Source organism: Haliotis rufescens, unplaced genomic scaffold (assembly GCF_023055435.1).
Source record: "Haliotis rufescens isolate VD_foot unplaced genomic scaffold, xgHalRufe1.0.p SCAF_10, whole genome shotgun sequence".
NCBI classification, from domain to species: Eukaryota; Metazoa; Mollusca; class Gastropoda; order Lepetellida; family Haliotidae; genus Haliotis; species Haliotis rufescens.
Genome location: NW_025963780.1, coordinates 18,558,714 through 18,622,802, shown reverse-complemented (window position 1 = coordinate 18,622,802; position 64,089 = coordinate 18,558,714). Strand labels below are relative to the sequence as shown.

The following is a 64,089-nucleotide window of genomic DNA, read 5'->3' as shown; positions in this document are numbered from 1 at the left end:
ATTATTATATTTATGCTAATACATGTACCAGAATGTAACACAAAAAGTATGATTTTGTTTTTTAATCAATAAAGAATCAAAATGAGACTTTGACTGTATCATCCATCAGGCCTTCTCCTGTGTTCTTCCCCAACTTGACCAACCCAGTCCAGTTCCTGATTCCCAGTCTGCCCTTGTTGAATCTCCAACCATATCTTCAACAAGGAACCCCAAACCCAATTCCAAGACCCCTATCCAGCTGAAGCAAAAGCCTGAGCTCAAGCCCTGCAAACGCAAGCCCCGCACTTTCAGGCCAAAACCTCAGCCAAAGCCTCGCATTCCCAAGGAGAAAGTGAGCAAGCATCAGCCTGAGAGCAAGCCCTTCTTTGTGCCTCAGCCTCTTGGAGCTCGGCACATGAAACCCCAGAGCAAACCCCTGGTGAACCGTATCACTAAGCCCTCTGGTAGTCATGGTATCATTAAGACCTCATCTAAGCTTAGTTTTGGTGAACAGTTGTTGTCTGCTGATGGTGCTTACATAAAGTCAAAGTCTGTCTTGCCCAGTACAGGATGCAAGACCTTCCCTATCCCTGTTAAGAATGTAAAGGATAAGGTTGTTTCAACATCGGAGAGTGCTAAGTCAGGTGGTTTCACTGCTGCAACAGTAAGTGTAAATCCTGACAAGGCAGTGGACAGAGCTGAGCCTAACTCCGATGATGAATATGATGTGGAATATCTGTATCTTACTAAACTGATTTTAAGGAAAAAGAAGAAACCCACTGCTGAGCCCAGTAAGGAGTCCCTGCCCTCACGCAAGAGGAAGTGCCCAGATGACAACAGCGAGGTGTCCCAAGCTGAAAAGCAGGCAAGACTGGAGGAGCCCCAGGACACTCTGGAGGACCTGGAAGCTCTCCTGGCTGAGTACAGCTCCAGTCTCTCGTCTGGCACCAGGGACTTCTTCTAAACACTGTAAGGTGCAGGGGACAGGTAGGTATAGATAAGTGTGTAGTATATAGGTTAATAATCGTACATGGTGATCTTTCTCTAATCCTTTCATTGTGCAGTTCAACTTCAACACAGTGAACTCGTGTTTTGACCATCAGCTACCGTTTCTGTTTTATCTACAATCTACCGAATCTAGTGCTATTATCTGTGTCTGGCCATTTTCACGTCTATGGTGCTCTACCCCTTGTATCTATATTCCTACTTTGCCTTTATGTCCTACAGTACCCTACTCTGTTGTTAACTAATCTAAATGTTGTATGTCCTCTTCTACTCTGCTCTGCTGTGTACTCTCACACTGTACCATACCCTGCATTGCCCAACTATATTCTCTTCTGTACTGTCCTTCGTAACTTTCTTCTATGCTGTACCTTCACCAATCCTGCTTACGGAACTTTGTACTCTCCTAATAAGCCTCATCTGTACTGCCCTACCCCCTGTAATGTCCTACCCTCCTCTGCACTGTCCTACTCTACCCTAGCCTGTACTGTTGTACTCTACCATACTCTGTACTGTTCTATTCTACCCTCCCCTTTATTGTCCTACTCTACCCTCCCCTGTAATGTCCTACTCTACCCTACTCTGTACTGTCCTACTCTACCCTCCCCTGTACTCTCCTACCCTACCCTACTATCCTCCTATGTACTATGCTACCCTGTACTCTACTATTCTGTAGTGTCCTACTCTTTACTTTCCTACCCTGTACAGCCCTACTGTACTGTCCTACCCTGTACTGTCCTGCTCTACCCCACCCTGTGCTGTCCTACTTTACCCTACTTTGTAGTATTGTACTGTCCTACTCTATTGTTCTACTCTGTACTGTCCTACCCTACCCTACAATATACTGTCCTACCTTACCCTATTGTGTTCTGTCCTACTTTACCCTACTTTGTACTGTCCTACTCTAGCCTACTCTGTATTGTCCTACCCTGTCATGTCCACAAAGGGTTGCATACAGGTAAATGACTTGGACCTAAGAATGTAATAAGTCAATGGCAAAAGTCAATAAGTCAAATAAACAAAGATGGCGGATGCAGTATAATTTCGAAGTTTAATCTGTACTTCATAGCTTAGCTTCTGCGCACCTGGCTACCCACTGGGTCTGGGAGCAAATAATGCCATAAACATCATCCCTCATCCCCTAGACACAAGGACAACTGTCACAAGCGTGCAATGTCTCTGACCCTTTCCCCATGTTGAAGCATATTAAAAAAAATTACATTGTACTTACTTACCGTTTGTTGAAATAAACAAAACAACATAAGACATTAATACAACGTATATCCCTGTGTTATGGGTTTTCGAACGCTGTAGAAACATTCATAGTTTTCTCGCTAATGCATGAATAACTGTAAAACATCTCATTCACTTATAAAGGACATGTTTATCTTAAAAACAAGCAATCATCTGAGTATTTACAATATCTGTGGGACACCACACCCCTCGTTATAATGCAAGTATTCGTGATAGAAAATGTATAAAGGCCGAAAAGCTGCGTTACACCTATTCAGACATTCATTCAATCCTACTTTATCCTACTCTGCACTGTCCTACCCTACCCTACTCTGTACTGTCCTACTCTAACTAACTCTGAACTGTCCTACCCTACCCTACCCTACTCTGCATTGTCCTTAGCCTACCCAACTCTGTACTGTCCTACCCTACCCTACTCTGTACTGTCCTACACTAACTAACTCTGAACTGCCCTACCCTACCCTACTCTCCATTGTCCTTAGCCTACCCTACTCTGTACTGTCCTACTCTATCCTACTCTGTACTGTCCTACTCTACCCTACTCTGTACTGTCCTATTCCACCCTACTCTGTACTGTCCTACCCTACCCTACTCTGCATTGTCCTTAGCCTACCCTACTCTGTACTGTCCTACCCTACCCTAATCTGTACTGTCCTACACTAACTCTGAACTGCCCTACCCTACCCTACTCTGCATTGTCCTTAGCCTACCCTACTCTGTACTGTCCTACTCTACCCTACTCTGTACTGTCCTACTCTACCCTACTCTGTACTGTCCTATTCCACCCTACTCTGTACTGTCCTACCCTACCCTACTCTGCATTGTCCTTATTAGCCTACCCTCCTCTGAACTGTCCTACTCTACCCTACTCTGTACTGTCCTACTCTACCCTACACTTTACTATCCTACTCTACCTTACTCTACCTTATGAAGTGTCCTACCATCTACCCTTCTCTCAACTATTATACTGTCTACTATAAATCTGTTCATCTCATTGGCAACCTGACACTCCTGCATTGTCCTATCTGCTACTGTCCTGTTCCTTTCTCAACAGTCGGACTGGATATCTTTCCTTTTTCTGTCTTCTACTATCAACCATATTTCTGTTCATCTCACTACTCTCCTCCTCGCTTGAGATAACAGTTTAGATGGAAAGTCAAGTGGTAGTTATTTTCGAGAATTTATCATTGTGATTATGTTGAATCGTTCACTCTTTATTCGAGTAATGTAAGATATGCTAAGGAAATGTGTCACTGTACGTTTTTGTAAGTTCATGTGAAGAGTGGAAAGGGACGGCTGTGAGGGGAGGTTGGAGGCCGTTTATTTAGTATGTACTGATATACGTGTATTTATTTCAAAGTTATTAATGCGTTATTCTTAATAAAATATATTTTTTCCAGTGTAAGAAGTAGTTCTGTTGTATTTAAGAACTGAAGTTGAATTGTATGGTTAGATGATGTGAAGGAAGAATGTGGGTAGGCCATGGCATGGTGCTCATTGAGCATCAGCTGACAGGCCCCATTCATGATATACGTCTTGGTTGTGTATTTTACTGTTGAATTACTCAACAAGGTTTTTAATGGTCATTTCCTATCAACATCATAGCTCAGAAGATTGGACACCCATAATTGCTTTGATTTCAATCATGAATGCCACACAAACAGTGCATGATGAGAACAGTTTAGCATGAAGTGGTCAGTCAGGTCACACATTCATCTCACACAAATATTACTCATATATCATCGTTCCTGACAATGTTTAAACTTGAAGAAGTATCGAACTTTAATTACAATCTTTCATGTCAGTTTATAAGAATCTGCAATGACGAAAATTCACAAAATATGTGAACATGTATTGTTTACAAGATGGAGTGTTCAATATTTACGTCACACATGGAATATTATGGCAAAATAAAGACACGAGACTGTGTTATGTACTCATACAAAGGAAGAGATATGCTTTAGTTTGAGTGTCAGCGTGAGAATGGATACCCCTGAGGGGAAACAAATGTGAAAGCAAATTCATGAGTGAGTGAGGAAATTGGCAAAACAATAAGCATATGCAGTGGAATATTATATCTGTATTATGGCGGCATGTGAGGTTATCCAGTCTGAACCAGTAAAACCACGAAGACACACAACCTATCAGGATTACTGATGACCCTCCATCATGCACTATTTATTGTTGTGAAACATTCCAAAGACAAGACTAAATTATGTCAACTCATTAAGGATTTGCTGAAAACCGCAATTCATGATATGCGTCCAGGCGCCTTTCAGCATGTTAAGTGTATGTTATCTTAATGACCATTACCTATCAACATGATAGCTCAGAATTTAGGACACCTATAATTTCTTTGATTTCAATCATGAATGCCACACAAACAAAGCATGACGAGAAACGTTCAACATGAAGTTAGCAGAGGCTATACATTAAACTCACACAAATATAGCTTTGACATTTTTGTATATCACCATGCCAGACAATGTGTATTCTTGTGTTGTTGAATCTGAGATTGAGTGCATTAAATGTTTCCGCCACACTGGCAAATATATCATCGGAAGACAAGAGATGACATATGATATGTCAATTGAGACGAGACGTGTTTGAATGTGAACCTGAGAATGGACACCTCTGAGGGGAGCAAACCAAATGCGGAAAGCTAATTCACGAGTGATTTAGGAAATAGGCAAATCAATAGACATATGGAGCGAATATTCTATCCATGTAGGCAATATTACATGTATTGCCTCGTGCAAGCACTTTTCAAACTCAGCAGCTGAAACCATAAGCTGATAAAACGTGCCCCACAGCTAGTCCCCCTTAAAGAACTATTCATGTACAGCCATTGTCACCAAGACCATCTCAAGACAAACATGGGTGACTGGTAGACTATTCTGATCTTGACTCATAATGTGTGTCACTCAGATCAACACTGAACGTAAGTTGATGTAACACACGTCACAGCTGGCCCTCCATGAAACACTTTTAATACTCAGCAGCCATTGTCACCAACGTGGTCTCAAGACAAATATGGGTGACAGGTAAGCTTTTCTGACCTGGACACATTAGATGGGTTACTCAGACGAGATCTGATCATACATGAATATGGTATAGCAATGATGCAAGGTTGATATCATACACTTATTCCAAGCAATACATGTTTAGGAAACCGCTTTGCTTTTTGCATTGCAAAAGTTAAAGTTCGGTTATCTTGTATTTGCCAAAGATTTAATAGTAAGAAAATGTTATACACGGGCATATGCAATACTGTTACTTTCTGATATATAATATCAGAAACGTAATTAGATAATGACAGTTTAATGGTGCCAATATGTTTTTCTTAGTCTGACGGATAAAAAAGTAAACATTTCTAAACGCACTTCAGGGGCCCACTTCATATAGAAGCACCGGAGTTCCTATATTGGTTCAGCGGGCCAACATGGGATGTAAGCGGGCTTACACAGTTGTGACATTTTTTATCTTTTTTTTTCTTTATCTCTTTTACTGATACTATTTTGAAACACATAGTTTAGATAGTCAATTATAAATATGTCATTAAATGATATAGGTCCTCGGTCAGTCATATTGGCCTGAGGCAGGCTGGCTGGACTGGACCGAGGCAATGCTTTGGGGAAAAAAAATGACTCACCAATGACCTGTAACAAGGCCTCGGACAGTCATATTGGCCCAGAAGTGTTGCCTCAATCCAATATTGTCCACCTAGGGCCTATAACAGGGACATATTATAACATAATAATATTGCATCTGTGTAACTTCATGTATTCCTCCTAGTAAACTCAATACTTCTGTATCCTAGCCTAGTGGCAATGTCACGGCAGGGAACACCTGTGTGCTACTTTCGTGGTAGACTCATTGCAGGAGTCGACGATATGGTCTGTGGCCGATTAGAATGACTATGATTTTCAATCTGAATATGGAATCTCAGGGAAATACATCTGGTATAAAGGAAATCCGGACTTTATTGAAATCTCAATTTCGCATTATCATTGTATGTTTTGTTATCGTCGTCCACCCATTAGACCGCCTCCATACCCACAAATCTACCGTTTCCCATGTCCTCTACGTTTGCCCTCCCATTTCTCCACCTACTACTCTTTTGGTCCCTTTCCCTCTCATAATTCTGGATATAACTGGAATACTATCCCATACTTGTATATCCGTCCTCCCACTGCAGTCCCCTTCCTCTCTCATACATCCATGTCGCCATACCCTTATGTCCGTCCTCCAAATGCAGTCCCCTTCCCCGCTCAAACTTCCATGTCTCACATAATTGTATATCCGTCCTCCCACTGCAGTCCCCTTCACCTCTCATACCTCCAGTCCCCATACCCGTATGTCCGTCCTCCCACTGCAGTCCCCTTCGCCTCTCATACATCCATGTCCCCATACCCGTATGTCCGTCGTCCCACTACAGTCCCCTTCTTCTCTCATACATCCATGTCCCCCATACCCTTCTGTCAGTCCTCCCACTACAGCCCCCTTCCCCTCTCATACCTCCATGTCCCCCATACCCGTATGTGCTTCCTCCCACTACAGTTCCCTTCCCCTCTCATACCCCCATGTCCCCCATACCCGTATGTCAGTCCTCCCACTGCAGTCCCCTTCACCCCTCATACCCCCATGTCCACATACCCGTATGTCCGTCCTCCCACTACAGTCCCCTTCTTCTCTCATACCTCCATGTCCCCCATACCCGTATGTGCGTCCTCCCACTACAGTTCCCTTCCCCTCTCATACCCCAAGGTCCCCATACCCGTATGTTCGTCGTCCCACTACAGCCCCCTTCCCCTCTCATACCTCCATGTCCCCCATACCCGTTTGTGCGTCGTCCAACTACAGTCCCCTTCTTCTCTCATACATCCATGTCCCCCATACCCGTATGTCAGTCCTCCCACTGCAGTCCCCTTCCCCTCTCATACCCCCATGTCCCCATACCCGTATGTCCGTCGTCCGAATACAGCCCCCTTCCCCTCTCATACCTCCATGTCCCCCATACCCGTATGTGCGTCCTCCCACTACAGTTCACTTCCCCTCTCATACATCCATGTCCCCATACCCGTATGTCCGTCGTCCCACTACAGTCCCCTTCTTCTCTCATACATCCATGTCCCCCATACCCGTATGTCAGTCCTCCCACTACAGCCCCCTTCCCCTCTCATACCCCCATGTCACCCATACCCGTATGTGCGTCCTCCCACTGCAGTCCCCTTCCCCTCTCATACCCCAGGTCCCCATACCCGTATGTCCGTCCTCTTGCTGTAGTCCCCTTCCACTCTCATACTTCGATGTATCCCATACCTGTATATCCGTCCTCCGTCTGCAGTCCCCTTCCTCTCTCATACATCCATGTCCCAATACCCGTATGTCAGTCTTCGGACTGCAGTCCCCTTCCCCTCTCATACCTCCAAACCCCATATCCGTATGTCCGTCCTCCCACTGCAGTCCCCTTCCCCTCTAAAACTTCGATGTTTCCCATACTTGTATATCCTTCCTCCCACTGCAGTCCCCTTCCCCTCTAAAACTTCCATGTCTCCCATACTTGTATATCCGTCCTCCCACTGCATTCCCCTTCCCCTCTAAAACTTCCATGTCTCCCATACTTGTATATCCGTCCTCCCACTGCAGTCCCCTTCCCCTCTAAAACTTCCATGTCTCCCATACTTGTATATCCGTCCTCCCACTGCAGTCCCCTTCCCCTCTAAAACTTCCATGTATCCCATACCTGTATATCCGTCCTCCCACTGCAGTCCCCTTCCCCTCTCTTACATCCATGTCCCCCATACCCGTATGTCAGTCTTCGCACTGCAGTCCCCTTCCCCTCTCATACCTCCAGTCCCCATACCCGTATGTCCGTCCTCTTACTGCAGTCCCCTTCCTCTCTCATACTTCCATGTATCCCATACCCGTATGTCAGTTTTCGCACTGCAGTCCCCTTCCCCTCCCATACCTCCAGTCCCCATACCTGTATATCCGTCTTCCCACCGCAGTCCCCTTCCTCTCTCATACTTCCATGTATCCCATACCCGTATGTCGGTCTTCGCACTGCAGTCCCCTTCCCCTCTCATACCTCCAGTCCCCATACCCGTATGTCCGTCCTCTTGCTGCAGTCCCCTTCCACTCTCATACTTTCATGTATCCCATACCTGTATATCCGTCCTCCGTCTGCAGTCCCCTTCATCTCTCATACATCCATGTCCCCATACCCATATATCAGTCTTCGCACTGCAGTCCCCTTCCCCTCTCATACCTCCAAACCCCATACCCGTATGTCCGTCCTCCCACTGCAGTCCCCTTCCCCTCTAAAACTTCCATGTCTCCCATACTTGTATATCCGTCCTCCCACTGCATTCCCCTTCCACTCTCATACTTTCATGTATCCCATACCTGTATATCCGTCCTCCGTCTGCAGTCCCCTTCCCCTCTCTTACATCCATGTCCCCATTCCCGTATGTCAGTCCTCCCACTGCAGTCCACTTCCTCTCTCATACATCCATGTCCCCATACCCGTATGTCCGTCGTCCCACTACAGTCCCCTTCTTCTCTCATACATCCATGTCCCCCATACCCTTCTGTCAGTCCTCCCACTACAGCCCCCTTCCCCTCTCATACCTCCATGTCCCCCATACCCGTATGTGCGTCCTCCCAATACAGTTCCCTTCCCCTCTAATACCCCCATGTCCCCATACCCGTATGTCCGTCGTCCCACTACAGTCCCCTTCTTCTCTCATACCTCCATGTCCCCCATACCCGTATGTGCGTCCTCCCACTACAGTTCCCTTCCCCTCTCATACCCCCATGTCCCCCATACCCGTATGTCAGTCCTCCCACCGCAGTCCCCTTCCCCTCTCTTACATCCATGTCCCCATACCCGTATGTCAGTCTTCGCACTGCAGTCCCCCTCCCGTCTCATACCTCCATAACCCCCATACCCGTATGTGCGTCCTCCCACTACAGTTCCCTTCCCCTCTCATACCCCCATGTCCCCCATACCCGTATGTCAGTCCTCCCACTGCAGTCCCCTTCCCCTCTCATACCCCCATGTCCCCATACCCGTATGTCCGTCGTCCGAATACAGCCCCCTTCCCCTCTCATACCTCCATGTCCCCCATACCCGTATGTGCGTCCTCCCACTACAGTTCACTTCCCCTCCCATACATCCATGTCCCCATACCCGTATGTCCGTCGTCCCACTACAGTCCCCTTCTTCTCTCATACATCCATGTCCCCCATACCCGTATGTCAGTCCTCCCACTACAGCCCCCTTCCCCTCTCATACCCCCATGTCCCCCATACCCTTATGTGCGTCCTCCCACTGCAGTCCACTTGCCACTCATACCTCCATGCCCCCCATACCCGTACGTCAGTCCTCCCACTGCAGTCCACTTGCCTCTCATACCTCCATGCCCTCCATACAGGTATGTCAGTCCTACCAGTACATCCCCCTTCCGCTCTCATACCCCCATGCCCCCCATACCCGTATGTGCGTCCTCCCACTACAGTCCACTTGCCTCTGATACATCCATGTCCCCCATATCCATATGTCAGTCTTCGCACTGCAGTTCCCTTCCCCTCCCATACCTCCAGTCCCCATACCTGTATATCCGTCCTCCCACTGCAGCCCCCTTCCTCTCTCATACTTCCATGTATCCCATACCCGTATGTCAGTCTTTTCACTGCAGTCCCCTTCCCCTCCGATACCTCCATTCCCCTACTCGTATGTCCGTCCACCCACTGCAGTCCCCTTTCCCGCTCATACCTCCATATCCCCCATACCCGTATGTCCGTCCTCCAACTACAGCCTCCTTCCCCTCTCATACCTCAATGTCCCTCTTACCCGTATGTCAGTCCTTCCACTAGTCCCCTTCTCCTCTCATACCTCCCTGTCACACATACCTGGATGTCCTTTCTTCCACTAAGGCCCCCTTCCCCACTCATACGCCCATGTCCCTCATACCCGTATGTCCTTCCTCCCACTACAGTCCCCTTCTTCTCTCATACATCCATGTCCCCCATACCCGTATGTCAGTCCTCCCACTATAGCCCCCTTCCCCTCTCATACCTCCATGTCCCCCATACCCGTAAGTGCGTCCTCCCACTACAGTCCCCTTCCCCTCTCATACCCCCATGTCCCCATACCCGTATGTCCGTCGTCCCACTACAGTCCCCTTCTTCTCTCATACCTCCATGTCCTCCATACCCGTATGTGCGTCCTCCCACTACAGTTCCCTTCCCCTCTCATACCTCCATGTCCCCCATACCCGTATGTCAGTCCTCCCACTGCAGTCCCCTTCCCCTCTCATACCCCAGGTCCCCATACCCGTATGTCCGTCCTCTTGCTGTAGTCCCCTTCCACTCTCATACTTCGATGTATCCCATACCTGTATATCCGTCCTCCGTCTGCAGTCCCCTTCCTCTCTCATACATCCATGTCCCCATACCCGTATGTCAGTCTTCGGACTGCAGTCCCCTTCCCCTCTCATACCTCCAAACCCCATACCCGTATGTCCGTCCTCCCACTGCAGTCCCCTTCCCCTCTAAAACTTCGATGTTTCCCATACTTGTATATCCTTCCTCCCACTGCATTCCCCTTCCCCTTTCATACTTTCATGTATCCCATACCTGTATATCCGTCCTCCCACTGCAGTCCCCTTCCCCTCTCTTACATCCATGTCCCCCATACCCGTATGTCAGTCTTCGCACTGCAGTCCCCTTCCCCTCCCATACCTCCAGTCCCCATACCTGTATATCCGTCTTCCCACTGCAGTCCCCTTCCTCTCTCATACCTCCATGTATCTAATTCCCGTATGTCAGTCTTTGCAGTGCAGTCCCCTTCCCCTCCCATACCTCCAGTCCCCATACTCGTATGTGCGTCCCACCCTGCAGTCCCCTTTCCCGCTCATACCTCCATATCCCCCATACCCGTATGTCCGTCCTTCGACTACAGTCCGCTTCACATCTCATACCTCCATGTCCCCCACACCCATATGTCCGTCCTCCAACTACAGCCTCCTTCCCCTCTCATACCTCAATGTCCCCCATACAGGTATGTCAGTCCTCCCACTAAAGTATCCTTCCCCTTTCATACCTCCCTGTCCCTCTTACCCGTATGTCAGTCCTTCCACTAGTCCCTTTCTCCTCTCATACCTCCCTGTCACACATACCTGGATGTCCTTTCTTCCACTAAGGCCCCCTTCCCCACTCATACGCCCATGTCCCTCATACCCGTATGTCCTTCCTCCCACTACAGTCCCCTTCTTCTCTCATACCCCCATGTCCCCCATACCCGTATGTCAGTCCTCCCACTGCAGTTTCCTTGCCTCTCATACCTCCATGTCCCCCATGATAGTTAACTTTTCGGCATAATAAATTCGTTATGGTGTCTTTAGTTGCCGTATATGGTGTCACATTAGGTTAGCAGTTAGAAATATTTTTCTGCTAATCTAATACGACACGACATATAGTAGTGGTATATGGCTACTAAAGACACAAAACTAATAATATCTCCCGTGTCGTTGCCTCCGACCTCCACACATAGCTTCCATCCTCTGTCATACACCTATGTTGCCTACTGCCACCTGCCCTTGCAAACGGTAATTTAAGGAAAGAAAAAGTTAAAGTGTAACCTATGCAAATCTTTCAAAATCGTTATTAATATTTCTCCTTTTATATTTCTGTAGAGCAGCAATTCTTGTAAACAAGAACCTATACTAAACCTGAAACAAACAATTACATTATAACCAGGAACAATGACAATGGAGTTTATTTAACATAGACTACGACGGCACCTTATCATTATAAACGGTCATCAAGTCATTTGGTGAGTCATTCAAGCGCTAATAAAATCCTCTTTCAAGAAGGGTAACTCTATTTACCTATTAAATTCTACCAGAGTAGTTTCCCTTAGAATGATCTTCGCATTTCATAACTTGTACAGCTCCAATCTAAACAGGTGACGTACCCAATGTTGATGTGTATATTTCAAAATGTAAAGGCAGACGGAAGTGATGCATAAAGTCGACGCATGCGTGAACTTGCCTTCAGTAGCGGCGTCATGACAACTGTTAGGCCTTCCTGTGTGTCAGCCATTTTGAGAGATATCACTGGAAGTGTTCGCAGTTTTATCGTGCAAAATACGGGCTTTAAAAGTGTGTACGACTTGAAGAGGTGGAGAAAACTATGAATCCTACTAGGAAAGGTATGTGTAATTGTCCTTTTTACCAGTGATAAAGCTGGATGAAGCTGTTTTAATATGTTTAAATGCATAAAATAGACGCTGATATTTCTATACTCCAATTTCAATTGTCATTGTCTGTATGTGGGTCTTAATATTATGGAGTTGCACAATAGCTGTAGGTTGTTATTTCTAACCTGAACATTTTAGTTGTACTAAATGTACCCGGTGTGAAAACTTAACATGATACACCCCATAATCGACTGAGGGGAAAGGGAAATTATAGGATTCCTGCAGACACGTTTTCAAGACACAGAATTAATGAATTTTGTCCTTTATAAAAAAAGAATAGCCTTGATCAGAACTTCAACCTTTATTAAACACCACTTTGAGCATTTTATAAATGTATACTGCTGTTCAGTACTATCATACTGATAAATTGCTTGGTGGTAGTTCCTGTGACCCCCTTGCCGCCCGGGCTGCCAACAGTGGTGATGGGAGATGGGACCAGATGTCTGGTAGACAACAACACTATCTGGATACCAGCTGGTAATCCTGTTAACCTCTCCCTGGGTCCTGGTTACCTACAGCCAAGACTCCTGCAGCCTGGAGTTCAGCCATCTGTGACTGGTATCCCCCTGCCTCCTGCAGTCCAGGCACCACCTTGCAGTGGACGTAGGGAGATGATGCCTGTCTGCCAGCTGCCTGTCAGCCTGCCCAGTTCAGAGATGGACCTACAGCTGATGAGACCAGAGGTATTATTATATTTATGCTAATACATGTACCAGAATGTAACACAAAAAGTATGATTTTGTTTTTTAATCAATAAAGAATCAAAATGAGACTTTGACTGTATCACCCATCAGGCCTTCTCCTGTGTTCTGCCCCAACTTGACCAACCCAGTCCAGTTCCTGATTCCCAGTCTGCCCTTGTTGAATCTCCAGCCATATCTTCAACAAGGAATCCCAAACCCAATTCCAAGACCCCTATCCAGCTTAATAGAAAACCTGAGCTCAAGCCCTGCAAACGCAAGCCCCGCACTTTCAGGCCAAAACCTCAGCCAAAGCCTCGCATTCCCAAGGAGAAAGTGGGCAAGCATCAGCCTGAGAGCAAGCCCTACTTTGTGCCTCAGCCTCTTGGAGCTCGGCACATGAAACCCCAGAGCAAACCCCTGGTGAAGCGTATCACTAAGCCCTCTGGTAGTCATGGTATCATTAAGACCTCATCTAAGCTTAGTTTTGGTGAACAGTTGTTGTCTGCTGATGGTGCTTACATAAAGTCAAAGTCTGTCTTGCCCAGTACAGGATGCAAGACCTTCCCTGTCCCTGTTAAGAATGTAAAGGATAAGGTTGTTTCAATATCGGAGAGTGCTAAGTCAGGTGGTTTCACTGCTGCAACAGTAAGTGTAAGTCCTGACAAGGCAGTGGACAGAGCTGAGCCTAACCCTGATGATGAATATGATGTGGAATATCTGTATCTTACTAAACTGATTTTAAGGAAAAAGAAGAAACCCACTGCTGAGCCCAGTAAGGAGTCCGTGCCCTCACGCAAGAGGAAGTGCCCAGATGACAACAGCGAGGTGTCCCAAGCTGAAAAGCAGGCAAGACTGGAGGAGCCCCAGGACACTCTGGAGGACCTGGAAGCTCTCCTGGCTGAGTACAGCTCCAGTCTCTCGTCTGGCACCAGGGACTTCTTCTAAACACTGTAAGGGGCAGGGGACAGGTAGGTATAGATTAGTGTGTAGTATATAGGTTAATAATCGTATATTGTGATCTTTCTCTTATCCTTTCATTGTGCAGTTCAACTTCAACACAGTGAACTCGTGTTTTGACCATCAGCTCCCGTTTTTGTTATATCTACAATCTACCGAATCTAGTGCTATTATCTGTGTCTGGCCAATTCCACGTCCATGGTACTCTACTCTACATGGTACCCTACTCTGTTGTTAACTAATCTAAATGTTGTATGTCGTCTTCTACTCTACTCTGCTGTGTACTGTCACACTGTACCATACCCTGCATTGCCCAACTATATTCTCTTCTGTACTGTCCTTCGTTACTTTCTTCTACGCTGTACCTTCACCAATCCTGCTTACGGAACTCTGTACTCTCCTAATAAGCCGCATCTGTACTGCCCTACCCCCTGTAATGTCCTACCCTCCTCTGCACTGTCCTACTCTATCCTAGCCTGTACTGTTCTACTCTACCATACTCTGTACTGTTCTATTGTACCCTCCCCTGTATTGTCCTACTCTACCCTTCCCTGTACTGTCCTACTCTACCCTACTCTGTACTGTCCTACTCTACCCTCCCCTGTATTCTCCTACCCTACCCTACTATCCTCCTATGTACTATGCTACCCTGTACTCTACTATTCTGTAGTGTCCTACTCTTTACTTTCCTACCCTGTACAGCCCTACTGTACTGTCCTACCCTTTACTGTCCTGCTCTACCCTACCCTGTACTGTACTACTTTTTACCCTACTTTGTAGTATTGTACTGTCCTACTCTGTACTGTCCTACCCTACCCTACAATATACTGTCCTACCCTACCCTATTGTGTTCTGTCCTACTTTACCCTACTTTGTACTGTCCTACTCTAGCCTACTCTGTATTGTCCTACCCTGTCATGTGCACAAAGGGTTGCATACAGGTAAATGACGTGGACCTAAGAATGTAATAAGTCAATGGCAAAAGTCAATAAGTCAAATAAACAAAGATGGCGGATGCAGTATAATTTCGAAGTTTAATCTGTACTTTAAAAAAAATCAGGCATAGCTTCTGCGCACCTGGCTACCCACTGGGTCTGGGAGCAAATAATGCCATGAACATCACCCCTCATCCCCTAGACACAAGGACAACTGTCACAAGCATGCAATGTCTCTTACCCTTTCCCCATGTTGAAGCATATTGAAAAAAATTACCTTGTACATACTTACCTTTTGTTGAAATAAACAAAACAACATAAGACATTAATACAACGTATATCCCTGTGTTATGGGTTTTCGAACGCTGTAGAAACATTCATAGTTTTCTCGCTAGTGCATGAATAACTGTAAAACAACTCATTCACTTATAAAGGACATGTTTATCTTAAAAACAAGGAACCATCTGAGTATTTACAATATCTGTGGGACACCACACCCCTCGTTATAATGCAAGTATTCGTGATAGAAAATGTATAAAGGCCGAAAAGCTGCGTTACACCTATTCAGACATTCATTCAATCCTACTATATCCTACTCTGCACTGTCCTACCCTACCCTACTCTGTACTGTCCTATTCCACCCTACTCTGCACTGTCCTACCCTACCCTACTCTGTACTGTCCTACTCTAACTAACTCTGAACTGTCCTACCCTACCCTACTCTGCATTGTCCTTAGCCTACCCTAATCTGCATTGTCCTTAGCCTACCCTACTCTGTACTGTCCTACTCTACCCTACTCTGTACTGTCCTACTCTACCCTCCTCTGTAATTTCCTACTCTACCCTATTCTGCATTGTCCTTAGACTACCCTACTCTGTACTGTCCTACTCTACCCTACTCTGTACTGTCCTACTCTACACTACTCTGCACTGTCCTATTCTGTACTATCCTACTCTACCCTACTCTGTACTCTCCTACTCTACCCTACACTTTACTATCCTACTCTACCTTGCTCTACCTTATGTAGTGTCCTACCATCTACCCTTCTCTCAACTATTATACTGTCTACTATAAATCTGTTCATCTCATTGGCAACCTGACACTCCTGCATTGTCCTATCTGCTACTGTCCTGTTCCTTTCTCAACAGTCGGACTGGATATCTTTCCTTTTTCTGTCTTCTACTATCAACCATATTTCTGTTCATCTCACTACTCTCCTACTGGCTTGCGATAACAGTTTAGATTGTAGTCAAGTGGTAGTTATTTTCGAGAATTTATCATTGTGATTATGTTGAATCGTTCACTCTTTATTCGAGTAATGTAAGATATGCTAAGGAAATGTGTCACTGTACGTTTTTGTAAGTTCATGTGAAGAGTGGAAAGGGACGGCTGTGAGGGGAGGTTGGAGGCCGTTTATTTAGTATGTACTGATATACGTGTATTTATTTCAAAATTATTTATGTGTTATTCTTAATAAAATATATTTTTTCCAGTGTAAGAAGTAGTTCTGTTGTATTTAAGAACTGAAGTTGAATTGTGTGGTTAGATGATGTGAAGGAAGAATGTGGGTAGGCCATGGCATGGTGCTCATTGAGCATCAGCTGACAGGCCCCATTCATGATATACGTCTTTGTTGTGTATTTTACTGTTGAATTACTCAACAAGGTTTTTAATGGTCATTTCCTATCAACATCATAGCTCAGAAGATTGGACACCCATAATTTCTTTGATTTTAATCATGAATGCCACACAAACAGTGCATGATGAGAACAGTTTAGCATGAAGTGGTCAGTCAGGTCACACATTCATCTCACACAAATATGACTTGTATATCATCGTTCCTGACAATGTTTAAACTTGGAAAAGTATTGAACTTTAATTACAATCTTTCATGTCAGTTTATAAGAATCTGCAATTCACAAAATATGTGAACATGTATTGTATCCAAGATGGAGTGTTCAATATTTACGTCACACATATAATATTATGGCAAGATAAAGACACGAGACTGTGTTATGTACTCATACAAAGGAAGAGATATGCTTTAGTTTGAGTGTCAGCGTGAGAATGTATACCCCTGAGGGGAAACAAATGTGAAAGCAAATTCATGAGTGAGTGAGGAAATGGGCAAATCAATAAGCATATGCAGTGGAATATTATATCTGTATTATGGCGGCATGTGAGGTTATCCAGTCTGAACCAGTAAAACCAGGAAGACACACAACCTATCAGGATTACTGATGACCCTCCATCATGCACTATTTTCTTGTTGTGAAACATTCCAAAGACAAGACTGGGTAAATTATGTCAACTCATTAAGGATTTACAGAAAGCCGTCTTTCATGATATGCTTCCAGGCCTCTTTCAACATGAAGTTAGCAGAGGCTATACATTAAACTCACACAAATATAGCTTTGACATTTTTGTATATCACCATGCCAGACAATGTGTATTCTTGTGTTGTTGAATCTGAGATTGAGTGCATTAAATGTTTCCGCCACACTGGCAAATATATCATCGGAAGACAAGAGATGACATATGATATGTCCATTGAGACGAGACGTGTTTGAATGTGAACGTGAGAATGGACACCTCTGAGGGGAGCAAACCAAATGCGGAAAGCTAATTCACGAGTGATTTAGGAAATAGGCAAATCAATAGACATATGGAGCGAATATTCTAGCCATGTAGGCAATATAACATGTATTGCCTCGTGCAAGCACTTTTCAAACTCAGCAGCTGAAACCATAAGCTGATAAAACGTGCCTTACAGCTGGACCTCCTTAAAGAACCCTCATGTACAGCCATTGTCACCAAGACCATCTCAAGACAAACATGGGTGACTGGTAAACTATTCTGATCTTGACTCATAATGTGTGTCACTCAGATCAACACTGAACGTAAGTTGATGTAACACACGTCACAGCTGGCCCTCCATGAAACACTTTTAATACTCAGCAGCCATTGTCACCAACGTGGTCTCAAGACAAATGTGGGTGACAGGTAAGCTTTTCTGACCTGGACACATTAGATGGGTTACTCAGACGAGATCTGATCATACATGAATATGGTATAGCAATGATGCAAGGTTGATATCATACACTTATTCCAAGCAATACATGTTTAGGAAACAGCTTTGCTTTTTGCATTGCAAAAGTTAAAGTTCGGTTCTTGTATTTGCCAAAGATTTAATAGTAAGAAAATGTTATACACGGGCATATGCAATACTGTTACTTTCTGATATACAATATCAGAAACGTAATTAGATAATGACAGTTTAATGGTGCCAATATGTTTTTCTTAGTCCGACGGATAAAAAAGTAAACATTTCTAAACGCACTTCAGGGGCCCACTTCATATAGAAGCACCGGAGTTCCTATATTGGTTCAGCGGGCCAACATGGGATGTAAGCGGGCTAACACAGTTGTGCCAGGCCAATATTGCTTTTGACTGTGGTTGCATTCCTTTCACTGCAATCCCAACAAGGCGATAGACTGCTGTTATGTAAGATCGTGGATCCTGTTTCTGATATAACTGTGACATTTTTTATCTTTTTTTTTCTTTATCTCTTTTACTGATACTATTTTGAAACACATAGTTTAGGTAGTCAATTATAAAGATGTCATGAAATGATATAGGTCCTCGGTCAGTCATATTGGCCTGAGGCAGGCTGGCTGGACTGGACCGAGGCAATGCTTTGGGGGAAAAATATGACTCACCAATGACCTGTAACAAGGCCTCGGACAGTCATATTGGCCCAGAAGTGTTGCCTCAATCCAATATTGTCCACCTAGGGCCTATAACAGGGACATATAATAACATAATAATATTGCATCTGTGTAGCTTCATGTATTCCTCCTAGTAAACTCAATACTTCTGTATCCTAGCCTAGTGGCCTTGTCATGGCAGGGAACACCTGTGTGCTACTTTCGTGGTAGACTCATTGCAGGAGTCGACGATATGGTCTGTGGCCGATTAGAATGACTATAATTTTCAATCTGAATATTGAATCTCAGGGAAATACATCTGGTATAAAGGAAATCCGGACTTTATTGAAATCTCAATTTCGCATTATCCTTGTATGTTTTGTTATCGTCGTCCACCCATTAGACCGCCTCCATACCCACAAATCTACCGATTCCGATGTCCTCTACGTTTGCCCTCACATTTCTCCACCTACTACTCTTTTGGTCCCTTCCCCTCTCATAATTCTGGATATAACTGGAATACTTTTCAAAGCGATGTTAAACCCAAACGGGTCACTCACTCCTTACCTCAAAGTCCCTTATTTTCGCCCTGCCGTTAACTCAGTACCCCAACTTTATTCCATCCAAATACCTCAATCCACCCTACTTCCCCGGTATCCTCCTTACCTTCCCTTCTATCATCCTTAGTCCCTCATCCGTCCTTCTACCTCCACCTCTGTCCTTCCTCATTAACTTCCACTCCATCTTTCCTACTAATCACTAACCCTCCTTACATCCACTTTCCCCTCTCATACCTCCATGTCCCACATAACCTCAAGGGCCTCCCATTACAGTCCCCTTCCCCTCTCATACCTCCATGTCCAACATAACCAAAACGGTCTCCAACTACAGGCCCCTTACCCTCTCACATCTCCATGTCCCCCATACCCGTATGTCAGTCCTCCGACTGCAGTCCCCTTCCCCTCCCATACCTCCAGTCCTTATGCCCGTATGTCCGTCCTCCCACTGCAGTCCCCTTCCCCTCTCATACTTTGATGTCTCCCATACCTGTATATCCGTCCTCCCACTACAGTTCCCTTCCCCTCTCATACCCCCATGTCCCCCATACCCGTTTATCCGTCCTCCCACTGCAGTCCCCTTCCTCTCTCATACCTCCATGTCCCCCATACCCGTATGTCAGTCCTTCCACTACAGTTCCCTTCCCCTCTCATACCTCCATATCCCCCATACCCGTATGGCAGTCCTCCCACTACAGTCCCCTTCCCCTCTCATACCTCCATATCCCACCAACCCGTATGTCAGTCCTTCCACTGCAGTCCCCTTCTCCTCTCATACCTCCCTGTTCCCCATACCCGTATGTCAGTCCTTCCACTGCAGTCCACTTGCCTCTCATACCTCCATATCCCCCATACCCGTAAGTCCGTCCTTCCGCTACAGTCCCCTTCCCCTCTCATACCTCCATGTCCCCCCAAACTGTATATCCGTCCTTCCACTACAGCCCCTTCCCCTCTCATACCTCCATGTCCCCCATACCAATATGTCAGTCCTCCGACTGCAGTACCTTCCCATCCCAAACCTCAAGTCCCCATACCTGTATATCCGTCTTCCCACCGCAGTCCCCTTCCTCTCTCATACCTCCATGTATCTCATACCCGTATGTCAGTCCTCCCACTACAGTCCCCTTCCTCTCTCATACATCCATGTCCCCCATACCCGTATGTCAGTCTTCGCACTGCAGTCCCCTTCCCCTCTCATACCTCCAGTCCCCATACCCGTATGTCCGTCCTCTTGCTGCAGTCCCCTTCCCCTTTCATACTTCCATGTCTCCCATACCTGTATATCCGTCCTCCCACTGCAGTCCCCTTCCTCTCTCTTACATCCATGTCCCCCATACCCGTATGTCAGTCTTCGCACTGCAGTCGCCTTCCCCTCTGATGCCTCCAGTCCCCATACCCGTATGTCCGTCCTCCCACTGCAGTCCCCTTCCTCTCTCATACCTCCATGTCCCCCATACCCGTATGTCAGTCCTCCACTACAGTTCCCTTCCCCTCTCATACCCCCCTGTCCCCCATACCCATATGTCAGTCCTCCCACTACAGTTCCCTTCCCCTCTCATACCCCCCTGTCCCCCATACCCGTATGTCAGTCCTTCCACTGCAGTCCCCTTCTCCTCTCATACCTCCCTGTTCCCCATACCCGTATGTCAGTCCTTCCACTGCAGTCCACTTGCCTCTCATACCTCCATATCCCCCATACCCGTAAGTCCGTCCTTCCGCTACAGTCCCCTTCCTCTCTCATACCTCCATGTATCTCATACCCGTATGTCAGTCCTCCCACTACAGTCCCCTTCCTCTCTCATACATCCATGTCCCCCATACCCGTATGTCAGTCTTCGCACTGCAGTCCCCTTCCCCTCTCATACCTCCAGTCCCCATACCCGTATGTCCGTCCTCTTGCTGCAGTCCCCTTCCTCTCTCATACATCCATGTCCCCTTACCTGTATATCCGTCCTCCCACTACAGTTCCCTTCCCCTCTCATACCCCCATGTCCCCCATACCCGTTTATCCGTCCTCCCACTGCAGTCCCCTTCCTCTGTCATACTTCCATGTCCCCCATACAGGTATGTCGGTCTTCCCTCTAAAGTATCCTTCCCCTCTCATACCTCCCTGTCCCCCATACCCGTATGTCAGTCCTTCCACTGCAGTCCCCTTCTCCTCTCATACCTCCATATCCCCCATACCCGTATGTCAGTCCTTCAAATGCAGTCCCCTTCTCCTCTCATACCTCCATATCCCCCATACCCGTATGTCAGTCCTTCCACTGCAGTCCCCTTCTCCTCTCATACCTCCCTGTCCCCCATACCCGTATGTCAGTCCTTCCACTACAGTTCCCTTCCCCTCTCATACCCCCATGTCCCCCATACCCGTATGTCAGTCCTCCCACTGCAGTCCACTTGTCTTTCATACCTCCATATCCCCCATACCCGTAAGTCCGTCCTTCCGCTACAGTCTCCTTCCCCTCTCATACCTCCATGTCCCACATACCCGTATGTCAGTCCTCCCACTACAGTCCCTTCCCCTCTCATACCTCCATGTCCCACATACCAATATGTCAGTCCTCCGACTGCAGTACCTTCCCCTCCCAAACCTCAAGTCCCCATACCTGTATATCCGTCTTCCCACCGCAGTCCCCTTCCTCTCTCATATCTCCATGTATCCCATACCCGTATGTCAGTCGTCCCACTACAGTCCCCTTCCTCTCTCATACATCCATGTCCCCCATACCCGTATGTCATTCTTCGGACTGCAGTCCCCTTCCCCTTTCATGCTTCCATGTATCCCATACCTGTATATCCGTCCTCCCACTGCAGTCCCCTTCCCCTCTAAAACTTCCATGTCTCCCATACTTGTATATCCGTCCTCCCACTGAAGTCCCCTTCCCCTCTAAAACCTCCATGTCTCCCATACTTGTATATCCGTCCTCCCACTGCATTCCCCTTCCCCTTTCATACTTCCATGTATCCCATACCTGTATATCCGTCCTCCCACTGCAGTCCCCTTCCCCTCTCTTACATTCATGTCCCCATACCCGTATGTCCGTCCTCCCACTGCAGTCCCCTTCCTCTCTCATACCTCTATGTCCCCATACCTGTATGTCCGTCGTCCCACTACAGTCCCCTTCGCCTCTCATACTTCCATGTCTCCCATACCTGTATATCCGTCCACCCACTGCAGTCCCCTTCCTCTCTCATACATCCATGTCCCCATACCTGTATGTCCGTCGTCCCACTACAGTCCCCTTCGCCTCTCATACTTCCATGTCTCCCATACCTGTATATCCGTCCACCCACTGCAGTCCCCTTCCTCTCTCATACATCCATGTCCCCATACCTGTATGTCCGTCGTCCCACTACAGTCCCCTTCGCCTCTCATACTTCCATGTCTCCCATACCTGTATATCCGTCCACCCACTGCAGTCCCCTTCCCCTCCCATACCTCCAGTCCCCATACTCGTATGCCCGTCCTTCAACTACAGTCCACTTCACATCTCATACCTCCATGTCCCCCACACCCATATGTCCGTCCTCTAACTACAGCCTCCTTCCTCTCTCATACCTCAATGTCCCCCACACAGGTATGTCAGTCCTCCCACTAAAGTATCCTTCCCCTTTCCTACCTCCCTGTCCCTCTTACCCGTATGTCAGTCCTTCCACTAGTCCCTTTCTCCTCTCATACCTCCCTGTCACACATACCTGGATGTCCTTTCTTCCACTAAGGCCCCCTTCCCCACTCATACGCCCATGTCCCTCATACCCGTATGTCCTTCCTCCCACTACAGTCCCCTTCTTCTCTCATACCCCCATGTCCCCCATACCGTATGTCAGTCCTCCCACTGCAGTTTCCTTGCCTCTCATACCTCCATGTCCCCCATGATAGTTAACTTTTCGGCATAATAAATTCGTTATGGTGTCTTTAGTTGCCGTATATGGTGTCACATTAGGTTAGCAGAAAGAAATATTTTTCTGCTAATCCAATACGACACGACATATAGTAGTGGTATATGGCTACTAAAGACACAAAACTAATAATATCTCCCGTGTCGTTGCCTCCGACCTCCACACATAGCTTCCATCCTCTGTCATACCACTATGTTGCCTACTGCAACCTGCCCTTGCCAACGGTAATTTAAGGGAAAGAAAAAGTTAAAGTGTAACCTATGCAAATCTTTCAAAATCGTTATTAATATTACTCCTTTTATATTTCTGTAGAGCAGCAATTCTTGTAAACAAGAACCTATACTAAACCTGAAACAAACAATTACTTTATAACCAGGAACAATGACAATGGAGTTTATTTAACATAGAATACGACGGCACCTTATCATTATAAACGGTCATCAAGTCATTTGGTGAGTCATTCAAGCGCTAATAAAATCCTCTTTCAGGAAGGGTAACTCTATTTACCTATTAAACTCTATCAGAGTAGTTTCCCTTAGAATGATCTTCGCATTTCATAACTTGTACAGCTCCAATCTAAACAGGCGACGTACCCAATGTTGATGTGTATATTTCAAAATGTAAAGGTAGACGGAAGTGCCAAGTGATGCATATAGTCGACGCATGCGTGAACTTGCCTTCAGTAGCGGCGTCATGACAACTGCTAGGCCTTCCTGTGTGTCTGCCATTTTGAGAGATATCACTGGAAGTGTTCGCAGTTTTATCGTGCAAAATACAGGCTTCAAAAGTGTGTACGACTTGAAGAGGTGGAGAAAACTATGAATCCTACTAGGAAAGGTATGTGTAATTGGCCTTTTTACCAGTGATAAAGCTGGATGAAGCTGTTTTAATATGTTTAAATGCATAAAATAGACGCTGATATTTCTATACTCCAATTTCAATTGTCATTGTCTGTATGTGGATCTTAATATTATGGAGTTGCACAATAACTGTAGGTTGTTATTTCTAACCAGAACATTTGAGTTGTACTAAATGTACCCGGTGTGAAAACTTAACATGATACACCCCATAATCGACTGAGGGGAAAGGGAAATTGTAGGATTCCTGCAGACACGTTTTCAAGACACATAGAATTAATGAATTTTTTCCTTTAATCAAAAAGAATAGCCTTGATCAGAACTTCAACCTTTATTAAACACCACTTTGAGCATTTTATAAATGTATACTGCTGTTCAGTACTATCATACTGATAAATTGCTTGGTGGTAGTTCCTGTGACCCGCTTGCCGCCCGGGCTGCCAACAGTGGTGATGGGAGATGGGACCAGATGTCTGGTAGACAACAACACTATCTGGATACCAGCTGGTAATCCTGTTAACCTCTCCCTGGGTCCTGGTTACCTACAGCCAAGACTCCTGCAGCCTGGAGTTCAGCCATCTGTGACTGGTATCCCCCTGCCTCCTGCAGTCCAGGCACTACCTTGCAGTAGACGTAGGGAGATGATGCCTGTCTGCCAGCTGCCTGTCAGCCTGCCCAGTTCAGAGATGGACCTACAGCTGATGAGACCAGAGGTATTATTATATTTATGCTAATACATGTACCAGAATGTAACACAAAAAGTATGATTTTGTTTTTTAATCAATAAAGAATCAAAATGAGACTTTGACTGTATCACCCATCAGGCCTTCTCCTGTGTTCTGCCCCAACTTGACCAACCCAGTCCAGTTCCTGATTCCCAGTCTGCCCTTGTTGAATCTCCAACCATATCTTCAACAAGGAACCCCAAACCCAATTCCAAGACCCCTATCCAGCTTAATAGAAAACCTGAGCTCAAGCCCTGCAAACGCAAGCCCCGCACTTTCAGGCCAAAACCTCAGCCAAAGCCTCGTATTCCCAAGGAGAAAGTGGGCAAGCATCAGCCTGAGAGCAAGCCCTTCTTTGTGCCTCAGCCTCTTGGAGCTCGGCACATGAAACCCCAGAGCAAACCCCTGGTGAACCGTATCACTAAGCCCTCTGGTAGTCATGGTATCATTAAGACCTCATCTAAGCTTAGTTTTGGTGACCAGTTGTTGTCTGCTGATGGTGCTTACATAAAGTCAAAGTCTGTCTTGCCCAGTACAGGATGCAAGACCTTCCCTGTCCCTGTAAAGAATGTAAAGGATAAGGTTGTTTCAACATCGGAGAGTGCTAAGTCAGGTGGTTTCACTGCTGCAACAGTAAGTGTAAATCCTGACAAGGCAGTGGACAGAGCTGAGCCTAACTCCGATGATGAATATGATGTGGAATATCTGTATCTTACTAAACTGATTTTAAGGAAAAAGAAGAAACCCACTGCTGAGCCCAGTAAGGAGTCCCTGCCCTCACGCAAGAGGAAGTGCCCAGATGACAACAGCGAGGTGTCCCAAGCTGAAAAGCAGGCAAGACTGGAGGAGCCCCAGGACACTCTGGAGGACCTGGAAGCTCTCCTGGCTGAGTACAGCTCCAGTCTCTCGTCTGGCACCAGGGACTTCTTCTAAACACTGTAAGGTGCAGGGGACAGGTAGGTATAGATTAGTGTGTAGTATATAGGTTAATAATCGTACATGGTGATCTTTCTCTAATCCTTTCATTGTGCAGTTCAACTTCAACATAGTGAACTCGTGTTGTGACCTTCAGCTACCGTTTCTGTTTTATCTACAATCTACCGAATCTAGTGCTTTTATCTGTGTCTGGCCATTTTCACGTCTATGGTGCTCTACCCCTTATATCTATATTCTTACTTTGCCTTTATGTCCTACAGTACCCTACTCTGTTGTTAACTAATCTAAATGTTGTATGTCCTCTTCTACTCTACTCTGCTGTGTACTCTCACACTGTACCATACCCTGCATTGCCCAACTATATTCTCTTCTGTACTGTCCTTCGTAACTTTCTTCTATGCTGTACCTTCACCAATCCTGCTTACGGAACTTTGTACTCTCCTAATAAGCCTCATCTGTACTGCCCTACCCCCTGTAATGTCCTACCCTCCTCTGCACTGTCCTACTCTACCCTAGCCTGTACTGTTGTACTCTACCATACTCTGTACTGTTCTATTCTACCCTCCCCTTTATTGTTCTACTCTACCCTCCCCTGTAATGTCCTACTCTACCCTACTCTGTACTGTCCTACTCTACCGACCCCTGTACTCTCCTACCCTACCCTACTATCCTCCTATGTACTATGCTACCCTGTACTCTACTATTCTGTAGTGTCCTACTCTTTACTTTCCTACCCTGTACAGCCCTACTGTACTGTCCTACCCTGAACTGTCCTGCTCTACCCCACCCTGTGCTGCCCTACTTTACCCTACTTTGTAGTATTGTACTGTCCTACTCTATTGTTCTACTCTGTACTGTCCTACCCTACCCTACAATATACTGTCCTACCTTACCCTATTGTGTTCTGTCCTACTTTACCCTACTTTGTACTGTCCTACTCTAGCCTACTCTGTATTGTCCTACCCTGTCATGTCCACAAAGGGTTGCATACAGGTAAATGACTTGGACCTAAGAATGTAATAAGTCAATGGCAAAAGTCAATAAGTCAAATAAACAAAGATGGCGGATGCAGTATAATTTCGAAGTTTAATCTGTACTTTAAAAAAAATCAGGCATAGCTTCTGCGCACCTGGCTACCCACTGGGTCTGGGAGCAAATAATGCCATAAACATCATCCCTCATCCCCCAGACACAAGGACAACTGTCACAAGCATGCAATGTCTCTGACCCTTTCCCCATGTTGAAGCATATTAAAAAAAATTACCTTGTACTTACTTACCGTTTGTTGAAATAAACAAAACAACATAAGACATTAATACAACGTATATCCCTGTGTTATGGGTTTCCGAACGCTGTAGAAACATTCATAGTTTTCTCGCTAATGCATGAATAACTGTAAAACATCTCATTCACTTATAAAGGACATGTTTATCTTAAAAACAAGCAATCATCTGAGTATTTACAATATCTGTGGGACACCACACCCCTTGTTATAATGCAAGTATTCGTGATAGAAAATGTATAAAGGCCGAAAAGCGGCGTTACACCTATTCAGACATTCATTCAATCCTACTTTATCCTACTCTGCACTGTCCTACCCTACCCTACTCTGTACTGTCCTACTCTAACTAACTCTGAACTGTCCTACCCTACCCTACCCTACTCTGCATTGTCCTTAGCCTACCCAACTCTGTACTGTCCTACCCTACCCTACTCTGTACTGTCCTACACTAAACAACTCTGAACTGCCCTACCCTACCCTACTCTCCATTGTCCTTAGCCTACCCTACTCTGTACTGTCCTACTCTATCCTACTCTGTACTGTCCTACTCTACCCTACTCTGTACTGTCCTATTCCACCCTACTCTGTACTGTCCTACCCTACCCTACTCTGCATTGTCCTTAGCCTACCCTACTCTGTACTGTCCTACCCTACCCTAATCTGTACTGTCCTACACTAACTCTGAACTGCCCTACCCTACCCTACTCTGCATTGTCCTTAGCCTACCCTACTCTGTACTGTCCTACTCTACCCTACTCTGTACTGTCCTACTCTACCCTACTCTGTACTGTCCTATTCCACCCTACTCTGTACTGTCCTACCCTACCCTACTCTGTACTGTCCTATTCCACCCTACTCTGTACTGTCTTACCCTACCCTACTCTGCATTGTCCTTAGACTACCCTACTCTGTACTGTCCTACTCTACCCTACTTTGTACTGTCCTACCCTACCCTACTCTGTACTGTCCTATTCCACCCTACTCTGTACTGTCCTACTCTACCCTATTCTGTACTGTCCTACTCTACCCCACTCTGTCTTGTCCTACCCTACCCTACTCTGCATTGTCCTTATTAGCCTACCCTCCTCTGAACTGTCCTACTCTACCCTACTCTGTACTGTCCTACTCTACCCTACACTTTACTATCCTACTCTACCTTACTCTACCTTGTGTAGTGTCCTACGATCCACCCTTCTCTCAACTATTATACTGTCTACTATAAATCTGTTCATCTCATTGGCAACCTGACACTCCTGCATTGTCCTATCTGCTACTGTCCTGTTCCTTTCTCAACAGTCGGACTGGATATCTTTCCTTTTTCTGTCTTCTACTATCAACCATATTTCTGTTCATCTCACTACTCTCCTACTCGCTTGCGATAACAGTTTAGATGGTAGTCAAGTGGTAGTTATTTTCGAGAATTTATCATTGTGATTATGTTGAATCGTTCACTCTTTATTCGAGTAATGTAAGATATGCTAAGGAAATGTGTCACTGTACGTTTTTGTTAGTTCATGTGAAGAGTGGAAAGGGACGGCTGTGAGGGGAGGTTGGAGGCCGTTTATTTAGTATGTACTGATATACGTGTATTTATTTCAAAGTTATTAATGCGTTATTCTTAATAAAATATATTTTTTCCAGTGTAAGAAGTAGTTCTGTTGTATTTAAAGGGCAAGTTCACACGGAAATGAACCTATTTTTCTTGTACTTTTTCCACATTAAAAGTGTTAACCTAGAAGTGTCATAGACAAAAATATAAAAATATCACAATTAATTAACATATTTTTCCCATTAAAACGATTGATATTTTTCACATTTACCAAGTGTTCTATTTCCACAACAAAAACACCATGGCTTATGCCCCTTGCAATATGATGTCATTGGTGCCAATTGATAAACATTATGACGTCATCATGCTCTGTTAGAGCCGCTTCACGTGGTGTAGGTACAGTTGTGTGATTCTAGCGTCTCAGATGCCAGCCAGCATAGTGTTATGCTGAGTCACCACTGCGCCGGAGTGTGTCGTAGGCCATGTTGTTTTACCACAAACTGGTACTTGATATCTTTTGCGTTGAGAATAGACAGGGACCCAGTTGAATTGGCACCAATTACGTCATAATCTAAGGGGGATAACTCAGGCCTGTTTAGCTCGAAAAACGAAGGCCTCATAAACGGCATATCATTTTCACACTATTGTGAGCTTCCAACTTTCACTGTGAAAAAAATGAGTGTATATTTTCAAACACAGATACTAACTAATTCTAAAATTGCGTTTTGTTTAGAAAAAGATAGAAAGTGATTTTTGTGTGTACACTTCCCCTTTAAGAACTGAAGTTGAATTGTGTGGTTAGATGATGTGAAGGAAGAATGTGGGTAGGCCATTGCATGGTGCTCATTGAGCATCAGCTGACAGGCCCCATTCATGATATACGTCTTTGTTGTGTATTTTACTGTAGAATTACTCAACAAGGTTTTTAATGGTCATTTCCTATCAACATCATAGCTCAGAAGATTGGACACCCATAATTTCTTTGATTTTAATCATGAATGCCACACAAACAGTGCATGATGAGAACAGTTTAGCATGAAGTGGTCAGTCAGGTCACACATTCATCTCACACAAATATTACTCATATATCATCGTTCCTGACAATGTTTAAACTTGGAGAAGTATCGAACTTTAATTACAATCTTTCATGTCAGTTTATAAGAATCTGCAATGACGAAAATTCACAAAATATGTGAACATGTATTGTATCCAAGATGGAGTGTTCAATATTTACGTCACACATGGAATATTATGGCAAAATAAAGACACGAGACTGTGTTATGTACTCATACAAAGGAAGAGATATGCTTTAGTTTGAGTGTCAGCGTGAGAATGGATACCCCTGAGGGGAAACAAATGTGAAAGCAAATTCACGAGTGAGTGAGGAAATGGGCAAATCAATAAGCATATGCAGTGGAATATTATATCTGTATTATGGTGGCATGTGAGGTTATCCAGTCTGAACCAGTAAAACCAGGAAGACACACAACCTATCAGGATTACTGATGACCCTCCATCATGCACTATTTATTGTTGTGAAACATTCCAAAGACAAGACAGGGTAAATTATGTCAACTCATTAAGGATTTACAGAAAGCCGCCTTTCATGATATGCTTCCAGGCGTCTTTCAGCATGTTAAGTGTATGTTATCTTAATGACCATTACCTATCAACATGATAGCTCAGAATTTATGACACCTATGATTTCTTTGATTTCAATCATGAATGCCACACAAACAAAGCATGACGAGAAACGTTCAACATGAAGTTAGCAGAGGCTATACATTAAACTCACACAAATATAGCTTTGACATTTTTGTATGTCACCATGCCAGACAATGTGTATTTTTGTGTTGTTGAATCTGAGATTGAGTGCATTAAATGTTTACGCCACACTGGCAAATATATCATCGGAAGACAAGAGATGACATATGATATGTCCATTGAGACGAGACGTGATTGAATGTGAACGTGAGAATGGACACCTCTGAGGTGAGCAAACCAAATGCGGAAAGCTAATTCAAGAGTGATTTAGGAAATAGGCAAATCAATAGACATATGGAGCGAATATTCTATCCATGTAGGCAATATAACATGTATTGCCTCGTGCAAGCACTTTTCAAACTCAGCAGCTGAAACCATAAGCTGATAAAACGTGCCTCACAGCTGGACCTCCTTAAAGAACCCTCATGTACAGCCATTGTCACCAAGACCATCTCAAGACAAACATGGGTGACTGGTAAACTATTCTGATCTAGACTCATAATGTGTGTCAGTCAGAGAAGACTGAACGTAAGTTGATGTAACACACGTCACAGCTGGCCCTCCATGAAACACTTTTAATACTCAGCAGCCATTGTCACCAACGTGGTCTCAAGACAAATATGGGTGACAGGTAAGCTTTTCTGACCTGGACACATTAGATGGGTTACTCAGACGAGATCTGATCATACATGAATATGGTATAGCAATGATGCAAGGTTGATATCATACACTTATTCCAAGCAATACATGTTTAGGAAACAGCTTTGCCTTTTTGCATTGCAAAAGTTAAAGTTCGGTTCTTGTATTTGCCAAAGATTTAATAGTAAGAAAATGTTATACACGGGCATATGCAATACTGTTACTTTCTGATATATAATATCAGAAACGTAATTAGATAATGACAGTTTAATGGTGCCAATATGTTTTTCTTAGTCTGACGGATAAAAAAGTAAACATTTCTAAACGCACTTCAGAGGCCCACTTCATATAGAAGCACCGGAGTTCCTATATTGGTTCAGCGGGCCAACATGGGATGTAAGCGGGCTAACACAGTTGTGCCAGGCCAATATTGCTTTTGACTGTGGTTGCATTCCTTTCACTGCAATCCCAACAAGGCGATAGACTGCTGTTATGTAAGATCGTGGATCCTGTTTCTGATATAACTGTGACATTTTTTATCTTTTTTTTTCTTTATCTCTTTTACTGATACTTTTTTGAAACACTTAGTTTAGGTAGTCAATTATAAATATGTCATTAAATGATATAGGTCCTCGGTCAGTCATATTGGCCTGAGGCAGGCTGGCTGGACTGGACCGAGGCAATGCTTTGGGGAAAAAATTTGACTCACCAATGACCTGTAACAAGGCCTCGGACAGTCATATTGGCCCAGAAGTGTTGCCTCAATCCAATATTGTCCACCTAGGGCCTATAACAGGGACATATAATAACATAATAATATTGCATCTGTGTAGCTTCATGTATTCCTCCTAGTAAACTCAATACTTCTGTATCCTAGCCTAGTGGCAATGTCACGGCAGGGAACACCTGTGTGCTACTTTCGTGGTAGACTCATTGCAGGAGTCGACGATATGGTCTGTGGCCGATTAGAATGACTATAATTTTCAATCTGAATTTGGAATCTCAGGGAAATACATCTGGTATAAAGGAAATCAGGACTTTATTGAAATCTCAATTTCGCATTATCCTTGTATGTTTTGTTATCGTCGTCCACCCATTAGACCGCCTCCATACCCACAAATCTACCGTTTCCCATGTCCTCTACGTTTGCCCTCCCATTTCTCCACCTACTACTCTTTTGGTCCCTTTCCCTCTCATAATTCTGGATATAACTGGAATACTTTTCAAAGCGACGTTAAACCCAAACGGGTCACTCACTCCTTACCTCAAAGTCCCTTATTTTCGCCCTGCCGTTAACTCAGTACCCCAACTTTATTCCATCCAAATGCCTCAATCCACCCTACTTCCCCGGTATCCTCCTTACCTTCCCTTCTATCATCCTTATTCCCTCATCCCTCCACCTCTGTCCTTCCTCATTACCTTCCACTCCATCTTTCCTACTAATCACTAACCCTCCTTATATCCACTTTCCCCTCTCATACCTCCATGTCCCACATAACCCCAAGGTCCTCCCATTACAGTCCCCTTCCCCTCTCATAACCCAAACGGTCTCCAACTAAAGGCCCCTTACCCTCTCACACCTCCATGTCCCCCATACCCGTATGTCAGTCCTCCGACTGCAGTCCCCTTCCCCTCCCATACCTCCAGTCCTTATGCCCGTATGTCCGTCCTCCCACTACAGTCCCCTTCCCCTCTCATACTTTGATGTCTCCCATACCTGTATATCCGTCCTCCCACTACAGTTCCCTTCCCCTCTCATACCCCCATGTCCCCTATACCCGTTTATCCGTCCTCCCACTGCAGTCCCCTTCCTCTCTCATACCTCAATGTCCCCCATACAGGTATGTCGGTCTTCCCACTAAAGTATCCTTCCCCTCTCATACCTCCATGTCCCCTATACCCATATGTGCGTCCTCCCACTACAGTTCCTTTCCCCTCTTATACCCCCATGTCCCCCATACCCGTATATCAGTCCTCCTACTGCAGTCCACTTGCCTCTCATACCTCCATATCCCCCATACCCGTATGTGCGTCCTCCCACTACAGTCCCCTTCCCCTCTCTTACCTCCATGTCCCCCATACCCATATGTCAATCGTCCGACTGCAGTACCTTCCCCTCCCAAACCTCAAGTCCCCATACCTTTATATCCGTCCTCTCACCGCAGTCCCCTTCCTCTCTCATACTTCCATGTATCCCATACCCGTATGTCAGTCTTCGCACTGCAGTCCCCTTCCCCTCACATACCTCCAGTCACCATACCCGTATGTCCGTCCTCTTGCAGCAGTCCCCTTCCCCTCTCATACTTCCATGTATCCCATACCTGTATATCCGTCCTCCGTCTGCAGTCCCCTTCCTCTCTCATACATCCATGTCCCCATACCTGTATGTCAGTCTTCGCACTGCAGTCCCCTTCCCCTCTAATACCTCCAAACCCCATACCCGTATGTCCGTCCTCCCACTGCAGTCCCCTTCCCCTTTCATACTTCCATGTATCCCATACCTGTATATCCCTCCTCCAACTGCAGTCCCCTTCCTCTCTCATACATCCATGTCCCCATACCTGTATGTCAGTCTTCGCACTGCAGTCCCCTTCCCCTCTAATACCTCCAAACCCCATACCCGTATGTCCGTCCTCCCACTGCAGTCCCCTTCCCCTCTAAAACTTCCATGTATCCCATACCTGTATATCCCTCCTCCCACTGCAGTCCCCTTCCTCTCTCATACATCCATGTCCCCATACCGGTATGTCCGTCGTCCCACTACAGTCCAATTCCCCTCTCATACTTCCATGTCTCCCACACCCGTATGTCAGTCCTCCCACTACAGTCCACTTGTCTCTCATACCTCCATATCCCCCATACCAGTAGGTGCGTCCTTCCACTACAGTCCCCTTCCCCTCTCATACATTCATGTCCCCCATACCCATATGTCAGTCTTCGCACTGCAGTCCTCTTCCCCTCTCATACCTCCAGTCCCCATACCTGTATATCCGTCCTCCCACTGCAGTCCCCTTCCTCTCTCATACTTCCATGTATCCCATACCCGTATGTCAGTCTTTTCACTGCAGTCCCCTTCCCCTCCCATACCTCCAGTCCCCATACTCGTATGTCCGTCCACCCACTGCAGTCCCCTTTCCCGCTCATACCTCCATATCCCCCATACCCGTATGTCCGTCCTTCGACTACAGTCCCCTTCACATCTCATACCTCCATGTCCCCCACACCCATATGTCAGTGCACTCACTACAGTTCGCTTCCCCTCTCATGCCTCCATGTCTCCCATACCCGTATGTCCGTCCTCCAACTACAGCCTCCTTCCCCTCTCATACCTCAATGTCCCCCATACATGTATGTCAGTCCTCCCACTAAAGTATCCTTCCCCTTTCATACCTCCCTGTCCCCCATACCCGTATGTCAGTCCTTCCACTAGTCCCTTTCTCCTCTCATACCTCCCTGTCACACATACCTGGATGTCCTTTCTTCCACTAAGGCCCCCTTCCCCTCTCATACGCCCTTGTCCCTCATACCCGTATGTCCTTCCTCCCACTACAGTCCCCTTCCTCTCTCATACCCCCATGTCCCCATACCCGTATGTCAGTCCTCCCACTGCAGTTTCCTTGCCTCTCACACCTCCATATCCCCCATACCCGTATGTGCGTCCTCCCACTACAGTCCCCTTCCCCTTTCATACTTCCATGTATCCCATACCTGTATATCCGTCCTCCCACTGCAGTCCCCTTCCTCTCTCATACATCCATGTCCCCATACCCGTATGTCCGTCGTCCCACTACAGTCCCCTTCCCCTCTCATACTTCCATGTCTCCCATACCTGTATATCCGTCCTCCCACTGCAGTCCCCTTCTTCTCTCATACATCCATGTCCCCATACCTGTATGTCAGTCTTCGCACTGCAGTCCACTTGTCTCTCATACCTCCATATCCCCCATACCAGTAGGTGCGTCCTTCCACTACAGTCCCCTTCCCCTCTCATACATTCATGTCCCCCATACCCATATGTCAGTCTTCGCACTGCAGTCCTCTTCCCCTCTCATACCTCCAGTCCCCATACCTGTATATCCGTCCTCCCACTGCAGTCCCCTTCCTCTCTCATACTTCCATGTATCCCATACCCGTATGTCAGTCTTTTCACTGCAGTCCCCTTCCCCTCCCATACCTCCAGTCCCCATACTCGTATGTCCGTCCACCCACTGCAGTCCCCTTTCCCGCTCATACCTCCATATCCCCCATACCCGTATGTCCGTCCTTCGACTACAGTCCCCTTCACATCTCATACCTCCATGTCCCCCACACCCATATGTCAGTGCACTCACTACAGTTCGCTTCCCCTCTCATGCCTCCATGTCTCCCATACCCGTATGTCCGTCCTCCAACTACAGCCTCCTTCCCCTCTCATACCTCAATGTCCCCCATACATGTATGTCAGTCCTCCCACTAAAGTATCCTTCCCCTTTCATACCTCCCTGTCCCCCATAGCCGTATGTCAGTCCTTCCACTAGTCCCTTTCTCCTCTCATACCTCCCTGTCACACATACCTGGATGTCCTTTCTTCCACTAAGGCCCCCTTCCCCTCTCATACGCCCTTGTCCCTCATACCCGTATGTCCTTCCTCCCACTACAGTCCCCTTCCTCTCTCATACCCCCATGTCCCCATACCCGTATGTCAGTCCTCCCACTGCAGTTTCCTTGCCTCTCACACCTCCATATCCCCCATACCCGTATGTGCGTCCTCCCACTACAGTCCCCTTCCCCTTTCATACTTCCATGTATCCCATACCTGTATATCCGTCCTCCCACTGCAGTCCCCTTCCTCTCTCATACATCCATGTCCCCATACCCGTATGTCCGTCGTCCCACTACAGTCCCCTTCCCCTCTCATACTTCCATGTCTCCCATACCTGTATATCCGTCCTCCCACTGCAGTCCCCTTCTTCTCTCATACATCCATGTCCCCATACCCGTATGTCCGTCCTCCCACTACAGTCCCCTTCCCCTCTCATACCTCCCTGTCCCCCATACCCGTATGTCAGTCCTCCCACTACAGTCCCCTTCCCCTCTCATACCTCCCTGTCCCCCATACCCGTATGTGCGTCCTCCCACTACAGTTCCCTTCCCCTCTCATACCCCCATGTCCCCCATACCCGTATGTCAGTCCTCCCACTACAGTCCACTTGTCTCTCATACCTCCATATCCCCCATACCGGTATGTGCGTCTTTCCACTACAGTCCCCTTCCCCTCTCATACATCCATGTCCCCCATACCCATATGTCAGTCTTCGCACTGCAGTCCCCTTCCCCTCTCATACCTCAAGTCCCCATACCTGTATATCCGTCCTCCCACTGCAGCCCCCTTCCTCTCTCATACTTCCATGTATCCCATACCCGTATGTCAGTCTTTGCACTGCAGTCCCCTTCCCCTCCCATACCTCCAGTCCCCATACTCGTATGTCCGTCCACCCACTGCAGTCCCCTTTCCCGCTCATACCTCCATATCCCCCATACCCATACCCGTATGTCCTTCCTTCGACTACAGTCCCCTTCACATCTCATACCTCCATGTCCCCCACACCCATATGTCAGTGCACTCACTACAGTTCGCTTCCCCTCTCATGCCTCCATGTCTCCCATACCCGTATGTGCGTCCTCCCACTACAGTCCCCTTCCCCTTTCATACTTCCATGTATCCCATACCTGTATATCCGTCCTCCCACTGCAGTCCCCTTCCTCTCTCATACATCCATGTCCCCATACCCGTATGTCCGTCGTCCCACTACAGTCCCCTTCCCCTCTCATACTTCCATGTCCCCCATACCCATATGTCAGTCTTCGCACTGCAGTCCCCTTCCCCTCTCATACCTCCAGTCCCCATACCTGTATATCCGTCCTCCCACTGCAGTCCCCTTCCTCTCTCATACTTCCATGTATCCCATACCCGTATGTCAGTCTTTTCACTGCAGTCCCCTTCCCCTCCCATACCTCCAGCCCCCATACTCGTATGTCCGTCCACCCACTGCAGTCCCCTTTCCCGCTCATACCTCCATATCCCCCATACCCGTATGTCCGTCCTTCGACTACAGTCCCCTTCACATCTCATACCTCCATGTCCCCCACACCCATATGTCAGTGCACTCACTACAGTTCGCTTCCCCTCTCATGCCTCCATGTCTCCCATACCCGTATGTCCGTCCTCCAACTACAGCCTCCTTCCCCTCTCGTACCTCAATGTCCCCCATACATGTATGTCAGTCCTCCCACTAAAGTATCCTTCCCCTTTCATACCTCCCTGTCCCCCATACCCGTATGTCAGTCCTTCCACTAGTCCCTTTCTCCTCTCATACCTCCCTGTCACACATACCTGGATGTCCTTTCTTCCACTAAGGCCCCCTTCCCCTCTCATACGCCCTTGTCCCTCATACCCGTATGTCCTTCCTCCCACTACAGTCCCCTTCCTCTCTCATACCCCCATGTCCCCATACCCGTATGTCAGTCCTCCCACTGCAGTTTCCTTGCCTCTCACACCTCCATATCCCACATACCCGTATGTGCGTCCTCCCACTACAGTCCCCTTCCCCTTTCATACTTCCATGTATCCCATACCTGTATATCCGTCCTCCCACTGCAGTCCCCTTCCTCTCTCATACATCCATGTCCCCATACCCGTATGTCCGTCGTCCCACTACAGTCCCCTTCCCCTCTCATACTTCCATGTCTCCCATACCTGTATATCCGTCCTCCCACTGCAGTCCCCTTCTTCTCTCATACATCCATGTCCCCATACCCGTATGTCCGTCCTCCCACTACAGTCCCCTTCCCCTCTCATACCTCCCTGTCCCCCGTACCCGTATGTCAGTCCTCCCACTACAGTCCCCTTCCCCTCTCATACCTCCCTGTCCCCCATACCCGTATGTGCGTCCTCCCACTACAGTTCCCTTCCCCTCTCATACCCCCATGTCCCCCATACCCGTATGTCAGTCCTCCCACTACAGTCCACTTGTCTCTCATACCTCCATATCCCCCATACCGGTATGTGCGTCTTTCCACTACAGTCCCCTTCCCCTCTCATACATCCATGTCCCCCATACCCATATGTCAGTCTTCGCACTGCAGTCCCCTTCCCCTCTCATACCTCAAGTCCCCATACCTGTATATCCGTCCTCCCACTGCAGCCCCCTTCCTCTCTCATACTTCCATGTATCCCATACCCGTATGTCAGTCTTTGCACTGCAGTCCCCTTCCCCTCCCATACCTCCAGCCCCCATACTCGTATGTCCGTCCACCCACTGCAGTCCCCTTTCCCGCTCATACCTCCATATCCCCCATACCCATACCCGTATGTCCGTCCTTCGACTACAGTCCCCTTCACATCTCATACCTCCATGTCCCCCACACCCATATGTCAGTGCACTCACTACAGTTCGCTTCCCCTCTCATGCCTCCATGTCTCCCATACCCATATGTCCGTCCTCCAACTACAGCCTCCTTCCCCTCTCATACCTCATTGTCCCCCATACATGTATGTCAGTCCTCCCACTAAAGTATCCTTCCCCTTTCATACCTCCCTGTCCCCCATACCCGTATGTCAGTCCTTCCACTAGTCCCTTTCTCCTCTCATACCTCCCTGTCACACATACCTGGATGTCCTTCCTCCCACTACAGTCCCCTTCCTCTCTCATACCCCCATGTCCCCATACCCGTATGTCAGTCCTCCCACTGCAGTTTCCTTGCCTCTCATACCTCCATATGCCCCATACCCGTATGTGCGTCCTCTCACTACAGTTTCTTCCCCTCTCATACCTCCATGTCCCCCATGATAGTTAACTTTTCGGCATAATAAATTCGTTATGGTGTCTTTAGTTGCCGTATATGGTGTCACATTAGGTTAGCAGTTAGAAATTTTTTTCTGCTAATCTAATACGACACGACATATAGTAGTGGTATATGGCTACTAAAGACACAAAACTAATAATATCTCCCGTGTCGTTGCCTCCGACCTCCACATATAGCTTCCATCCTCTGTCATACCCCTATGTTGCCTTCTGCCACCTGCCCTTGCCAACGGTAATTTAAGGAAAGAAAAAGTTAAAGTGTAACCTATGCAAATCTTTCAAAATCGTTATTAATATTACTCCTTTTATATTTCTGTATAGCAGCAATTCTTGTAAACAAGAACCTATACTAAACCTGAAACAAACAATTACATTATAACCAGGAACAATGACAATGGAGTTTATTTAACATAGAATACGACGGCACCTTATCATTATAAACGGTCATCAAGTCATTTGGTGAGTCATTCAAGCGCTAATAAAATCCTCTTTCAGGAAGGGTAACTCTATTTACCTATTAAACTCTATCAGAGTAGTTTCCCTTAGCATGATCTTCGCATTTCATAACTTGTACAGCTCCAATCTAAACAGGTGACTTACCCAATGTTGATGTGTATATTTCAAAATGTAAAGGCAGACGGAAGTGCCAAGTGATGCATAAAGTCGACGCATGCGTGAACTTGCCTTCAGTAGCGGCGTCATGACAACTGCTAGGCCTTCCTGTGTGTCAGCCATTTTGAGAGATATCACTGGAAGTGTTCGCAGTTTTATCGTGCAAAATACAGGCTTTAAAAGTGTGTACGACTTGAAGAGGTGGAGAAAACTATGAATCCTACTAGGAAAGGTATGTGTAATTGGCCTTTTTACCAGTGATAAAGCTGGATAAAGCTGTTTTAATATGTTTAAATGCATAAAATAGACGCTGATATTTCTATACTCCAATTTCAATTGTCATTGTCTGTATGTGGGACTTAATATTATGGAGTTGCACAATAACTGTAGGTTGTTATTTCTAACCAGAACATTTGAGTTGTACTAAATGTACCCGGTGTGAAAACTTAACATGATACACCCCATAATCGACTGAGGGGAAAGGGAAATTGTAGGATTCCTGCAGACACGTTTTCAAGACACATAGAATTAATGAATTTTGTCCTTTATAAAAAAAAGAATAGCCTTGATCAGAACTTCAACCTTTATTAAACACCACTTTGAGCATTTTATAAATGTATACTGCTGTTCAGTACTATCATACTGATAAATTGCTTGGTGGTAGTTCCTGTGACCCACTTGCCGCCCGGGCTGCCAACAGTGGTGATGGGAGATGGGACCAGATGTCTGGTAGACAACAACACTATCTGGATACCAGCTGGTAATCCTGTTAACCTCTCCCTGGGTCCTGGTTACCTACAGCCAAGACTCCTGCAGCCTGGAGTTCAGCCATCTGTGACTGGTATCCCCCTGCCTCCTGCAGTCCAGGCACCAACTTGCAGTAGACGTAGGGAGATGATACCTGTCTGCCAGCTGCCTGTCAGCCTGCCCAGTTCAGAGATGGACCTACAGCTGATGAGACCAGAGGTATTATCATATTTATGCTAATACATGTACCAGAATGTAACACAAAAAGTATGATTTTGTTTTTTAATCAATAAAGAATCAAAATGAGACTTTGACTGTATCACCCATCAGGCCTTCTCCTGTGTTCTTCCCCAACTTGACCAACCCAGTCCAGTTCCTGATTCCCAGTCTGCCCTTGTTGAATCTCCAGCCATATCTTCAACAAGGAACCCCAAACCAAATTCCAAGACCCCTATCCAGCTGAATAGAAAACCTGAGCTCAAGCCCTGCAAACGCAAGCCCCGCACTTTCAGGCCAAAACCTCAGCCAAAGCCTCGCATTCCCAAGGAGAAAGTGGGCAAGCATCAGCCTGAGAGCAAGCCCTTCTTTGTGCCTCAGCCTCTTGGAGCTCGGCACATGAAACCCCAGAGCAAACCCCTGGTGAACCGTATCACTAAGCCCTCTGGTAGTCATGGTATCATTAAGACCTCATCTAAGCTTAGTTTTGGTGAACAGTTGTTGTCTGCTGATCGTGCTTACATAAAGCCAAAGTCAGTCTTGCCCAGTACAGGATGCAAGACCTTCCCTATCCCTGTTAAGAATGTTAAGGATAAGGTTGTTTCAACATCGGAGAGTGCTAAGTCAGGTGGTTTCACTGCTGCAACAGTAAGTGTAAATCCTGACAAGGCAATGGACAGAGCTGAGCCTAACTCCGATGATGAATATGATGTGGAATATCTGTATCTTACTAAACTGATTTTAAGGAAAAAGAAGAAACCCACTGCTGAGCCCAGTAAGGAGTCCCTGCCCTCACGCAAGAGGAAGTGCCCAGATGACAACAGCGAGGTGTCCCAAGCTGAAAAGCAGGCAAGACTGGAGGAGCCCCAGGACACTCTGGAGGACCTGGAAGCTCTCCTGGCTGAGTACAGCTCCAGTCTCTCGTCTGGCACCAGGGATTTCTTCTAAACACTGTAAGGGGCAGGGGACAGGTAGGTATAGATAAGTGTGTAGTATATAGGTTAATAATCGTACATGGTGATCTTTCTCTAATCCTTTCATTGTGCAGTTCAACTTCAACACAGTGAACTCGTGTTTTGACCATCAGCTACCGTTTCTGTTTTATCTACAATCTACCGAATCTAGTGCTTTTATCTGTGTCTGGCCATTTTCACGTCTATGGTGCTCTACCCCTTATATCTATATTCCTACTTTGCATTTATGTCCTACAGTACCCTACTCTGTTGTTAACTAATCTAAATGTTGTATGTCGTCTTCTACTCTACTCTACCCTAGCCTGTACTGTTGTACTCTACCATACTCTGTACTGTTCTGTTCTACCCTCCCCTTTATTGTCCTACTCTACCCTCCCCTGTAATGACCTACTCTACCCTTCTCTGTACTGTCCTACTCTACCCTCCCCTGTACTCTCCTTCCCTACCCTACTATCCTCCTATGTACTATGCTACCCTGTACTCTACTATTCTGTAGTGTCCTACTCTTTACTTTGCAGTATTGTACTGTCCTACTCTATTGTTCTACTCTGTACTGTCCTACCCTACCCTACAATATACTGTCCTACCTTACCCTATTGTGTTCTGTCCTACTTTACCCTACTTTGTACTGTCCTACTCTAGCCTACTCTGTATTGTCCTACCCTGTCATGTCCACAAAGGGTTGCATACAGGTAAATGACTTGGACCTAAGAATGTAATAAGTCAATGGCAAAAGTCAATAAGTCAAATAAACAAAGATGGCGGATGCAGTATAATTTCGAAGTTTAATCTGTACTTTAAAAAAGGGAGCAAATAATGCCATAAACATCACCCCTCATCCCCCAGACACAAGGACAACTGTCACAAGCATGCAATGTCTCTGACCCTTTCCCCATGTTGAAGCATATTGAAAAAAATTACCTTGTACATACTTACCTTTTGTTGAAATAAACAAAACAACATAAGACATTAATACAACGTATATCCCTGTGTTATGGGTTTTCGAACGCTGTAGAAACATTCATAGTTTTCTGGCTAGTACATGAATAACTGTAAAACATCTCATTCACTTATAAAGGACATGTTTATCTTAAAAACAAGCAATCATCTGAGTATTTACAATATCTGTGGGACGCCACACCCCTCGTTATAATGCAAGTATTGTGATAGAAAATGTATAAAGGCCGAAAAGCGGCGTTACACCTATTCAGTCATTCATTCAATCCTACTTTATCCTACTCTGCACTGTCCTACCCTACCCTACTCTGTACTGTCCTACTCTAACTAACTCTGAACTGTCCTACCCTACCCTACTCTGTACTGTCCTATTCCACCCTACTCTGCACTGTCCTACCCTACCCTACTCTGTACTGTCCTACTCTAACTAACTCTGAACTGTCCTACCCTACCCTACTCTGCATTGTCCTTAGCCTACCCTAATCTGCATTGTCCTTAGCCTACCCTACTTTGTACTGTCCTACACTACCCTACTCTGTACTGTCCTATTCCACCCAACTCTGTACTGTCCTACTCTACCCTATTCTGTACTGTGCTACTCTACCCTACACTGTACTGTCCTACTCTACCCTATTCAGTACTGTCCTACTCTACCCTACTCTGTACTGTCCTACTCTACCCTACTCTGTACTGTCCTACTCTACCCTACTCTGTACTGTCCTACTCTACCCTATTCTGTACTGTCCTATTCCACCCAACTCTGTACTGTCCTACTCTACCCTATTCTGTACTGTGCTACTCTACCCTACACTGTACTGTCCTACTCTACCCTATTCTGTACTGTCCTACTCTACCCTACTCTGTACTGTCCTACTCTACCCTACTCTGTACTGTCCTACTCTACCCTACTCTGTACTGTCCTACTCTACCCTATTCTGTACTGTCCTATTCCACCCTACTCTGTACTGTCCTACTCTACCCTATTCTGTACTGTCCTACTCTACCCTACTCTGTACTGTCCTACTCTACCCTATTCTGTACTGTCCTGCTCTACCCTACTCTGTACTGTCCTACTCTATCCTACTCTGTACTGTCCTACTCTACCCTACTCTGTACTGTCCTATTCCACCCTACTCTGTACTGTCCTGCTCTACCCTATTCTGTACTGTCCTACTCTACCCCACTCTGTCTTGCCCTACCCTACTCTGCATTGTCCTTAGACTACCCTACTCTGTACTGTCCTACTCTATCCTACCCTGTACTGTCCTGCTCTACACTACTCTGCACTGTCCTACTCTGTACTATCCTACTCTACCCTACTCTGTACTATCCTACTCTACCCTACACTTTACTATCCTACTCTACCTTGCTCTACCTTATGTAGTGTCCTACGATCCACCCTTCTCTCAACTATTATACTGTCTACTATAAATCTGTTCATCTCATTGGCAACCTGACACTCCTGCATTGTCCTATCTGCTACTGTCCTGTTCCTTTCTCAACAGTCGGACTGGATATCTTTCCTTTTTCTGTCTTCTACTATCAACCATATTTCTGTTCATCTCACTACTCTCCTACTCGCTTGCGATAACAGTTTAGATGGTAGTCAAGTGGTAGTTATTTTCGAGAATTTATCATTGTGATTATGTTGAATCGTTCACTCTTTATTCGAGTAATGTAAGATATGCTAAGGAAATGTGTCACTGTACGTTTTTGTAAGTTCATGTGAAGAGTGGAAAGGGACGGCTGTGAGGGGAGGTTGGAGGCCGTTTATTTAGTATGTACTGATATACGTGTATTTATTTCAAAGTTATTAATGCGTTATTCTTAATAAAATATATTTTTTCCAGTGTAAGAAGTAGTTCTGTTGTATTTAAGAACTGAAGTTGAATTGTGTGGTTAGATGATGTGAAGGAAGAATGTGGGTAGGCCATTGCATGGTGCTCATTGAGCATCAGCTGACAGGCCCCATTCATGATATACGTCTTTGTTGTGTATTTTACTGTAGAATTACTCAACAAGGTTTTTAATGGTCATTTCCTATCAACATCATAGCTCAGAAGATTGGACACCCATAATTTCTTTGATTTCAATCATGAATGCCAAACAAACAGTGCATGATGAGAACAGTTTAGCATGAAGTGGTCAGTCAGGTCACACATTCATCTCACACAAATATTACTCGTATATCATCGTTCCTGACAATGTTTAAACTTGGAGAAGTATCGAACTTTAATTACAATCTTTCATGTCAGTTTATAAGAATCTGCAATGACGAAAATTCACAAAATATGTGTATCCAAGATGGAGTGTTCAATATTTACGTCACACATGGAATATTATGGCAAAATAAAGACACGAGACTGTGTTATGTACTCATACAAAGGAAGAGATATGCTTTAGTTTGAGTGTCAGCGTGAGAATGGATACCCCTGAGGGGAAACAAATATGGAAAGCAAATTCACGAGTGAGTGAGGAAATGGGCAAATCAATAAGCATATGCAGTGGAATATTATATCTGTATTATGGCGGCATGTGAGGTTATCCAGTCTGAACCAGTAAAACCACGAAGACACACAACCTATCAGGATTACTGATGACCCTCCATCATGCACTATTTATTGTTGTGAAACATTCCAAAGACAAGACAGGGTAAATTATTTCAACTCATTAAGGATTTGCTGAAAACCGCAATTCATGATATGCGCCCAGGCGCCTTTCAGCATGTTAAGTGTATGTTATCTTAATGACCATTACCTATCAACTTGATAGCTCAGAAGATAGGACACCTATAATTTCTTTGATTTCAATCATGAATGCCACACAAACAAAGCATGACGAGAAACGTTCAACATGAAGTTAGCAGAGGCTATACATTAAACTCACACAAATATAGCTTTGACATTTTTGTATATCACCATGCCAGACAATGTGTATTCTTGTGTTGTTGAATCTGAGATTGAGTGCATTAAATGTTTACGCCACACTGGCAAATATATCATCGGAAGACAAGAGATGACATATGATATGTCCATTGAGACGAGACGTGTTTGAATGTGAACGTGAGAATGGACACCTCTGAGGGGAGCAAACCAAATGCGGAAAGCTAATTGACGAGTGATTTAGGAAATTGGCAAATCAATAGACATATGGAGCGAATATTCTATCAATGTAGGCAATATTACATGTATTGCCTCGTGCAAGCACTTTTCAAACTCAGCAGCTGAAACCATAAGCTGATAAAACGTGCCCCACAGCTAGTCCTCCTTAAAGAACTATTCATGTACAGCCATTGTCACCAAGACCATCTCAAGACAAACATGGGTGACTGGTAAACTATTCTGATCTAGACTCATAATGTGTGTCACTCAGATCAACACTGAACGTAAGTTGATGTAACACACGTCACAGCTGGCCCTCCATGAAACACTTTTAATACTCAGCAGCCATTGTCACCAACGTGGTCTCAAGACAAATATGGGTGACAGGTAAGCTTTTCTGACCTGGACACATTAGATGGGTTACTCAGACGAGATCTGATCATACATGAATATGGTATAGCAATGATGCAAGGTTGATATCATACACTTATTCCAAGCAATACATGTTTAGGAAACCGCTTTGCTTTTTGCATTGCAAAAGTTAAAGTTCGGTTATCTTGTATTTGCCAAAGTTTTAATAGTAAGAAAATGTTATACACGGGCATATGCAATACTGTTACTTTCTGATATATAATATCAGAAACGTAATTAGATAATGACAGTTTAATGGTGCCAATATGTTTTTCTTAGTCTGACGGATAAAAAAGTAAACATTTCTAAACGCACTTCAGGGGCCCACTTCATATAGAAGCACCGGAGTTCCTATATTGGTTCAGCGGGCCAACATGGGATGTAAGCAGGCTAACACAGTTGTGCCAGGCCAATATTGCTTTTGACTGTGGTTGCATTCCTTTCACTGCAATCGTGGATCCTGTTTCTGATATAACTGTGACATTTTTTATCTTTTTTTTTCTTTATCTCTTTTACTGATACTATTTTGAAACACATAGTTTAGGTAGGTAATTATAAATATGTCATTAAATGATATAGGTCCTCGGTCAGTCATATTGGCCTGAGGCAGGCTGGCTGGACTGGACCGAGGCAATGCTTTGGGGGAAAAAATTGACTCACCAATGACCTGTAACAAGGCCTCGGACAGTCATATTGGCCCAGAAGTGTTGCCTCAATCCAATATTGTCCACCTAGGGCCTATAACAGGGACATATAATAACATAATAATTTTGCATCTGTGTAGCTGCATGTATTCCTCCTAGTAAACTCAATACTTCTGTATCCTAGCCTAGTGGCAATGTCACGGCAGGGAACACCTGTGTGCTACTTTCGTGGTAGACTCATTGCAGGAGTCGACGATTTGGTCTGTGGCCGATTAGAATGACTATAATTTTCAATCTGAATTTGGAATCTCAGGGAAATACATCTGGTATAAAGGAAATCCGGACTTTATTGAAATCTCAATTTCGCATTATCCTTGTATGTTTTGTTATCGTCGTCCACCCATTAGACCGCCTCCATACCCACAAATCTACCGTTTCCCATGTCCTCTACGTTTGCCCTCCCATTTCTCCACCTACTACTCTTTTGGTCCCTTCCCCTCTCATAATTCTGGATATAACTGGAATACTATCCCATACTTGTATATCCGTCCTCCCACTGCAGTCCCCTTCCTCTCTGATACATCCATGTCGCCATACCCGTATGTCCGTCCTCCAAATGCAGTCCCCTTCCTCTCTCATACATCCATGTCGCCATACCCGTATGTCCGTCCTCCAAATGCAGTCCCCTTCCCCGCTCAAACTTCCATGTTTCCCATAATTGTATATCCGTCCTCCCACTGCAGTCCCCTTCCCCTCTCATACCTCCGGTCCCCATACCCGTATGTCCGTCCTCCCACTGCAGTCCCCTTCCTCTCTCATACATCCATGTCCCCATACCCGTATGTCCGTCGTCCCACTACAGTCCCCTTCGCCTCTCATACATCCATGTCCCCATACCCGTATGTCCGTCGTCCCACTACAGTCCCCTTCGCCTCTCATACATCCATGTCCCCATACCCGTATGTCCGTCGTCCCACTACAGTCCCCTTCGCCTCTCATACATCCATGTCCCCATACCCGTATGTCCGTCGTCCCACTACAGTCCCCTTCTTCTCTCATACATCCATGTCCCCCATACCCTTCTGTCAGTCCTCCCACTACAGCCCCCTTCCCCTCTCATACCTCCATGTCCCCCATACCCGTATGTGCGTCCTCCCACTGCAGTCCACTTGCCTCTCATACCTCCATGCCCCCCATACCCGTATGTCAGTCCTCCCACTACAGCCCCCTTCCCCTCTCATACCCCCATGTCCCCCATACCCGTATGTCAGTCCTCCCACTGCAGGCCACTTGCCTCTCATACATCCATGTCCCCCATATCTATATGTCAGTCTTCGCACTGCAGTCCCCTTCCCCTCCCATACCTCCAGTCCCCATACCTGTATATCCGTCCTCCCACTGCAGTCCCCTTCCTCTCTCAGACTTCCATGTATCCCATACCCGTATGTCAGTCCTCCCACTACAGCCCCCTTCCCCTCTCATACCTCCATGTCCCCCATACCCGTATGTGCGTCCTCCCATTGCAGTCCACTTGCCTCTCATACTTCCATGCCCCCCATACCCGTATGTCCGTCCTCCAAATGCAGTCCCCTTCCCCGCTCAAACTTCCATGTCTCCCATAATTGTATATCCGTCCTCCCACTGCAGTCCCCTTCCCCTCTCATACCTCCGGTCCCAATACCCGTATGTCCGTCCTCCCACTGCAGTCCCCTTCCTCTCTCATACATCCATGTCCCCATACCCGTATGTCCGTCGTCCCACTACAGTCCCCTTCGCCTCTCATACATCCATGTCCCCATACCCGTATGTCCGTCGTCCCACTACAGTCCCCTTCTTCTCTCATACCTCCATGTCCCCCATATCCGTATGTGCATCCTCCCACTACAGTTCCCTTCCCCTCTCATACCCCAAGGTCCCAATACCCGTATGTTCGTCGTCCCACTACAGCCCCCTTCCCCTCTCATACCTCCATGTCCCCCATACCCGTATGTGCGTCGTCCCACTACAGTCCCCTTCTTCTCTCATACATCCATGTCCCCATACCCGTATGTCAGTCCTCCCACTACGGCCCCCTTCCCCTCTCATACCCCCATGTCCCCCATACCCGTATGTGCGTCCTCCCACTTCAGTCCACTTGCCTCTCATACCTCCATGCCCCCCATACCCGTATGTCAGTCCTCCCACTGCAGTCCACTTGCCTCTCATACCTCCATGCCCCCCATACCCGTATGTCAGTCCTCCCACTACAGCCCCCTTCCCCTCTCATACCCCCATGTCCCCCATATCCGTATGTGCGTCCTCCCACTGCAGTCCACTTGCCTCTCATACCTCCATGCCCCCCATACCCGTATGTCAGTCCTCCCACTACAGCCCCCTTCCCCTCTCATACCTCCATGCCCCCCATACCCGTATGTCAGTCCTCCCACTGCAGGCCACTTGCCTCTCATACATCCATGTCCCCCATATCTATATGTCAGTCTTCGCACTGCAGTCCCCTTCCCCTCCCATACCTCCAGTCCCCATACCTGTATATCCGTCCTCCCACTGCAGTCCCCTTCCTCTCTCAGACTTCCATGTATCCCATACCCGTATGTCAGTCTTCGCACTGCAGTCCCCTTCCCCTCCCATACCTCCAGTTCCAATACTTGTATATCCGTCCTCCCACTACAGTCCCCTTCCTCTCTCAGACTTCCATGTATCCCATACCCGTATGTCAGTCTTCGCACTGCAGTCCTCTTCCCCTCTCATACCCACATGTCCCCATACCCGTATGTCCGTCGTCCCACTACAGTCCCCTTCTTCTCTCATACATCCATGTCCCCCATACCCGTATGTGCGTCCTCCCACTACAGTTCCCTTCCCCTCTCATACCCCCATGTCCCCCATACCCGTATGTCAGTCCTCCCACTGCAGTCCCCTTCCCCTCTCATACCCCCATGTCCCCATACCCGTATGTCCGTCGTCCGAATACAGCCCCCTTCCCCTCTCATACCTCCATGTCCCCCATACCCGTATGTGCGTCCTCCCACTACAGTTCCCTTCCCCTCTCATACATCCATGTCCCCATACCGTATGTCCGTCGTCCCGCTACAGTCCCCTTCTTCTCTCATACATCCATGTCCCCCATACCCGTATGTCAGTCCTCCCACTACAGCCCCCTTCCCCTCTCATACCCCCATGTCCCCCATACCCGTATGTGCGTCCTGCCACTGCAGTCCACTTGCCACTCATACCTCCATGCCCCCCATACCCGTATGTCAGTCCTCACACTGCAGTCCACTTGCCTCTCATACCTCCATGCCCCCCATACAGGTATGTCAGTCCTCCAACTACATCCCCCTTCCGCTCTCATACCCCCATGCCCCCCATACCCGTATGTGCGTCCTCCCACTACAGTCCACTTGCCTTTCATACCTCCATGCCCCCCATACCCGTATGTCAGTCCTCCCACTACAGCCCCCTTCTCCTCTCATACCTCCATGCCCCCCATACCCGTATGTCAGTCCCCCACTGCAGTCCACTTGCCTCTGATACATCCATGTCCCCATATCCATATGTCAGTCTTCGCACTGCAGTCCCCTTCCCCTCCCATACCTCCAGTCCCCATACCTGTATATCCGTCCTCCCACTGCAGTCCCCTTCCTCTCTCATACTTCCATGTATCCCATACACGTATGTCAGTCTTTTCACTGCAGTCCCCTTCCCCTCCCATACCTCCATTCCCCTACTCGTATGTCCGTCCACCCACTGCAGTCCCCTTTCCCGCTCATACCTCCATATCCCCCATACCCGTATGTCCGTCCTCGAACTACAGCCTCCTTCCCCTCTCATACCTCAATGTCCCCCATACAGGTATGTCAGTCCTCCCACTAAAGTATCCTTCCCCTTTCATACCTCCCTGTCCCTCTTACCCGTATGTCAGTCCTTCCACTAGTCCCTTTCTCCTCTCATACCTCCCTGTCACACATACCTGGATGTCCTTTCTTCCACTAAGGCCCCCTTCCCCACTCATACGCCCATGTCCCTCATACCCGTATGTCCTTCCTCCCACTACAGTCCCCTTCCTCTCTCATACCCCCATGTCCCCCATACCCGTATGTCAGTCCTCCCACTGCACTTTCCTTGCCTCTCATACCTCCATGTCCCCCATGATAGTTAACTTTTCGGCATAATAAATTCGTTATGGTGTCTTTAGTTGCCGTATATGGTGTCACATTAGGTTAGCAGTTAGAAATATTTTTCTGCTAATCTAATACGACACGACATATAGTAGTGGTATATGGCTACTAAAGACACAAAACTAATAATATCTCCCGTGTCGTTGCCTCCGACCTCCACACATAGCTTCCATCCTCTGTCATACCCCTATGTTGCCTACTGCCACCTGCCCTTGCCAACGGTAATTTAAGGAAAGAAAAAGTTAAAGTGTAACCTATGCAAATCTTTCAAAATCGTTATTTATATTTCTCCTTTTATATTTCTGTAGAGCAGCAATTCTTGTAAACAAGAACCTATACTAAACCTGAAACAAACAATTACATTATAACCAGGAACAATGACAATGGAGTTTATTTAACATAGAATACGACGGCACCTTATCATTATAAACGGTCATCAAGTCATTTGGTGAGTCATTCAAGCGCTAATAAAATCCTCTTTCAAGAAGGGTAACTCTATTTACCTATTAAACTCTACCAGAGTAGTTTCCCTTAGAATGATCTTCGCATTTCATAACTTGTACAGCTCCAATCTAAACAGGCGACGTACCCAATGTTGATGTGTATATTTCAAAATGTAAAGGCAGACGGAAGTGCCAAGTGATTCATAAAGTCGACGCATGCGTGGACTTGCTTTCAGTAGCGGCGTCATGACAACTGTTAGGCCTTCCTGTGTGTCAGCCATTTTGAGAGATATCACTGGAAGTGTTCGCAGTTTGATCGTGCAAAATACAGGCTTTAAAAGTGTGTACAACTTGAAGAGGTGGAGAAAACTATGAATCCTACTAGGGCAGGTATGTGAAATTGTCCTTTTTACCAGTGATAAAGCTGGATGAAGCTGTTTAAATACGTTTAAAATGCATAAAATAGACGCTGATCTTTCTATACTCCAGTTTAAATTTTCATTGTCTGTATGTGGGTCTTAATATTATGGAGTTGCACAATAACTGTAGGTTGTTGTTTCTAACCAGAACATTTGAGTTGTGCTAAATGTACCTGGTGTGAAAACTTGATACACACCCCATAATCGAAATGGAAAGTGTAGGATCCCAGCAGACACGTTTTCAAGACACATAGAATGAATGAATTTAGTCTTTTATCAAAAAGAATGGTCTTGATCAGAACTTGAGCGACACGTGTTTGCGTTTTATAAATGTTTACTGATGTTCAGTACTATCATAATGATGAATTGCTTGGTGGTAGTTCCTGTGACCCGCTTGCCGCCCAGGCTGCCAACAGTGGTGATGGGAGATGGGACCAGATGTCTGGTAGACAACAACACTATCTGGATACCAGTTGGTAACGCTGTTATCCTCTCCCTGGGTGCTGGTTACCCACAGCCAAGACTCCTTCAGCCTGGAGTTCAGCCATCTGTGACTGGTATCCCCCTGCCTCCTGCAGTACAGGCACCACCTTGCAGTGGACGTAGGGAGACGATGCCTGTCTGCCAGCCGCCTGTCAGCCTGCCCACTTCAGAGATGGACCTACAACTGATGAAACCAGAGGTATATTACATTGATGCTAATACATGTAGCAGAATGTAAAACAAAAAGTATGTTTTTCTTTCTTAATCATAAAGAATCAAAATGCGACTTTGACTGTATCCCCCATCAGGCTTTCAAGTGCATTCTGCCCCAACTTGACCAACCCAGTCCAGTTCCTGATTCCCAGTCTGCCCATGTTGAAACTCCAGCCATACCATCAACAAGCAGCCCCAAACCCAATTCCAAGACCCCTATCCAGCTTCAGGAAAAACCTGAGCTCAAGCCCTGCAAACGCAAGCCCCGCACTTTCAGGCCAAAACCTCAGCTAAAGCCTCGCATTCCCAAAGAGAAAGTGAACAAGCATCAGCCTGAGAGCAAGCCCTACTTTGTGCCTCAGCCTCTTGGAGCTAAGCATATCAAAACCCAGAACAAACCCTTGGGAAGCCGTATCACTAAAACCTCGGGTGGTCATGGTATCATTAAGACCTCATCTAAGCTTACCTTTGGTGAACAGTTGTTGTCTGCTGATCGTGCTAACATAAAGCCAAAGTCTGTCTTGCCCAGTACAGGTTGCAAGACCTTCCCTATCCCTGTTAAGAATGTAAAAGATGATATTATTTCAGCATCAGAGCGTGCTAAGTCAGGTGGTGTCACTGCTGCAACAGTAAGTGTAAGTCCTGACAAGGCAGTGGACAGAGCTGAGCCTAACTCTGATGATGAATATGATGTGGAGTATCTGTATCTTACTAAACTGATTTTAAGGAAAAAGAAGAAACCCACTGCTGAGCCCAGTAAGGAGTCCCTGCCCTCACGCAAGAGGAAGTGCCCTGATGACAACAGCGAGGTGTCCCAAGCTGAAAAGCAGGCAAGACTGGAGGAGCCCCAGGACACTCTGGAGGACCTGGAAGCTCTCCTGGCTGAGTACAGCTCCAGTCTCTCGTCTGGCACCAGGGACTTCTTCTAAACACTGTAAGGGACAGGGGACAGGTAGGTATAGATAAGGGTGTAGTATTTAGGTTAATGTTCGTACATGGTGATTTTTCTCTAATCCTTTCATTGTGCAGTTCAACTTCAAAACAGTGAACTCGTATTTTGACCATCTGCTACCGTTTCTGAACTGTCCTACTCTTCCCTACCTTGACTGTTCTACTCTAGCATACTCTGAACTGTTCTATTCTAGCCTCCCTTGTACCCTCCTACCCTACCCTTCTCAACTATTCTACTCTGTGCTGTCCTACCCTGTACTGATCTGAGCCCCCCTCTCTACTGTTCTACTCTACCTTACCCTGTACTATCCTACTCTACCCTACAGTGTACTGTTCTACGGTACCCTCTCCGGTACTCTCCAACCCTACCCTACTCTACTGTCCTACCCTGTACTTTCCTACTCTGCTGCCGTACACTGGACAGTCCTACTCTGTACTGTCCTACTCTACTGTTCTACTGTGTACTGTCCTACTTTACCCTACTCTGTACTGTCCTACTCTACCATACAATGTACAGTCCTACCCTACCCTTCTGTGTACGGTTCTACTCTACCTTTCTCTGCAGTATCCAACTCTACTGTCCTCTTCTGTACTTCCCTGCTCTATCCTACTCTGTACTGTCCTACTTGACCCTACTTTGGACTGACCTACTCTACTGTTCTATTCTGTACTGTCCTACTTTACCATATTCTGTACTGTCCTACTTTACCCTTCTTTGTACTGTCCTACTCTACTGTTCTACTCTGTACTGTCCTACTCTTCCCTACAATGTACTGACCTACCCTTCCATACTGTGTACGGTCCTACTCTACCTTACTCTGCAGTAGCCAACACTACTGTCCTCTTCTGTACTGCCCTACTCTACCCTACCCTGTCCTGTGCTACTCTACCTTACTGCTTACTATCCTACTCTGTACCTACTCCGTAGTGATTTTGACACAAATGGCTGTATACAGGTAAATGTCTTGGACCTAAGAAATTTAATGAGTCAATGGCAAAAGTCAATAAGTCAAATAAACAAAGTAGGCGGATGCAGTAAAATTTCGAAGTTGAATCAGTTAAATTAGTAAGAAATTGGGCATAGCTTCTGCGGAGCAATAATGCCATAAACATCACCCCTCATCCCCCAGATACAAGGACAACTGTCACAAGCGTGCAATGTCTCTGACCCTTTCCCCATGTTGAAGCACATTGAAAAAAACTTTCTTTGTACTTACTTACCTTTTGTTGAAAAAACAAAACAACATAAGACATTAATACAACATACATCCCTGTGTTATGGGTTTTTGGACGCTGAAGAACCATTCATAGTTTTCTTGTTAATCACATGAATAACTGTAAAACATCTCATTCTCTTATAAAGGAAACAATGTCTTAAAAACAAGCAATCTGAGTATTTACAATTTCCGTGTGACGCCACACCCCTCGTTATAGTGTAAGCATTCGTGATAGAAAATGTATGATGACCGAAAAGCGGCGTTAAACCCACCCACTCACTCATTCACTCCTACTTTTTCCTACTCTGTACTGTCCTACCCTACCCTACCCTACTCTGCATTGTCCTTAGCCTACCCTAGTCTGTACTGTCCTATTCTACCCTTCTCTGTACTGTCCTACTCTACCCTACTCTGTACTGTCCTACTCTACCCTACTCTGTACTGTCTTACTCAACCCTACTCTTCACTGACCTACTCTACCCTACTCTGCATTGTCCTTAGCCTACCCTACTCTGCATTGTCCTTAACCTACCCTATTCTGTACTGTCCTACTCTACCCTACTCTGTACTGTCCTACCCTACCCTACTCTGCATTGTCCTAAGCCTTTGTCCTTAGCCTACCCTACTCTGTACTGTCCTATTCTCCCTACTCTGTACTGTCCTTAGCCTACCCTACTCTCCACTGTCCTACTCTTCCCTATTCTGTACTGTCCTACTCTACCCTACTCTGTACTGTCCTACTCCATCTTACTCTGTACTGTCCTACTCTACCCTACTCTGTACTGTCCCACACTACCCTATGTACTGTCCAACTCTACCCTACTCTGTACTGTCCTACTCTACCCTACTCTGTACTGTCCTACCCTACCCTACTCTGCATTGTCCTTAGCCTTTGTCCTTAGCCTACCCTACTCTTGTACTGTCCTATTCTCCCTACTCTGCATTGTCCTTAGCCTACCCTACTCTGCATTGTCCTTAGCTTACCCTACTCTGTACTGTCCTACTCTACCCTACTCTGTACTGTCCTACTGTGGACTGTCCTATTCCACCTTACTATATACTGTCGTATGCAGTGTCCTACCATCTACCCTACTCTTGTACTGTCTACTATAACCCTGTTCATCTCATTGGCAACCTACTCACTCCTGCATTGTCCTATCTGCTACTGTCCTTTTCCTTTCTCAACAGTCGGACTTGCTATGGTTCTCTTTTCTGTCTTGTTCTATCAACCATATTTCTGTTCACCTCACTACTCTCCTACTCGCTTGTGATAATAATTTAGACGGTACTCAAGTGGTATTTGTTTTCCAGAATTTATCATTGAATTCATACATTTATTCAAGTAATATAAGATATGCTAAGGAAATGTGTCACTGTACGTTTTTGTAAGTTCATGTGAAGAGTGGAAAGGGACGGCTGTGAGGGGAGGTTGGAGGCCGTATTTTTAGTATGTAATTCATATGCGTATATTAATATAAGTTATTAATACGTTCATTCTTAATAAAATATCTTTTTCCAGTGTAAGAAGTAGTTATGTTGTATTTAAGAACTGAAGTTGATTTGCATGGTTAGATAATGTCAAGGATGAATGTGGGTAGGCCATGGCATGGTGCTCATTGAGCATCAGCTGACAGGCCCCATTCATGATATACGTCTTTGTTGTGTATTTTACTGTTGAATTACTCAACAAGGTATTTAATGGTCATTCCCTTTCAAAATCATAGCTCAGAAGATTGGATAATTTCTTTGATTTCAATCATGAATGCCACACAAACAGTGCATGATGAGAACAGTTTAGCATGAAGTGGTCAGTCAGGTCACACATTCATCTCACACAAATATTACTCGTATATCATCGTTCCTGACAATGTTTAAACTTGGAGAGGTATCGAACTTTAATTACAATCTTTCATGTCAGTTTATAAGAATCTGCAATGACGAAAATTCACAAAATATGTGAACATGTATTGTATCCAAGATGGAGTGTTCAATATTTACGTCACACATGGAATATTATGGAAAGATAAAGACACGAGACTGTGTTATGTACTCATACAAAGGAAGAGATATGCTTTAGTTTGAGTGTCAGCGTGAGAATGGATACCCCTGAGGGGAAACAAATGTGGAAAGCAAATTCACGAGTGAGTGAGGAAATTGGCAAATCAATAAGCATATGCAGTGGAATATTATATCTGTATTATGGCGGCATGTGAGGTTATCCAGTCTGAACCAGTAAAACCACGAAGACACACAACCTATCAGGATTACTGATGACCCTCCATCATGCACTATTTATTGTTGTGAAACATTCCAAAGACAAGACTGGGTAAATTATGTCAACTCATTAAGGATTTGCTGAAAACCGCAATTCGTGATATACGTCCAGGTGACGTCTTTCAGCATGTACAGTGTATGCTATTTTAATGGCCATTACCTATCAATGTCATGGCTCAGAAGATAGGACACCTATAATTTCTTTGATTTCAATCATGAATGCCACACAAACAATGCATGATGAGAGACTTTAGCATGAAGTTATCAGAGGTTATACATTAATCTCACACAAATATAACTTTGACATTTTTGCCAGACAATGTTTATTCTTGTGTTGTTGAATCCGAGATCGAGTGCGTTAAATGTTAAGGCCACACTGGCAAATATATTATCGGAAGAAAGTGACAAGAGATGACATATGATATGTCCATTGAGACGAGACTGTTTGAATGTGAACGTGAGGATGGATACCTCTGAGGGGAGAAAACCCAATGTGGAAAGCAAAGTCACGAGTGATTTATGAAATATGCAACAGCATGCATTGATGCAATGGTTGATATCATACACTTATTCCAAGCAATACAGGTTGGGAAACAGCTTTGCTTTTTGCATTGCAAAAGTTTAAGTTCGGTCCTTATATTTGCCAAAGATTTAACATTAAGAGAATGTTCCACACGAGCCTCTGAAACCTATGCAACTCTGTGACTTTATGATATATAATATCAGAAACGTATTAGATAATGACAATTTATGATGCAAATATGTTTTTCTAAGTCTGACAAATGTAAAAGTGAACATTTCTAAACGGAATGGCCATATCTTCTTTTTGTAATCAACTGTCTGTAATACGCCCAAATAGGCCCGCTTCATATAGCAGCACCGGAGTGTCAATATTGGATTTGCCGGCCAACAAGGGATGTAAGCGGGCTAACACAGTTGTGCCAGGCCAATATGGCTTTTGCGTGTGATTGCATTCCTTACATTGCAATCCCACCAAGGCGATAAACTGGTGTCATGTAAGATCGTGGACCCTGTTTTGGTTATAACTGTGACATTTTTTTATATTTTTTTCTTGATCTCTTTTACTGATACTATTTTGAAACATATAGTTTAGGTAGTCAACTATAAATGTCATAAAATGCGTGTTTTCAAATTGACCTTGTTATAGGTCCTCGGACAGTTTGCGTTGCCTCGGCCCAATATAGCCCACCTAGGGCCATATGACTGACTGAGGGCCTATAACAAGGCCATATAATAACATAACAATATTTCATCTGTGTAGCTTCATGTATTCCTCCTAGTAAACTCAACACAAACTATGGAGTCAGTATGGTTATATACTTCTGTATCCTAGCCTAGTAGCCATGTCACGGCAGGGAAGACAATGTGCTACTTTCGTGGTAGATCCATGGCAAGAGTCGACGAGTTGGTCTGTGGCTGATTAGGATGTGCTGCACAAAATGATGACAGCAGATGAACTTCTTTTGACTTTAATTGTCAATCTGAATTTGAAATTTCCTTTTGAATTATGGAAATACATAAGTATTATTGCATTAATGCGTTGATGGCAATGCTTTTTTTGCTTTTTTCTTGCATTTTTTGTTATCGTCGTCCTCCCACTATACATACTTGTGCACGCGTACATTGCCCTGGTGGAACAGCGCACCTTTTGAAAGTTTCCAACGATGTTTAGCCTTGACATTATTAATTCCCTGAACAGATAAGCGTAATGTTGGCCATTACAGATCGAATCTTTCGGGAGGTAGTCCATCACAAAACCGAAGCCGTCACGTTTCCTTGGAACATACTTGGCCTCTTTCAGAGGAGACGTTAGAGGTTTAAACTGCATATACTGATTGTATACAAATCTTTCAAAATCGTTATTAATATTACTCCTTTTATATTTCTGTAGAGCAGCAATTCTTGTAACCAAGAACCTATACTAAACCTGAAACAAACAATTACATTAACACCAGGAACAATGACAATGGAGTTTATTTAACATAGAATACGACGGCACCTTATCATTATAAATGGAACATTTTCCCAAGTAATTTGATGATTCATTCAAGCGCTAATAAAATCCTCTTTCAAGAAGGGTAACTCTATTTACCTATTAAACTCTACCAGAGTAGTTTCCCTTAGAATTTTCCTTAGTTTTCACTTGCATTTTATAACATGAACAGCTCCAATCTAAACAGGCGACGTACCCAATGTTGATGTGTATATTTCAAAATGTAAAGGCAGACGGAAGTGCCAAGTGATTCATAAAGTCGACGCATGCGTGGACTTGCCTTCAGTAGCGGCGTCATGACAACTGTTAGGCCTTCCTGTGTGTCAGCCATTTTGAGAGATATCACTGGAAGTGTTCGCAGTTTGATCGTGCAAAATACAGGCTTTAAAAGTGTGTACGACTTGAAGAGGTGGAGTAAACTATGAATCCTACTAGGACAGGTATGTGTAATTGTCCTTTTTACCAGTGATAAAGCTGGATGAAGCTGTTTTAATATGTTTTAAACGCATAAAATAGACGCTGATCTTTCGATCTTTCTATACTCCAATTTCAATTTTCATTGTCTGTATGTGGTTCTTAATGTTATGGAGTTGCACAATAACTGTAGGTTGTTGTTTCTTACCTGAACATGTTAGTTTTACTAAATGTACCCGGTGTGAAAAAATTAACATGATACACACCATCGACTTAGGGAAAGGGAAATTGTAGGATTCCTGCAGACACGCTTTCAAGACGTTTGCAAGGTGGTGCCTGGACAGCAGTTCCTCCCTGGTTCCCCTCCAACCTCCATACTTCCCCTCTCTCACCCTACTTCCCCTTCATCATCGTTACTTCCCTCTCCATCCCCAACCTCACCATCCACTCTCCCTACTTTCCCCTTCATCATCCCTACTTCCCCGTCCATCCTCCCCTACTTCCCCCTTCATCCTCCCTACTTCCCCTCCATTCGCCCTACTTCCTCTCTATCCTCCCTATTTCCCACTCCATCCTCCCTACTTCCCCTTCATCGTCTCTTCTTCCCCGTCCATCCTCCCCTACTTCCCCCTCCATCCTCCCTACTTCCCCTTCATTCTCCCTTCTTCCTCTCTATCCTCATCCCCCCACCCCATCGTCCCCTACTACCCCCTAAATCATCCTTACTTCCCCATCCATCCTCCATATTTCTCCTGCATCAGCTGTACCTCCCTCTCCATGATCTCAAGTTCCTCTCCATCATTTATCCACCCCTACTCCCCATCCATCCTCCTTACTTCTCCCCTCCATCCTCGTCTACTTCCCCTTCCATCCTCATCACTTCCCCCCTATCATCCCTACTTCCTCCACCACCCTCCTACTTCCCCCTCCATCCTTCCACTTCCCCTCCATCCTCCCTACTTCACCTCCATTGCCTCATCTTACCCTCCATCCTACCTACTTCTCTCTCCATTCTCCCTACTTACCCCTCCATCATTCCTACTTCCCCTCCATCCTCCCTACTTCGACTCCATCAACCCTACTTCCCCTCAATCTTCACTACTTCCCCTCCATCCTCACTACTTCACCTCCATTGCCTCATCTTACCTCCATCCTACCTACTTCTCTCTCCATTCTCCCTACTTACCCCTCCATCATTCCTACTTCCCCTCCATCCTCCCTACTTCGACTCCATCAACCCTACTTCCCCTCAATCTTCACTACTTCCACTCCATCCTTCCATATTACCCTTCCTTCGTCCCCATTCATCCCATTCATCCCCTCTATTATCTCTACTTATCCTCTATCATCCTAACTTCCCCTCCCTCCTTCCTATTCCCCCTCCATGCTCCCTACTTCCCCTTCCATCATCCTACTTCACCTTCCATGCCCCCTGCTTCTCCCTTCATCATAACTTCCTCTCCCATCCATCCTCTGTACTTCCCCTCCATCCTCCACTACTTTCCCTTCCATGATCCCTACTTCCCCTCCATCCTCCCAACTTCCACACTATCCTCCCTACTTCCCCTCCATCCTCCCTACCTCTGCCTCCATCCTCCCCTGTTTCCCCCTCCATCCTCCCTACTTTCTCCTCCATCCTCCACTATTTAACCCTCCATCCTCACTTCTTCTCCTCCATTCTCCCTACTAACCCCTCCATCACTCCTACTTCCCCTCCATCCTCCCTACTTCGACTCCATCATCCCTACTTCCCCTCAATCTTCACTACTTCCACTCCATCCTTCCATATTACCTTTCCTTCGTCCCTTCACCCCATTCAGCCCCTCTATTATCTCTACTTATCCTCTATCATCCTAACTTCCCCTCCATCATCCCTACTTCCCCTCCATGCTCCCTACTTCCCCCTCCATCCTCCCTACTTACCCTCCCTCCTTCCTATTCCCCCTCCATCTTCCCTACTTCCCCTTCCATCATCCTACTTCACCTTCCATGCCCCTACTTCCCCCTCCATCCTTCCACTTCCCCTCCATTCTCCCTTCTTACCCCTCCATCAATCCTACTTCCCCTCCATCCTCCCTATTTCGACTCCATCAACCCTACTTCCCCTCAATCTTCACTACTTCCACTCCAACCTTCCATATTACCCTTCCTTCGTCCCTTCACCACATTCATCCCCTCTATTATCTCTACTTATCCTCTATCATCCTAACTTCCCCTCCATCATCCCTACTTCCCCTCCATGCTCCCTACTTCCCCCTCCATCCTCCCTACTTACCCTCCCTCCTTCCTATTCCCCCTCCATCTTCCCTACTTCCCCTTCCATCATCCTACTTCACCTTCCATGCCCCCTGCTTCTCCCTTCATCATGCCTTCCTCTCCCATCCATCCTATGTACTTCCCCTCCATCCTCCACTACTTTCCTTCCAAGATCCCTACTTCCCCTCCATCCTCCCAACTTCCACACCATCCTCCCTACTTCCCCTCCATCCTCCCTACCTCTGCCTCCATCCTCCCCTTTTTCCGCCTCCATCCTCCCTACTTCCCTTCCCTCTCCCTACTTCCCCTCAATCATCACTACTTCCCCCTCCATCCTCCCTACTTTCTCCTCCATCCTCCACTATTTAACCCTCCATCCTCACTTCTTCTCCTCCATTCTCCCTACTAACCCCTCCATCACTCCTACTTCCCCTCCATCCTCCCTACTTCGACTCCATCATCCCTACTTCCCCTCAATCTTCACTACTTCCACTCCATCCTTCCATATTACCCTTCCTTCGTCCCTTCACCCCATTCATCCCCTCTATTATCTCTACTTCTCCTCTATCATCCCTACTTCCCCTCCATCCTCCCAACTTCCCCCTCCATCCTCCATACTTCCCCTCCATCCTCACTACTTCCCCTCCCTCCTCCCTACTTCCACACCATCCTCCCTACTTCCCCTCCATCCTCCCTACCTCTGCCTCCATCCTCCCCTGTTTCCTCCCTACTTCGACTCCATCAACCCTACTTCCCCTCAACCTTCACTACTTCCACTCCATCCTTCCATATTACCCTTCCTTCGTCCCTTCACCCCATTCATCCCCTCTATTATCTCTACTTATCCTCTATCATCCTAACTTCCCCTCCATCATCCCTACTTCCCCTCCATCCTCCCTACTTCCCCCTCCATCCTCCCTACTTAGCCTCCCTAATTCCTATTCCCCCTCCATCTTCCCTACTTCCCCATCCATCATCCTACTTCACCTTCCATGCCCCCTGCTTCTCCCTTCATCATAACTTCCTCTCTCATCCATCCTCTGTACTTCCCCTCCATCCTCCCCTACTTTCTCTTCCATGATCCCTACTTCCCCTCCATCCTCCCAACTTAGAAACCATCCTCCCTACTTCCCCTCCATCCTCCCTACCTCTGCCTCCATCCTCCCCTGTTTCCGCCTCCATCCTCCCTACTTCCCCTCCATCCTCCCTACTTCCACACGATCCTCCCTACTTCCCCTCAATCATCACTACTTCCCCCTCCATCCTCCCTACTTTCTCCTCCATCCTCCACTATTTAACCCTCCATCCTCACTTCTTCTCCTCCATTCTCCCTACTAACCCCTCCATCACTCCTACTTCCCCTCCATCCTCCCTACTTCGACTCCATCATCCCTACTTCCCCTCAATCTTCACTACTTCCACTCTATCCTTCCATATTACCCTTCCTTCGTCCCTTCACCCCATTCATCCCCTCTATTATCTCTACTTCTCCTCTATCATCCCTACTTCCCCTCCATCCTCCCAACTTCCCCCTCCATCCTCCATACTTCCCCTCCATCCTCACTACTTCACCTCCCTCCGCCCTACTTCCTCACCATCCTCCCTACTTCCCCTTCATCCTCCCTACCTCTGCCTCCATCTTCCCCTGTTTCCTCCCTACTTCGACTCCATCAACCCTACTTCCCCTCAATCTTCACTACTTCCACTCCATCAGCCCTACTTCCCCTCCATCCTCCCTACTTCCCCCTCCATCCCCCCTACTTTGACTCCATCATCCCTACTTCCCCTCAATCTTCACAACTTCCACTCCATCCTTCAATATTACCCTTCCTTCGTCCAATCACCCCATTCATCCCCTCTATCATCTCGATGTATCCTCTATCATCCCAACTTCCCCTCCATCATCCCTACTTCCCCTCCATCGTGCCTACTTCTCCCTTCATCCTCCCTACTTCCCCTCAATCTTCATTACTTCCACTCCATGCTCCCATTTTACCCTTCCTTCGTCCCTCCACCCCTTCATCCGCTCTAACATCTCTACTTCTCCTCTATCATCCCTACTTCCCCTCCATCCTCCAAACTTCCCCCTCCATCCTCCATACCTCCCCTCCATCCTCACTACTTCCCCTCCCTCCTCCCTACTTCCACACCATCCTCCCTACTTCCCCTCCATCCTCCCTACCTCTGCCTCAATCCTCCCCTGTTTCCTCCCTACTTCGACTCCATCCTCCACTATTTAACCCTCCATCCTCACTACTTCTCCTCCATTCTCCCTACTAACCCCTCCATCACTCCTACTTCCCCTCCATCCTCCCTACTTCGACTCCATCATCCCTACTTCCCCTCAATCTTCACTACTTCCACTCCATCCTTCCATATTACCCTTCCTTTGTCCCTTCACCCCTTCATCCCCTCTATCATCCCTACATCCCCTCCATCCTCCCAACTTCCCCCTCCATCCTCCATACTTCCCCTCCATCCTCACTACTTCCCCTCCCTCCTCCCTACCTCCACACCATCCTGCCTACTTCCCCTCCATCCTCCCTACCTCTGCCTCCATCCTCCCCTGTTTCCCCCTCCATTCTCCCTACTTCCCCTCCATCCTCCACTATTGAACCCTCCATCCTCAGTACTTCCCCTCCATTCTCCCTACTAACCCCTCCATCAATCCTACTTCCCTTCCATCCTCCCTACTCCGACTCCATCAACCCTACTTCCCCTCAATCT

General features: G+C 46.1%; 3 protein-coding genes and 2 long non-coding RNA genes across 5 annotated transcripts; 3 read left to right on the top strand and 2 right to left on the bottom strand.

Annotated features, from left to right (window-relative positions):
- Window positions 1-12,321: 12,321 nt before the first annotated feature.
- Window positions 12,322-13,274, top strand: LOC125376113. The gene is made up of 2 exons (XM_048387738.1): window positions 12,322-12,454; window positions 12,884-13,274. The coding sequence occupies exons 1-2, from the start codon at window positions 12,436-12,438 to the stop codon at window positions 13,204-13,206; spliced, it is 342 nt and encodes a 113-aa protein (XP_048243695.1). The 5' UTR covers window positions 12,322-12,435; the 3' UTR covers window positions 13,207-13,274.
- A 10,707-nt stretch (window positions 13,275-23,981) lies between these two features.
- LOC124128554 lies at window positions 23,982-25,855 on the top strand. Its single transcript, XM_046491989.2, has 3 exons — window positions 23,982-24,079; window positions 24,511-24,812; window positions 25,556-25,855. Exons 1-3 carry the CDS (start codon window positions 24,061-24,063, stop codon window positions 25,577-25,579), a joined length of 345 nt encoding a protein of 114 aa, XP_046347945.2. The 5' UTR covers window positions 23,982-24,060; the 3' UTR covers window positions 25,580-25,855.
- Window positions 24,416-39,495, bottom strand: LOC124128559. Its single transcript, XR_007219023.1, has 2 exons — window positions 39,439-39,495; window positions 24,416-24,797 (listed from the first exon to the last, which is right to left on the bottom strand). It is a non-coding gene; the product is annotated as an uncharacterized LOC124128559 (long non-coding RNA).
- Window positions 39,483-41,374, top strand: LOC125376104. The gene is made up of 3 exons (XM_048387721.1): window positions 39,483-39,682; window positions 40,115-40,416; window positions 41,160-41,374. Exons 1-3 carry the CDS (start codon window positions 39,664-39,666, stop codon window positions 41,181-41,183), a joined length of 345 nt encoding a protein of 114 aa, XP_048243678.1. The 5' UTR covers window positions 39,483-39,663; the 3' UTR covers window positions 41,184-41,374.
- Window positions 40,020-51,259, bottom strand: LOC124128557. Its single transcript, XR_007219024.1, has 2 exons — window positions 51,182-51,259; window positions 40,020-40,401 (listed from the first exon to the last, which is right to left on the bottom strand). It is a non-coding gene; the product is annotated as an uncharacterized LOC124128557 (long non-coding RNA).
- Window positions 51,260-64,089: the final 12,830 nt, after the last annotated feature.

What these genes read in the sequence shown, in the direction of transcription:
- LOC125376104 (XM_048387721.1), top strand. An exon ending in TACAGCTGATGAGACCAGAG is followed by an intron (nt 40,417 to 41,159) that starts GTATTATCATAT and finishes ACTGATTTTAAG; the next exon opens with GAAAAAGAAGAAACCCACTG.
- LOC124128554 (XM_046491989.2), top strand. An exon ending in TACAGCTGATGAGACCAGAG is followed by an intron (nt 24,813 to 25,555) that starts GTATTATTATAT and finishes ACTGATTTTAAG; the next exon opens with GAAAAAGAAGAAACCCACTG.